Consider the following 69,731-nt stretch of genomic DNA (forward strand, 5'->3'; position numbering starts at 1 on the left):
TGATGTATGATAATTACTAACTTCCAAGTATTTGGAAAAGTGGAGAGAAACATTTACTACCTCCAAATTGTTTTCTCTTGTGCACTTAACAAAGTCCTAGACAATGAAGTTAAATACACACACACACACACACACACACACACAGAGACACACACAGAGACACACACAGACACACAGACACACACACATACATATACACACACATACACACATACACACATACAAACACACACACACACACACACACACGGCAGGCAAGCAGGCTGTTTTAACTAAAATGTGAAATGAACTGGGAAAAACAAAAAAAAGTAGTAATTAGTAATAATAATGAGTGCCAGGCAATGATGATGCAAACCTTTAACCCCAGCACCCCAGAGGCAGAGGCAGAGGCAGATGGATTTCCATGAGTTCAAGGCCAGCCTGGTCTACAGTGTGAGTTCCAGGACAACCAGAGCTACCCAAAGAACTCTGACTCAAAACAAACAAACAAACAAACAAACAAACAACCTCCCCTCCACCTATCCCCTCCACCCCAATCAATAACAAAGAGCTCTTCAAAGAAAAGTCTGTACCTGTGCACTAAACTAGGTGCTAAGACAATGAATTAGGAAATCTTTTTATCACAATCACAGGTAAATTCCAAAGTAACTCTGTCTTCTCTGACCTTGCTTCTCTCTCTCTCTGATTGTTTTAGTTTTCCGTGAGCAGCGATTTTCTTCTAACTCTCGTGCTAATTATACAAACCAGCTCTAAGCTTCCTTTCAGCCTTAAAGCCAAATATCTCAGTGCACCCCCAGTCTCCCACCCCCCCCCCGCACATGCCCCTGGGAGGTCCCTGCAGTTTAGGGGAATTCGGGTTAATGACAATCAAACTAAACCATGTCTGTGTCGCCTCTGTGGCCAACATTCCTGGGGATTTTCACTGACACCATCTTCAAGCATCTTGGGGAGTTTCCCTGACTGTCATTTGACTGATCCATCCTATTAAACACGGGCTCCAGTGTTCCTTTGCTTCTGTTTTTCTCACAAGAAACCCACTAAATATTTGAGGACGTTTCCTAGACCCATGCGTACTCTGCTTCTGGGTCATAAGTAATAATACATCGCTTTTGGGGGGAACACCTTTGAAAACCTGATTCCCATCATCTAGCGGGTCTGATAGATAAAAAGATATTCTAAACAGATACTTATCTCTCTCCATCTAATCATCAAACGGTTGCAAGGATGGACCCTAAGCGTACAGGAGTTTCCATAGAAATCTCATGCCTTGAGAGGGAAAGACTCCAGGCAGAACTGGAACTTGTCTCCCCGAAAGAGATTTCAGTCTGAGTAACTTGTCAAACAACCTTGTAGGATGAAACTAAAACCTCTTTTAATTCGATTGTTGTATGAATAGGCGGTCTGACCTGACTTGACACAAGTTGTGACCACCAGTAGTATGGGACAGGATTAGAAAACACCCACTTCAGGAGAGAGAGAGAGAGAGACAGAGACAGACAGTGAGACAGAGAGACAGAGACACACAGAGAGACAGAGACAGAGAGACAGAGACAGAGAGACAGAGAAACAGAGATTACCTTAAGTATATATGATAAACTTCACCTATGATCTTTTGTGTTACCAAGCCTTCCTTGTGTCTTAAGGAAATACAGTAAAGTTACTACTTTAAAAAAAACGTATTAGTTCTTTGTAAATTTCACATCATGCACCCCAATCCCACTCATCTCCCCATCCCTCCATATCCACTCTCCATCCTTGCAACCTCCCCACTAAAAGAAAACAAAGAACAAACCAAAACCTTTCACTGTGGGAGACGTGGTGTGCGTCCTACAGTACTCCCTTCTGCCCAAACAGCTCTTCTTGCAAATGTTCATTGCAGTGAGCCATTGGTCCAGTTCGAGGCCTCCGGCTTCTGCACCACGATCAATACTGCATCCTCACTGGACTCCTCTGGGATATCCAGTTGTTGCCCTGTGCCATGGGGATCCTGCAGCTTTGGTTTTGGAGGACCAGTCCCTTCATGTGCCCCAGCAGTTCACAGATGGGGGATGTCGGGGTCAACTCAAATCCCTGGGTCTGGTAGCCGAGTTGGTCAGCCTGACAGCTCTCCCATGCTCACCATGAGAGCCGTAAGGAGGGCAGCTCACCTGAGTGTCACAACCAGTGAGAGGTGGAGCCATCTCTGCACAGCCCTCAGACGTCAACATGGCCCCAGGCAACAGCCCAGACCGGAGCCGTCTGTATGGCCTGTGGTAATAACACGGCTGTAGACGTCACACAGACTGATGCATGGCTATGAATCCAGACACGGTCCCAGGTGGTATTACAGACTACTCATGCCAGGCTGTTCCTCACCACCCTCGAGTCTCCAGGTCCCGCTGTCTTCATTGTGCACACATCCTTCTGTTTCTCTTTCTCTTTCATCTCCACCACTCATTCACTCACTCAACTTAGTGGCACCCAGGACCTGGAAAAATGACATCTTTGGGAATGCTGAATGTTTCATAAGCCTTTAGTGTTATATGCATAGATTTTGATAAGATTTCATCTTATATAATATAAATATAGAGTCATAAAGTTCATATGATTCTTCAAAATATTCCTAATATAAGACTGTTGAATGTAGATCTTTTTATTCACGTTTCAACATACATAAATTAATACATATGTTTACTGAAGATGTCAATGCTCTTTCTTTTTTTTAGATTTATTTATTTATTCTATATGAGTACACTGTAGCTCTCTTCAGACACACCAGAAGAGGGCATCAGATCCCATTACAGATGGTTGTGAGCCACCATGTGTTTGCCGGGATTTGAACTCAGGACCTCTGGAAGAGCGGCCAGTGCTCTTAACCGTTGAGCCATCTCTCCAGCCTGTCAATGCTCTTTCTAGAAGAATTATGAATTGTGCTTATCCCTGTCTAGCTTCAAATGAATAAGACTTAAATTATGATATTTATTTATTAACTCATATGTGCAACTACCTCTATTCTAAATCTCTAATGCTAGTCTAGCTACTACCTCAACTTGCTGTTTGAAATTCTCTGGGCTATCTCTGCTCCAGCAGTCTGGCGTCCTGGGGAAGCATTTCACTCTGGCATGTGCCGCTGGTCCATCATGACTCCTGGAGACCTCCTCTTCTCTCTCCTTCCTCTCCTACATGCAACCGCATCTCAGTAACGAACACATAACTCAAACTCCACCTCTCTCCATTCCCCCCACTCATTGGCTGCCACTGGTTTTATTCAGCTAATTGTTCAAAATTGGAGAGCAATGTCACACAACAAAGACTGGTGTGCATAGGATCCTCCTGTCTTGGAGCAACCAGATCATGGGGTGCAGAATTTAACATTTGCACACAAGGGTTATAAAAAAATATGATCCTTGGTCAGGCATTGGTACCACACGCCTTTAACTGCAGCACTTGGGAGGGAGGCAGAGGCAAACAGATCGCTGTGAGTTCAAGACCAGCCTGGTCTACAAAGTGAGTTCCAGGTCCACTAAAGCTACAAAAAGAAACTGTCTCAAAAAACAAACGAACACATAAATATTTATGTATAGATTTGCTTTTATGTATACATACACCTATATGTATATATATATACGTATTTATTTAGATATCTGTTTGTATATATAAATACTTTTAATGCATATGTGTATGTATTATGAATGTATGCATTTACAATCCTAACAAAGTCTTGCTTTATTAAAATATGTCTTGGGCTGGAGAGATGGCTCAGTAGTTAAGGGGGCTGGCTGTTCTTCCAGAGGATCCTGGATTCAATTCCCAGGACTCACGTGCCAGCTCTTCCAGTTGCAGGGGATCTGACACCCTCAGACAGACAGACGTGCAGGCAAAACATCAATGCACATAAAGCAAAAACAAATCATTAAAATACACCTTATGCATGTTTACGTATATAAACGGTCTCCATGCGGCTGTGTGTTATTTTTACATACTGTATTTACTGCCAAGTTGGCTCATACGTAAGTGCTTGTGTAAACTGAAGCTGTCAGCTTGGCTCTGCTTCATTTTGGCTCACAGTGAAATTGAAATTTTAACAAATAAAGTAATAATAAAAGACAAAAATATATTAATATAATGTGACCACATAATTTTGTGTCAAAATCTCTCTCTCTCTCTCTCTCTCTCTCTCTCTCTCTCTCTCTCTGGTATATTTCTTTATTTTATGTATATGAGTACACCATATCTGTCTTCAGACACACCAGAAGAGGGCATCATATCCCACTACAGATGGTTGTGAGCCACCATGTGGTTGCTGGGATTTGAAATCAGGACCTCTGGAAGAGCAGTCAGTGCCCTTAACCACTGAACCATCTCTCTAGCCCAATCCTATGTATTTCTAAATTGTCATTTTGAAAACCTACTTTGAAGCTTACACAGATATCTTAGAGTTTACAGATCATCTTAATTTGTTACACTGTAATGATATATTGAAATATATCATTAAATAAATAAAATAATAATATACTGGGTGGTGATGGCACATGCCTTTAATCCAATCAATCAGGAGGCAGAAGCAGGCAGAGCTCCATGAGTTCAAGGCCAGCCTGGACAACAAAGCAAGTTCCAGGACAGCCAAGGCTTACAAAGAGAAACCTTGTCTCAATAAACCAAAATCATCATCATCATCATCATCATCACCACCATCATCACCACCATCACCATCATCGCTGCCAAACTTTGGATGCCCACAAACAAATAAAAAGTAAATGTTTTTTCTAAGCAAAGAGCCATTTCAAGGTACCTATTATGATAACTTAAATTTCTAACAAGTATTTAATTTAAATCTCATTAAGAAAACAAATTATTAATATACTTTACTGTGTTTAACTATTAGATATCAAAGATACATATATTTTTGTGGCTTAGATAGAGCCTTTGAGCTTTTATTTTTTACCTCATTAAAATTGTTTCCTAAATTTTGTATTGACAATGACAATGTTAAGATTAAAGTACGTAGTAAATGTTGTTAAAAATTCAGTGTAGCTTTCTACAACCCACGTTAGCTACATTAGAATGTATCCTACATTGGAGAAAGACAGACTGCTATTAACTGCTAGGACACCCTCCCTGCCTTGTTGCATCCTGGCTTTCTTGTTTATTTTTCGAGCCTTGCAGCTTTAAGTTGAGCTCCGCTGTTGAAAGACGCATAGACTGTTAAAAGAGAGAGTATTCCCCAAGGTCCTTAGGACGAGATCGACAGAGCTTATACTCCATTGCCTGTGAAGGCTTTGGAGTTTTCTTCATTCAGAATAGCTAGCAACAAAGCCAGCCCTCGTGTGATACATTTTCAGAGGTCTATGCTACACTGCAGCAAGTTCCCTGTGCATCCTTAAACAGAGTTCAGCTGGTGACCACCCTGTATGGCAGGGGCGGGTAGCTCAATGCAGTAATTAATTTTGGAGAGGAAGAAGCCTGATCCATTGCCATCTGTTTAACTCTCTGTAGCTTGGATTCTCTACACCTCTTCCTTTCCTGCTGGCTTCACCTTCAGCTATCTTGATCCCTTCTTAGCCAAATATCTTGGACTCCGTGATCACTGTTATAAAATCCTCTGTAAGACAGACTTGCTTCTTGCTATGTAACTGTTAACATTGACATTAGGTAACTTGCTATAGCACCATCTTCCTTAGCCCACTGACTCTGAGTGGGTTTTAGGTGGTGTCATAGTGCCTTTTGATTGATTTAAGTATTTAATTTTTATCTTCCTTGGATCCGTTTGGCCTAACAATTTGATCTTATTGTCTTGTGTAGAAGAAACTTAATAAAATGTCTGTCATGTGTACAAAAAATATGGTTATAACTAAGTTAAGATACTATAAAGATTATAATTTTTTGAGACATGGTTTCTCTGTGTAGCCCTGGCTGTCCTGGAACGCACTCTTGTAGACCAGGCTGACCTCAAACTCACAGAGATCCACCTGCCTCTGCCTCCCAAGTGCTGGGATTAAAGGGCTGCACTACCATTGCCTTTTGGTTATAATACTTTTTAAGTTTAATTCTATGCCCTGATATAAAATTAATGCTTACTTTTCTACAACTTTTTTTGTTGTTTGTTTGTTTTTTTAGAGACAGGGTTTCTCTGTGTAGTCCTAGCTATCTTAGAACTTACTCTGTAAACCAGCTGGCCTCAAACTCAGAAATCTGCCTGCCTCTGCCTCCCGAGTGCTGGAATTAAAGGTTTGCATCACTATCGTCCATCTTTCTACAGTATTTCCTTAAGTATTGATCTGCTCTTAGGGTCCTTTTACTAAAAAAACGTTTAAAGTCTATTATTAAATTTTTGTGGTTGTTTTGTTTTCCCATTGGACAAAGTATTTGCTTTTGGGATTGTCAGTCATTGCTTTAACCATTAAAATAAAATCTGTTTTAGTTAGTGATGCTGGTGTAAGGGTAGTTCTGCTACTAAGGTCCTGTTCCCCAATTGGTTCTTGATCCATTAGTAAAGAAGCTATGGGCCAATTGCTGGTTAGAAGGAATAGGTGGGATTTCTGGGTCCCTGGGAGGCAGGAGACAGATGTAGGAGAGAGAGGAAGAAAGAGTTCGCCATGCTTCAGAGAGAGAAGAAAAGCCAAGCAGCCATGTGAGAGCTCAGGTGAAGTGGCTACTTCTACAGGCAAACAGTTGGAGATGTTTGGCTGGGACTCCGTGTAACTGAGCAAAAGTTGAGGCCAAGTAGAGATGGGTAGAGCTAAGAGTATTGATAAGGGTGGGAGATGAGTAGTGCCCGGCAATTGTGTCTATAAGGCAAGTTGAAATTGAGCAATGTATGTGTCTGTGCTTTTCATCTGTAGACTCAAGAGAAGCTGGATGGGAGCTGATAGCCCTCCATTCCCGGAGCTTAGGTGGGATAGCAAAAGCTACGTGCAATAATATGCTTCCTTAAGACATCTTTTCTAAATTAAATTGTGGTTACAAAGTGTGTTTTATGGACAAATATTGACATCTGTTTATAAAGTTTTGTCTACCAGATAAACAAATAACACAGGATTATTGAACTATAAGTTCAAAATTAGTCACACCGTCTTCTTCGAAAGACAAAAACCAGATGATTTCACTAACAGAGAGACATCACATCAGAGACTTCATTCTGATTTAAAGATGAGGATCGTCTGTCTCCAGGTACTTCTAACTCACTCCTAGGAGATGCTGGACTTTCTTCCATCATCCGAGAGCATATTCATTCCGACTTGGAAAACGCTAGCTGATCGTCATCACCAGCGCCACCAACCATCGAGTTCCCCAAATAAACAAATGGGCCTCTCGCTGCTTATGCTTATTAAATGTTTTTGCGATTAGACTTTAAAAATTATTTACGATATCTGGCAGTCTACCTAATATATTTTTAAATGATTTTTTTCCCAAGAGAAGGTTTCTCCACATAGTGCTAGCTGTCCTGGAACTCCTGTGTAGACCAAGCTGGCTTTGAACTCACTGCCAGCCCCTGCCTCCTAAGTACTGAAGTTAAAGACATGAGCCACCACTGCTGGAGATAAAATATTAATCTTGGTTTTAAGAAGTTACAAATGAAAACATTATGTCCTTTCACTTGGTCATACCCTTTTGCTATAATGGTTTGCTTACTCTAAACCCCTACCTTATTCAAAATTAATATTTGAAATATTCAAGTTTTTCATTTTCTTTACAAATGTACACACATAAATATTCCTTACTTAGTATAACTTTGATCCCCCCCCCAATCTTGTCTTTAAATTAATTTTAACTCCTCCGTCTACTCGAGTTAGAGATTTGGGTTAATTCATTTTTTTTTAAGATTTATTTTATGTATGTGAGTACACTGTTGCTGTCTTCAGACACACCAGAAGAGGGCATCAGATCTCATTACAGTTGGTTGTGAGCCACCATGTGGTTGCTGTGATTTGAACTCAGGACCTCTGGAAGAGCAGTCAGTGCTTTTAACCGCTGAGCCATCTCTCCAACCCTTGGGTTAATTCTTATCCATAGTTTACAACGGACATCGATATCTAATAACAACAATGTCCATGATGACTTATACCTTAAGTATTTATGTTTCTTGATATAATTAGTTTCTAAAATATCCTATAGTACAATTATCAGGGAATTAAAAAAACTAATCAAGCAGCACCTGTATTTTAAGAGAGACAGTACTTAAGCAACTCCTTCAGAGGTTTCATTTCCAACTGTTTAAATATAAAATGGTCCATCGGAGGAACTATGTAGTTGATTTCATTAAAAATATGTAAATTATAGTTATTTTAGATGTGTTTCTTTCATCTGTAATCTTTATGCCATTAGGCCAAACTATATTCTTAATTTTTTAATTTTAGGTATAGCAATCTATAACACAAGTAAATGTTATGGCAGATACAGAGAATGTTTAAAAAAAGAAAGAAAAGAAAAGAAAAATCAGATCCAGTTGATGACGGCCAGTAGCTTTGCTGTGATCCAGGAGTTTCTTTCATAATGGTTTTGCCAGATATTCCTCTTTCCTGAAGAATGACGTCCTGTCCCTACCCAGCCTTGTGTACCTCAGACCCTAGGAATGGTCTTAAAGTGTTTAATAAATAGCATGTGGCCCCCATATGAAAGCAGATGATTGGCCAACAGTGGGAACCGTGAACAAAACTCCTGGAAATAGCTGTGTCTGTCTGTGAACACAGCTTCTTGAAATAAAACCATGTCTGCAGGGACTGATTGGCTGCAATTCCATTACTGTGGAGACACTATAATTTTGTTGGTTTAGAAGCTAATTACCTTATCTTGGGCTAGTCCTAGCCCTGTGGAACAGCATTTCTTGCCCTCCTCTGTGTTAGAACCAACACCTTATGACTCAATGGATAGACACTGTTTGGAATCTATTGACTTAGCAGATGACTAGAGTCCACCAATCCAAAAGCTAAGAATGCCATTAGGTGCATCTTGGGCCTGTTGGAAAGCTCCCCCATCTCTCTGTCCCCGTCTCCCTGTTGTCCAACTAATGTGATTTAAACTTGCCTTGATTTAAGACTTTCTTTGTTCTGTAAAACTATAAAACTTCATGAAACTGCTTTCAAATTGGAACATGGAATTTTAGGTAACCTACATCTGTGTTCCCAGGTCACAGTCACCCAGAATAAGCTTTCTCTTGTTCAAGGAGGAGGAGGAGGAAGAGGAGGAGGAGGAGGAGGAGGAGGAGGAGGAGGAGGAGGAGGAGGAGGAGGAGGAGAGGGGCAGGAGATGACCACGACAACATCGACAAGTGCTTGCTGTGCTTCCTTGCATGTAGTGGAATTCACATCTGGAGACCTAGAAACACCTGTAACGTCAGATCTAGAGTATCTGATGCTTTTTTCTGGTCTCCAAGGGTACCAGGCACACATACCCACAATGTAAATAAAGTACATCGTTAGAAATTTTTGCTTAAAAATATACTTTTAATCCTTTATTGTCTAAACTTTCATTACTTAATGTTCATAAATAGGAAAAATAGGTAGTCACCAAACACTGTTTTTAGGATGACTTTTAGAATTAGTTTGCAAGTCAAACATAAACACAGAAAGGAAAACCAGCCTTCTCATCTGCAGCTTTAATATTAGGATCTAATTTATTATTACTATCACTATTATTGTTGTTGTTCTTTAGTGTGTGTGTGTGTGTGTGTGTGTGTGTGTGTGTAGCACAGATGTGTGCATGTCATAGCATGTGTGTGGAGGTCAGACAACTTTCAGGATTTGGTTCTAGGACTTGGAGTCAGGTAATTAGGTTAATTTGGTGAACTTCTTCACACCCTGAGCCATCTTGCCAGCCTAGCATGAACTTTGTTTTTCACTGAGACAAGTTTTACTCTATAGTCCTGCCTGGCCTAGAGCTCACTATGTAGACCAGACTGGTCTCAGACTCATGGAGGTCTACCTGCCTCTGCCTCTCAAATGTTGAGATTAAAGGTATACACCACTACATCAGACTTTATTTATTTGTTAATTATGTTTTTTTACATTTTTTGTATGCATAGGGTCACACACGTGTTATGATATTGGTGTGAAGGTCAGAGAGGCCAGAAGACAACTAGCAGCCTTTCTCTCTCTCCCCCCCCCCCTCTCTTTCTCTCTCTCCCTCTCTCGGAATTAAACTCAAGTCATTAGGCTTGACAGCAAACACCTTTGCTAATGAGCTGTTTCACTGAGGCCTGGGAGCATTAATTTTTAAAAAAGCTTTTCTTACATTTTATTTATTTATTGTATGTGGTGTGCATGTGTGCATGTGTGCATGTGTGCATGTGTGCATGTGTGCCATAGCGTGTGTGATGAGGTCAGAGGAAAGCAGTGGCCTCTATTTCCTCCTTCCACCACGTGGGTCCTGGTGGTAGAATTGCCATCAGGCTTGGGGACAGGTACTTTTACCCACTGAAGCATCTCCAAGACTCAGAGGACGCCTTTTTTTTTTTTTAAATCAAGTGGATCTCTAAATATTCCTTGCTAGGCAAAAAAAAAAAGGGAGGGGGGCATTTTAAATGTTTTCTGTTGTTTGTGTTGCTTGTGTTGGGAGCACAGCAGGAAGGTCCTTTTACTCACAGATCTGCAGAGAAACCGGGAAGGTTAAGCACACAGGACTGTCTTTTCAATGGGAAAGATGAAAACCCCGTTCTTCCGTCCGCCAAAAGGGACATTTTAAGAACTCACAAAACTGATAGGTAGTGGTGCCCTCCTTTAATCCCAGCCCTTGGGAGGCAGAGGCAGGTGTATCATTCCAAGTTCAAGGCCAGCCTGGTCCACAGAGTGAGTTTTAGGACAGCCAGGGCTACACAGAGACACCCTGTCTTCAAAAACAAAAAATAAAAAACCTCACAAAATCAGTCCATCTCATGAGTTGTTTTCAGCTGTTCTATACGGTTGGCTCCCTGATTGTACTTTCTATTCTTATAGTTCTTGTTTTCTCTGGCCACTTTAGAAGGGAGGTGTGGTGGTTGGAATGAAAAGTGGTCCCATAGGTTCATAGGGAGTGGCATTGTTTGAAAGGACAGGTGGCCTTGTTGGAGTAGGTATGGCCTGACCGGAGGAAGTGTGTCACTGGGGTGGGCTTCAAGGTCTCAGAACCTCAAGTCAGGCCCAGCAGATCACTCTCTCATTCTGCCACCTGCCAATCCAGATACGGAACTCTCTCTCAGCTCCTTCTCTAGCATCACACCTCCCTGTGCTTCCCGCCATGACTAATGGACTAAATCTCAGAAACTGTAAGCCATCCCCAGTCAAATGTTCTCCTTTGTAAGAGTTGCCGTGATCACGATGCTTCTTCACAGCAACAGACCACTGATTAAGTCAGGAGGGAGACCACTGGGGATGCTGGAGCAACAGTTGACACTCAAGACCATCCAGTGGATAACGATGAGACCAGAAGTGAACCCTGGCTTGCCCTGAGAACTCTTCTTTCTCCTCGCTGTGCTGCCTCTGGTGAGTTATTTTGGGTCAAAGACAGTCTCCTGTTGACTCCTGGAAGAGTTGGGAAAGGGAAGCAGGCCTTCTTTGAGGTAGTGGTAAAAGTAAAAAAAAAAAAAAAAAAAAAAAAAAAAAAAAAAAAAAAAACACTCTAAGAAAATTAGAACTCAGCCTCGGATGGGGTCGCCATCCTCAATAGGGGCTTTTTCTCCTTGGCCAAACTGAAGTTGTTGTTTTAGAGATCTGTAAGCTTGAACTTTGTACCTAAGGATGACCTTAAACATTTGACCATCCTGCCTTGACCTCCTAAGTGTATGTGGATTTACATGGTCCTGGGAATGAAATTCACAGCCAGGCAAACGCTCTATCCACTGAGCTCTGCCCCAACCAAATTTGAGGTTTGTTGGGTGTGGCACAAACAGACAAAACCCACAACAGATTATTAAGCAATCAGTTCTTTCCATAAATCAGAATGTCTACCCAGAGCGTTCTCTCTCTCTCTCTCTCTCTCTCTCTCTCTCTCTCTCTCTCTGTGTGTGTGTGTGTGTGTGTGTGTCTGTCTGTCTGTCTGTCTGTCTGTGTGTATGTGTGTAAGTAAGTAAATTTATATTAATGAAAGTATGTGTAATGGCTATTCCTGGTTGTCAACTTGACTATATCTGGAATGGACTACAACCCAGAATTGGAAAGCTCACCTTTGATCCTGATCTTGAGTCTGGGAGATAAAAATTTCTGACCTGGATCTTGGCATGGAGATCTTGAGGCAAAGTGGCTATGAATCCCAGGAGCTTAAGGCAAGGAGATCTCTGAGTTCAAGGTCATCTGGGACAAAGCAAGTCCCAGATCCAGGCATGGTGGTACACACCTTTAATCTGGGCCACACCTTCTGCTGGAGACCTAAGTAAGGACTTTGGAAGAAGGAGGAAGCGTCTCTCTTTTTCACCTGCCTGCCTTGTGGGACTGAGCCACTGCTAGATCCTTGGACTTCCATTCATAGCTGCTGCTGATCATTGTTGGGGAGTTGGACCACAGACTGTAAGTCATCAACAAATTCCCTTACTATGTAGAGACTACCCATGAATTCTGTGACTCTAGAGAACCCTGACTAATACAGCAAGTGTCCAGTATTCAACCAACTACAGGTTCCTTAGGGTTCAGACTCTCATTGGAAATGCAAATGCCTTTTGACAGAAAAAAATCAACAGCATAATGTAATAGTTCTTGGAATTGACCACTTAGGTACTAGTGTTGGCTTTGGAGCAACAAACAGCTTGATGCAGCTTTAAATAATAAACAGCATAGAATAATAAAATAATAATTATATAATTATAAAAGTAATTATACATAATTATAAGTTAAATATAATATAAATATAATAATTAATATAAGAGCCTTATAATAAAGGACTGGTGAGTAAGCGCAACATGGCAGAGACTTTGTGGTGGTTTGAATAAGAATGGCCCCCATAGGGGTTGGGGATTTGGCTCAATGGTAGAGCACTTGCCTAGCAAGCACAAGGCCCTGGGTTCGGTCCCCAGCTCCGAAAAAAAAAAAAAAAAAAGAATGGCCCCCATAGGCTCATATACTTGCGTGTTTGGTTTCCAGTTGGTAGAATTGTTTGGGAAGGATTAGGGGGTGTGCCTTATTGGAAGAGATGTGTCACAGCCCTTGGCATTCCCAGTTACCCTCCCCCATCCTATACATGTGGATCACATGCAAGCTTTCAGCTACTGATCTAGTGCCATGCCTACCCGCTGCCATACACTCCCTTCACGACATGAACTTGAATGTTCTAGAACCTCTAGCCACCAGATTGACTATTTTCTTTTATAAGTTGCCTTGGTCATGGTGTTTTGTCACAGTGATAGACAAGTAACTGAGACAGACCTGGAGGTAGGCAATGGACATAGAAAAGTCCATCTCAGGGAACTAGAGGATCCCAGTGCTTGGGAGGTTAAAGCAGGAGGATTGCCGTAAGTTTGAGGGTACCCTAGGTTATACCAAGCAAATAGGGACACATAGTGACATCCTGTCCCAAACAAAACGACAGCGAATTAGCATCCTCAGTGGACTAAACATCTCCCAATTTTACCACGTACAGCTGGACACTCCTATAACAGCCCCAAGACTCTGTTAGAAGTAGAGGCAAGAGGGGTTGGGGATTTAGCTCAGTGGTAGAGCGCTTGCCTACCAAGCGCAAGGCCCTGTGTTCGGTCCCCAGCTCTGAAAAAAAAGAAAAAAAAAAAAAAAGAAGAAGAAGTAGAGGCAAGACCATGATTTAGAAACCATTTGGAGCTATGTATCCAGATACCAGACTGTGTCACAGAAAAGAAAGAAAAAGATAAAAAAAGGAACTAGAGTAAACTTGAACCTACCTTTTTGGCAATTTTGAAGACGGGGATGTGTTGGTTCTTGATGTTCTAGTCTCCAGATTACCTGCCCAAGAGAGTCATACTCTAGTTTGCAGTGAAGGCTCAAGGATGCTACCACCAGTGTTCTGATTTACCTGGCCTGGAACTATGTAGACCAGGCTGGCCTTGAACTCACAGAGATCTGCCTGCCTCTGCCTCCGTAGTCTGGAATGAAAGGTGTTTGTCCCCATGCCTAGCCACCTTTTCCACTTTAATATATGCTCCTTTAACAAAATTTATTCCTGGAACAGAAGAATCAGACTAGGAAAATAGATGACAAATCTGAAAAGCTTGTGACATAGTTTCTCTAAAAACTCTTTCACTATGATTAAAAGTGTTGATTGAGGGGAAATTACCACTTAAGGACATACTGTGCCATTTCTGGCATTTCTAAATGGTAATAGCTCCCTTAAATGGAACCTAACCAATTTCTCCACTTAATGGCAACAATTCGTGGATGCATGACCACTTTGGGCCACTCAGAATAAGTCTCGTTCCTCACAGCCAACCTTTAATATTTGAAGCGTTCTCATGACCCCTGACCTCCAATGTTGCCTTTTCTGGCAGTAAGACAGGGTTCTCTAGAGGAAGAGACTCGCAGAAGGAGTACACAGGAGGAGTCACGAAGCTGGCTTATAGGACATGCTCTTCCTAGTTCAGCAATGGCTGTCTCACACTGGAGAAGCAGGGAATCCCAGAGCTACTCAGTCACAGAGGCTTCAAGTCTCAGCTTTTCCCATCCGGCACTGAAGGCCCCAGGGATTCCTTTAGAGCCACTGGTCTTCAGTCTATGTTGGAAGCCTGAAGGAGATGGTTCTGATGTCACCAAAGGGACACCACAGCAACAGGATAGGATCACCCAGGAGTGAAAGCGAACATGCAAAACACAGTTTCCCTCTTCTGCATCCTTTTATCCGGGCTGGCACCATGAGGTGCCACCTACAGCTAGAGCAGTTCTCTCTGTTTAAATACTCAGATGAAGAACATCTCTGCCATGAGTGGCTTTAGTTGATCCCACATTGGTTCAAGGTGACAACAACGATGAACCATCACCATGACCTATAAAACAGCTCCTACTGTCTGACCCAGTAATTCCAGTTTGTCAAATACACCTGGTAGGAATAGCTCAAAGTAAAGAGTAAATTTATACAATTTGTGTTATACTTTCCTTTGGACAAACGAAAAACTTAAAATAATACAAATTCCCAAAAGCTAAAAATCAACTAAAGAGATGATGGGCACCCACTTGATGCTTCTACTGAAGTCAGCATCTTGTTTCCTTGGAGACAGGCTTTCCTATGTAGCACAGGTTAGCCTTAATCTGCCATGTAGCTGAGGCTGGCCTCAGAACTATGAGTTTTCTACCGCCTGAGCACTGGGATTATAGGTCTGTGCTATCACAGCTGAATTGAAAGTTACCCTACCCAGGTAGCCAACGGCCTGTGGAGCAACATGCCTAAGTTTTATTGCGACTACTGTGATACGTATCTTACCCACGATTCTGTCTGTGAGGAAGATGCACTGCAGGGTCGGAAACACAAAGAGAATGTGAAAGACTATTACCGGAAATGAATGGAGGAGCAGGCCCAAGGCTGCATTTCAACAGGAAAGATCCCTCCAGCTCCCTTCTCTGCTCCTCCGCCTGCAGGGGCTATGATCCCACCTCCCCCAAGTCTCCCGGGTCCTCCTCGGCCTGGCATGATGCCTGCACCCTACATGGGAGGCCCTCCCATGATGCCAAGGATGGGCCCTCCTCCTCCTAGGATGATGCCTGTGGGACCAGCTCCTGGGAGGAGACCACCTATGAGAGGCCACATGCCCTTGATGCCCGAGCCTCCAGTGAGGAGACCTCCTGCCCTCCCTGTGATGGTGCCCACACAGCCTGGCATGACCCCACCAGACAGATAAGAGCAGAAGCACTCTTTATCCTTTTGTATTTCTTGTTCCACCAGGAGATCTTGGTGCTGAGCCTGAGTGCTTTCTAGATGCTCGACAAAGAACTTCCCTTCCTAACAGAGAGAACTCTTCTGGAGGCAGAAGTGATACAACGAAAGTACGGTTTTCACTTACACTGTGAAATATGAAAATAAAATCATCAGCTCTTTTAGTCAAAAAAGAAAGTTACCCTAGTACATGGGAATATGTATGAGCAATTCTACACGAAGAAACAGTACATAGATAGGGCTGGAGACACAGCTCAGCATTGAAAGCACACTGACTGCCCTTCCAGAGGCCCTACATGGTGGCTCACAAACACGTACAGCTCCAGACCAACAGGATCGACCTTCTGAACTCCACAGGCACCAAGCATGGATGTGATTCACAGATTCACACACACGCGAGACACCCAAATACATAAAAATAAATTTAATAAATTTATATTTCTAAGCAGAGTACAGCTATATAAAAGGGTCCATGTGCTCATATATTAATCAAAGCCATAACTAGATCTGCAGTCTTTTCAGAATCCTCTCCTCAGTTGGGCAGTAGTGGCACATACCTTTAATCCCAGTACTCAGGAGGCAGAGGCAAGCAGATCTCTGAGATCAAGGCCAGCCTTTAAGCCATGCCTTCTCCAACCCTTATAAAACAATGACATCTGACTAGCAGATGTTCCCTTTTTGTTTTTTAATTCTGTCCTGTGTATCTTTTGTTTGCAAGTAACTTCAAGAAGACAAAACAGTGAAGGTCAAACTCAGGAAAGTGGGAAAGATCTGCAACAAACCCCAAGTCCTATTCCTAACCAGTTTCTACCTCTCCCATGTTCCCACCTCTATCCCTGTTCCGTGGGGGCCTTGTCTCCTTTCGGTCTGCACCTGTGTCTTTGAAGGGCCGATCAGACACTGGTTAGGAAGGATCAGTCAGAAATCGAATACAATTCCTAACGTTACAAAGTTTATTTTTATAACACATGTAAGGGGGCAGGTCTACAACAAGAGGCAGAGAATAAGTAGAAAAATAAATATATAAGGTTGGGGATTTAGCTCAATGGTAGAGCACTTGCCTAGCAAGTGCAAGGCCCTGGGTTCGGTCCCCAGCTCCGGAAAAAAAAAAAAGAAAGAAAAAATAAATATATAGATGGATAAGATATGAATAGTGTGAATAATAAAACAGTAGGAGACCACATCAGACTGCTACCAGGGAAGAGCTTTGAGACGGCAACACTTTAATACAGCACCAAAGAATGAGAGCCAACCACTAGACTTTTTGAAAACTAGAGTCCACACAAAAGGAAAGGGAGAGCAAGTCATGCTTAAAGACCTGGAAAGTGACTGTGGCTGGAGGGTCACTAGTGGCTGACCACCCTGGGGAGACAGGGAGTAGAGAAGAGGGTGGAGAGGTTGTAAACACGTTACCAACAACACTTGGAACCGTTGGAAGGGGTTGCCAAGATCGGACTTGGATTTTTACTTAGTCTCTATCAAACTGGGTATAAAATCCAGGGCTTTGTGCCTGCTAGGCAAGTGTTTTACCAAGTTACATTCTTACCATTCTTACCCTCCAGATTCATAGTAATTCTTTTCTTACTTTTATTTATTTACGTGTGTGTGTGTGTGTGTGTGTGTGTGTGTGTGTGTGTGTGTGTGCATGCATCATGGTGCACGTGTGGAAGTCAGGGGCTTGCAGAGGTTGGTTCACTCCTTCCACACTACGTGGGTCTCGGGGACAGAGTTCAGGTGGTCAGGAGGCAGTGAGCACCTTTACTGATTTAAGACTTCTCACTCAGAGTGCAGACTGACCTATCAGGTCAGAGTAGAGACATCAGGTCAGTAAAGAACGGATGTGCCTGGCATTAGTTGGTGGTATGCTTTGATGGCTCGTCAATCAGAAAAAAAGTCGTAATAGATTTATTTAGTGTGTGTGTGCGTGTGTGTGCGTGTGTGTGTGTGTGTGTGTGTGTGTGTGTGTGTGTGTGTGTGCGCGTGTGCACATGCACTCTCGCGCCCGCCATTCTGGGAACTGAATCCAGGCCTGAGTGCTCTTAACTCTTGAGCCATCTCTCCAGCCCCATGAGTTATAAACTTTTAAAGAAATGTTATCAGTCCGCCAAGAAGTGCTTGCTGACATGAGCTTGATATAACGATCTCCTGAGAGGCTCTGTCAGAGCCTTACCGATACAAATGCAGATGCTTGCAGCCAACCAAAGGACTGAACATGGAGAATCCAATGGAGGAATTAGGGGAAGGACTGAAGGAGCTGATGGTATTTGCAACCCTATAGGAAGAACAACACTATCAACCAACCAGAGCCTCCCCCACACCCACCCCAGAGCTCCCAGGGACTAAACCACCAACCAAAGAGTACACATGGAGGGACCCATGGCTCCAGCTGCATATGCAGCAGAGGATGGCCTTGTCAGGCATCAATGGGAGGGGAGGCCCTTGATCCTATGAAGGCTCGATGCCCCAGCTTAGGGGAATGCTAGGGCAGTAGGGCAGGTGAGGGAGCACCCTCATAGAAGCAGGGGGGAAAGGGAGATAGGTTAGGGGGATTGTGGAGGGGAAGCCAGGAAGGGGGATAACATTTGGAGTATAAATAAATAAAATGATGAATAAAAAATTTTAAAAAAGAAATGTTATCAATCAAATAAAAGTAAAAGTAATGGAAAATCACACCAAATGGAGCAGATATAATATTTATTTATTCTTATCCCAAAGCAACTTAAATTTGATACCTAGTTTCCTTGCAAGGCGCTGCTAGCAAGAACACATTCCTTCAGATCTGATCCTAAAATTCTCCCTTACGGTCCTTCAATTTCCTCTTGACTGGGGTACAGAACTGAAGCAGGACCCTTACCACAGCTTCTCTCCGGTGACTAGGGATTAGTGAGTAGCCTAAAGCACCAATCCTCTAGGGCGTGGCCGTTGTGCCGCAGCTCACCAACTAGACAATACACATCACACACACAGCCGTTTCCTCTGCCTTCCTTAGGATAACACTATGCGCAGTTTCTCCATTGCAACAATACAGAATATTTCTTAGGAGTTAATCTAACTATTCTTCTATACCAAATCTAGGTAGAAGTAGACTTTCTCTCTCCTTTGGCCCACACAGACACACTCATCACTCAGCACTGACTATTACAAAAGCAACGTTAATATATTGATGGGATCTCGAGGTGGTAGAAAAGGCGGTACCATAAAGTTCCTTTATGAACTTTGACAGCTAAGTACTGCAACTTACAACTTGGTTAGGAGTGAAGACCCTGGTGTCAGACAGCTGGGCACAAGCCCTGGCTTTCCCGTCCCCTGTACAGCGTATGGAAAGTTACATAATTTCAATAAGATGAAATTTCTTCTTCTACAAAATAAGTAGAAATTTGTTAGGCTCCAAAGAACTCGAAATACATAAACCACATTGAAGAGTATCTGTAATGCAGGAGAGGGACTGTTAGCCTGGTCATCTCTGTCTCTGACTTTAAGCTTATCCCTCCACATCACCTATCAAAAAGAGCACACACCCTCAGATTGCACTGTATGTACTCCAGTAGCTAAGGGATGCCTATGGAGAAAGGGCTATTTACCCCTTGTATTAACATGTCATGTACTGAAACTCCCAGAAAGAGGGGATAACTTGTATCCTGGAACCTAAACCCAAACTCCTTCACTCCACCAGTTCGAAACCTTTGAATGGACCTTTTTCCCAATGCCACATGTTTATATCCCACTGCCTAGCTGGGGGTAAACCTGGATTCTACCAAATGATTTGAGTATAAGGAATGTTAAGTTCCGATAGGAAAAGGTTCAATGGTTCCATACTGTGTGGGGAACTAGATTTGATGAGTAAGATTCATAGACCATCCTCCGAAAATCCTTCCCTAGAAGGCCTCTCCAGTACGACAGTATTTACGGGCAGACACCAGGGGTTAGTAAAATCTCATTGTCTTGACCTCTGGTCATTCATGGCAAGGAGACTGAAGAGTCTACCTTAACTGGAAGGTTGGGAACAGCTCCACCGCTCTAGCCGGTTGGTCACAGGGTTTCCCTGCTTGAGATTCTTTTTTGATCCTATGAACCAGACGGCTCTTCTCATTCCTAGGACCTAAGTTTCTCCCTTCTCCAGACCCACAGGAGAAAGGGCAGAATCCTAAGGTGAAGAGAGCTCATCCCCGAGGCCCTTCCCTCTCCTTCTGCTCCAAGCCTCATCGACTGTATCCACGTCTTCTAAATAAACTTTACCCTCTAACTGCAATTACACCTTCGCGACCTCCCTGGGAACTGGGTACCTTTCAGATCGCCTCCCAAATGTCCACCTTTTGGAACTGACTGTGACTCAGAGGTGGGCAGGTCAAACCCTCGCGGCGCTGAGGCTCCTCAAGCCCTTCTGAGAGACCCCACCCGGCCTTCATTTTCCGTGTAGAAGTGATATTCGCAGTTTGTAGGTGGGGCGAAAGGGTTGAGGCTAAAAAAAAATGTTTTTAAAGGAACCTAGCCCCTTTTGTCTGAAGTGTTAGATAATAGTCGCCACCAAGAGCCCTAGCATATGGGCCACTATCGCCCTGCAACAAGAAGGAAAGATCTGGCATCAGTACCAAGTGTGGGGTCCAATCCGGGAACTGCTGCCTCCCCTCCTCTAGCGGAAGAGCAACCGGGGTATAAGGTACAGAAAAAGGTAAAGGCAGCGTGGAGCAGCTCCGCAAACGTCCTCAGACCCAACAGACGGATCCCGATCCCCGGGCCCAGGCCTCTTAGCCATGACACATACCCCCTATGCCAAGCCTTTACTTTGTAATTCCCCCCTATCCCCCGCCCTCCCCAGGCTGCACACAGGAGCCCATTGTAGTCGCCTGGAGGTTTGAGACCCAAGGAGGTGGAAGGGGAAGAAGGGCGGGCAAACGCCCAAGCCTTGGGGGAATACCCTAATTTCCCCGGCCTTCAGCTCTTCCTAAAGGGAACCCAAGCCTGTGGGTAGATCTGGGCCCAGGACCTTGTCAAGCCGGGCCACACACCGGAGAAGTGTCATGGTCTCTAGAGATGGAGGAAGCCTTTTGGCCTCCGAGCAACCTGGGACCTAGGCAGGTCCCCTGCAGGGTCCCGAGCTGAGACTGAACTGATCCCGCAGAGCGAAGAAGACGCGGGAAACCCCGGGTGTCCTCGGCTGGGCGGTTCTCGGAGGGGGCGGGGCGGGCTGGCCGCAGACAGCTAGGGGAGCGGAGGCGAGGCTTGCGGCGGGGGACGGGGGGGTGTCTCGGCTGGGGTCCCGGGCTGGGCGGGGCGGTGCAGGCGGCCGTCTCGGCCCTCCCTGGCGGGGCCCCGCGGCCTGGGCTCCGGAGCGAGCTGGGAGAGCCGCGGTCGCAGCGCGAGCTGTCCTGCAGCTAGACCCGGCGAGACTGAGCGCCCGGAGGGAGGCGGTGGCTCACCCGCCCCGCCCGCCCAAGAGTGGGACACCTCCCGACGCCGAGCCATGGTGAGTCCCGCGAATCACCCCGGTGTCCCCTCGGCCTTCGCGCAGCCCGCTCCGGGCCCCCAGCCCCGTGCCTCCTGTGCCCGCCTAGAGCTGCTCGGCGCTTCGAAGACTCTCCACCCTCCCATCCCCCCTCTTCTTTTCTTCGATCTGCAGTCCTGCTGCCTGCCCAGTCCCTACCGTGACCCTTTCTTTCTTCTGTGCCACCTCCCCATCCTTCGATGGTCTTTGCACACATCCCATCCCCGGTCTTCTTGGTCCTGCTCAGTCTTCTTTTGCTGAGTTTTCTCTCCCCCTCCCTATCCCAGTTTTTTACTCCTGGAGACCCTCTGAGAGTTGGTCTGGCGGCAGACCTGGAAAGGGCACTGTCCTGGGTCATGAGAACTGACCTGCCTGGAACCACCATTTTCCATCCCTGTCCCCAAACCCGGTGAGATGGGCCCACCCATCCGGCCCTGAGGGACTAGCCACAGCTGTGGCTGGGCTAGGGCCAAAGGGCATGTCCAAAGGGAAATTCCCTCACAGAAAGGGGGCTGTTTGAGGGTGGGTAGGGGGTGTTCCGCTGTGCCAATGGGCGTGACGTTGCCAGAGCCAAAACCATAGTTTTTGGGACAAAGTTCCCCAAGGCAGCTGCAGGGAACTAAAGCCTGCCTCAGAGCACTACCGCTGCAGGGAGGGAGCTGGATGGAATCCTGTGCACGAAGTAGAGGCTCCGAGAGCAGCAACTCAGGGTACCAGAAGCCCGTGTCAACGCGAGTGAACATTCAGCCGGGAACTTTCCAGCCAGAAGTACGATGGAGTACTGCGGCGAGGGCGCCCACTGCCCAGGCGGTGCAGCTTATAATGCTCATTGCAGCGTGGAGGAGGGGGAGAGGCCCTGCCAGGGCAATGCCTACGGAGAGCCTGGGAAGCATCACCCTGCTCAGAGGGCTGGAAGCAAGACAGGAACTAGGCCAGTGAGCGCTGACTCAGTCTCACTCGCCTTTTGGTCCCAGCCGACCAGAGGCCTGGTGTCTTGGGCTCCTGCCCACCTCCGCCTGCTCCAGACCCCTCCTCCCCTCCTGCCGAGGCCGTTTCCTGTGGCTGGGACTCTTGTTCAGCCATGAGCTCACCGCCCCTAATGGGTTGCAGCTGCTTCGCTGCTCAAGCAGTAGCTCCCCAGATCCTAACTTCAGAGCTCGGGCCCACTCAACCTCACCCCTACCCTTCTTCCCACCCACGTACACAGTCCTGAGAACACTGAGGGTCTGTCTGCTCGCCCACACCTTGGAGCCAAGTCTGTGCGCTGATAAGACAGAATGCTGGTCTCTGGAGTGTCTGAATACCCTAATCTTCCCAAACAGCCTGGATTAAGCAACTCTGGCTGGAGAGATTTGAGAGTAAAATAAGTAATTTTTGTCTTGGGGTGAAAGCAGGACCGTCTACAATGGGTAGAGAACTAATAATAAATGCAAAGAGAGGTAGAGAGGTAAATACTACAGAGTACTTTCCTCATTTACTCAAGACTTCTGGTAAAAGGAACTAAAAAAAAAAGCCATCTTGAGACATATACGTACTTGCAAAGAAATAGACCCCAAGAGCTGTTATTTAGGAAGCGAGGTGAAGAAAGGTAGCCCGTGAATGATTCACTTAGGGAGGTGGTCAGAATGGGACGCGGCTTAGTCTTTCAGACAGCGGGTCCACCTTATCAGACAGAACCTTCTGGAACTAGAAAAAGAAACCAGCAGGAATACATAGCATCAGACCACATCCTCTCCTCTCCAAGAATTTTGGGTATGTCTTTATCTTCTTTCAAATGGCTCCGCCCAATCCATTGTAGCCAATCCCACAATCCCACAGGTTCTGGGAATGGAAGAAAGAGATTCTATAAAGACCCGAGATAGCCACAGTCTTCTTTCTTCCCACCCACCAGCCAACCACCTCTAGGATACTACCACCACAGTAGTCTGTGAGTGGGTATACCTTCACTTATAATAAAGGTATCTGGATGGTGAGCTCTGGGAGGATCTATTGGCAAGATGACTGTGTAGAAACCCCATACCCCACCCCATCTATCAGAATTCTTTTTTTTTTTTTTGAGCTGAGGACCGAACCCAGGGCCTTGCGCTTCCTAGGTAAGCGCTCTACCACTGAGCTAAATCCCCAGCCCCACAACCTGGAATTCTTAATCATCAGACAAGCCCAGCCTGTCTCTTTTCTCCTGGAGTCCAGTCACCTCAATTCACAACCCTGAACTGAGTCATTTATAATAAATTCTTCCTGGATCACTAAAGCCAAGGTCTCAAAGCTTAAACCTGCAGCCACAGTAAGCCCCTGTGTACTCACTGGCCAGGCCCCTCCTTCCTAGCCTTTGCCTCATTCAGCCAGCGTTTTGTGATTACTCACTGTGCACATACGATATGGGACAAAAGCTGTCTGCAGACCAGCTACCTCCCAAGGAGCCATGCTTAGAATGCCTAGGTGTCTATAACTTGGTATTGTCTCTACCAGGAGCCTGAACCAGTGGAGGACTGTGTGCAGAGCACGCTCGCTGCCTTGTACCCACCCTTTGAAGCCACAGCCCCAACCCTGTTGGGCCAGGTGTTCCAGGTGGTGGAGAGGACATATCAGGAGGATGCGCTGAGGTACACGCTGGACTTCCTGGTACCCGCTAAACACCTGCTTGCCAAGGTCCAGCAGGAAGCCTGTGTGAGTGGCTGTCCACCCTTTTCTGCCAGGCTAATTTCCTCCCAGTTAGAGACACAGTCTTTCCAATGCTGTTCTCCACAGGAGCCCTTAGTTCTCATTTGCTGACCTCCCGTGATTGTGACTACTCAAATACTAACAATATTCAGAGGCATTCATTTCCCTTTAATATTGCCCCTTAACACATATGCCCCCCCCCCAAGAGACCCTGACTTTTCCAGAACAAGTTTCAAATATTGTCTCCTCGCGGATATCTTAAAACACTGCCTCAGACTCAGACGCTGCGATTCAGAAAAGATTCTCCATTTCTACAGATAGAAAGACCAGCGTAACTGTCTTTGATTCCGCCAAGGCAGTGGCATAGATTGAGCAGATCTCTGTGATGACTGGGGTTCTTACCTTCCCACACAGACAAACTAGCTTTCTAGGAAAGCTTCTTCCACCAAAGCATCCGGGTCTTTCGTCTGGTCTTCCTTTCCTGTCCCCTGGGGGTTTTAACCCACCTGACAGAAGGCCAGTCCTTCCTACTGTGCGATTCTTCTCACAGCCCCCTCCTGCTGGTTTTCTTCAGCCTCTCATTTCTCTCTCCAGGCCCAGTATAGTGGATTCCTCTTCTTCCACGAGGGCTGGCCACTCTGCTTGCACGAGCAAGTGGTGGTGCAGCTAGCGGCCCTTCCCTGGCAGCTGCTGCGTCCCGGAGACTTCTACCTGCAGGTAGTGCCTTCTGCAGCCCAAGCACCCCGTCTGGCACTGAAATGTCTGGCGCCAGGAGGTGGGCGGGTACAGGAGCTCCCAGTGCCCAATGAAGCCTGTGCCTACCTATTCACACCCGAGTGGCTACAAGGCATTAACAAGGACCGGCCAACAGGGCGTCTCAGCACCTGCCTTCTGTCTGCACCCTCTGGAATTCAGCGGCTACCCTGGGCTGAGCTCGTCTGCCCAAGATTTGTGCACAAAGAGGGCCTCATGGTGGGACATCAGCCAAGCACATTGCCTCCAGAACTGCCCTCTGGACCTCCGGGGCTTCCTAGCTCTCCACTCCCTGAGGAGGTACTTGGTACCCGGAGTCCTGGGGATGGACACAATGCTCCTGCAGAAGGTCCAGAAGGTGAATACGTCGAGCTGTTGGAAGTGACGCTGCCTGTGAGGGGAAGCCCCATAGATGCTGAGGCCTCAGGCCTCTCCAGGACTCGCACAGTACCGGCTCGTAAGACCACTGGAGGGAAGGGTAGGCACCGGAGACACAGGGCATGGATGAATCAGAAAGGCCCGGGGTCTCGGGATCAGGATGGGACACGCCCACCTGGTGAGGGTAGTAGCACCGGAGCCTCTTCGGACTCCCCTTCAGGGGCTGAGGCAGACCCAGATGCAGCAGTCCTCGAGGCACCTGAGCCCCCGGCAGAGGCTTCAGGAGAAGCCTCTGAATCCTGCCTTCTGTCAGGGGAGGCTGTGGGAGGAGTGGGCCAGGGGACTGAAGGACCACCTGATACCCCTCGAAGAACCGGCAAAGGAAACAGAAGGAAGAAGCGAGCTGCGGGCAGAGGTGCTGTAAGTCGGGGAGGGGAGAGTACCCCACTCAGCCCCCGGGACAAAGAAGAGACTAGACAGCCGGAAGTCCTTAGTCTGCCCTCACCCAGTGAACAGGAACCTGTAGAATGCAGCCTGGTTAAGGAGAAAGAGGATTCTGGGAAGCCAGAGTCTGAATCAAAAGAGGAACTCAAGCCAGCAGATGAAAAAGAGCCTGCACCCCCAGAAGACTATGAGCCTCCAGAAGAGGGGAATAGAGAGAGTGAGAAAGAGGAGTTGCCCCCGGAGTGTACGGCAGGTGAGATCCAGGGGCAAGGACCAAGGGAGGGGACTGGAGTAGACTGGGAACAGAGCAGAGTAATCCTACATCTGTCTGCACAGGATCCACAGGTCCTGAATGGTTCCCATCTGAGCCTCCAACACAGCCCCTGGAGACTGTGCAGGACGTAAAAGAAGACAGCATCCCAGAAGAAACTCCCCCAGTTTCTGCTTCGGATGACCCACTTATAGTTTGGGACTTGATGTCATCTGGATTCTTCATTTTGACTGGTCAGTGAGCATCCGTGAATAGAAGGGGCTGGGCAGACGACTCAGTCGGCAAAGTGCCTGATTCGTAAGCTCCAGGACTGAGTTCAGATCCTTGGCGTCCACATAAGAATGGACCCAGTGGGGTTGGGGATTTAGCTCAGTGGTAGAGCGCTTGCCTAGCAAGCGCAAGGCCCTGGGTTCGGTCCCCAGCTCCGAAAAAAAGAAAGAAAGAAAAAAAAAAGAGTGGACCCAGTAACCCCAAAACTGGGAAAAAAGGGAAGGCTGAGACCGGTGGATGTCTTGTACTCATTGGCCAGCCAGTCTAGCTGAACCAGAGCTTCTCCAGATCCAGTGAGAAACTGTGTCTTTAAAAAAAATAAAAAGGTGGTAGCTGGGCAGTGGGGGTGGGGGTGGGGGATATGAACAACACCTTTAATACCAGCACTCAAGAAGTAGAGGCAGGCAGATCTCTGGGTTCGAGGCCAGCATAGTCTACAGAGTAAGTTCCAGGACAGCCAAAGCTACACAGAAAGATACTGTCTTGAAAAAAAACAAAAACAAAAAATGGGGGAGGGGTGATTGAGAAAGACATCTTACAATGACCTCTGGCCTCTACATGCGTGTATACATGTATACGCACAAACAAGGACATGTTAAACACACACACAGGGTAGGTGGGAAGGGGTTTTGGAAAAGTGAAGTGGACTTGGGAGGAAGGGAAAGGTGGAAGGGAGGGAAAGTGGTCAAAGATTGATCCCAGCCAGGACAGCCTGGCCACTTTCTGTCTTCAGGAGGGGTAGATCAGACTGGGAGAGCTCTGCTGAGGATTACGCCTCCACCTCCATGCCTTCCTGAGGAGCCCTCACCCTCCCAAGAGACACTGAGCACTGCTCTTCGCTATCTCCACTCACTGCTTAGGTAAGCATCACAGGCATGGGTACCCTGGGCATTCATGTGCAGAGTCAGGACAACCTGCTTCCCTTTGAAAGACCTTGGCCTGCTATTTCAACCCTCAGATTTTCAAGCCCTTGACCTTGGCCCTTCAAATCTGACTTTTAAGATATCTTTTATGACCTTTAAAGTCAACCCTGCTGATTCTCTATATCTATTTATCCAACAAACACTTTGTGTACACTGAGTACCTATTGACAAGTGCTATGGCCTTGAATCTATGCCATTATAGCACGTAGAGTTCTAGCCCCCTGACCCAATAGCCATGTCAGTGTAGGCTCTTGATTGTTAACTTGCCTATTGGGCGCGTGGCCCAGACATTGACTGTTTGCTCATTGCTTCCCAAATATGGTGTTACTAACTTCCAAAGCCTGTTAGTGCTAGCCAGAAGATCTGTATTTTTTTTAATATTTTTATTAGATATATTTCTTTACTTACATTTCAAATGTTATTCCCCTTCCCAGTTTCCTGTCCATAAGCCACCATCCCCTCCCCTCCCCCTTCCCCACACAGGTATTCTCCCATACACTCCCCTTACTGCCCCCCATATTCCCCGGCACTGGGGATCCAACCTTGGCAGGACCAAGAGCTTCCCCTTCCACTGGTGCCCCAACAAGACTATTCTCTGCTACATATGCAGTTGGAGCCCTGGGTCAGTCCATGTATAGTCTTTTGGTAGTGGTTTAGTCCCTGGAAGCTCTGGTTGGTTGGCATTGTTGTTTTTATGGGGTAGCAAGCTCCTTCAACTCTTTCAATCCTTCCTCTAATTCCCCCCAAGGGGGTCCTGTTCTCAGTTCAGTGGTTTGCTGCTAGCATTGACCTCTGTATTGGACATGCTCTGGATGTGTCTCTCAGGAGAGATCTATATCCAGTCCCTTTCAGCATGCATTTTTTAGCTTCATCAATCTTATCTAGTTTTTGTCTCTGTATATATATGAGCCACATGTGGGACAGGCTCTGAATGGCCATTCCTTGAGTCGCTGCTCTAAACTTTGCTTCCATATCCCCTCCTATGGATATTTTTTCCCCTTTTGAGGAGTGGGAGCATCCGCATTTAGTCATCCTTCTTCTTGAGTTTCCTGTGGTCTGTGGATTGCATCTTGGGTAATTCGAGCTTATCAATATCCACTTATCAATGAATACATACCAAGTGTGTTTTTCTGTGATTGGGTTATCTCACTCAGGATGATATTTTCTAATTCATTCTATTTGCCTATGAATTTCATGAAGTCATTGTTTTTGATAGCTGAGTAGTACTCCATTGTGTAGATGTACCACAGTTTTTTAATTCATTCCTCTGTTGAAGGGCATCTGGGTCCTTTCCAGCTTCTGGCTATTATAAATAAGGTTGCTATGAACATAGTGGAGCACGTGTCTTTGTTGTATGTTGGAGCATCTTTTGGGTATATGCCCAGGAGTGGTATAGCTGGGTCCTCAGGTAGTTCAATGTCCAATTTTCAGAGGAACCTCCAGACTGAGTTCCAAAGTGGTTGTACCAGCTTGTAATCCCACCAACAATGGAGGAGTGTTCCTCTTTCTCCACATCCTTGCCAGCATCTGCTGTCCCCTGAGTTTTTTATCTTAGCCATTCTCACTGGTGTGAGGTGAAGTCTCAGGGTTGTTTTGATTTGCATTTCCCTGATGACTAAGGATGTTGAACATTCCTTTAGGTGCTATTTGGCCATTTGATATTCCTCTGCTGAGAATGTTTTGTTTAGCTCTATACCCCAAGATCTGTATTCTTCTTTGGCTTCTCTTCGTTGTCTCATGCATGTGTGCACGTGTGTACGCGCGCGCGCGCGCACACACACACACACACACACACCTTTGGCTATCCTTGCCTCCACAGGCCTGATCTGCAATTATTGGGGCTGACCATCCTCCTTGACCTTCGCAAGGTGCCCCCACTGCCTCCAGCACTTCTTCCTGCCTTGAGTCAGCTTCAGGTAATCAACTACTTGAGTGAGTCTTGTCCCCTAGATTCTCACTTTTCCCCAGTGGCAGCCATTCCAGGTCATTCAACTGTCCAAGTGTAGGGATATTCTTCTTTGCCCTTAGGACTCAGGCGACCCTCCGTTCATTCAGAGACTGCTGATCCTCACTCATGAAGACCCTCCAGAAGAACTCTGTGGCTTTCAGGTAGGTTGTCTCCCACCTATTAGTGATGGAGAGGGGAGGGAAACCTTGCTGATCTCGCAGATTAGTCTGAATCACCCGTGCAGAAAACTCCTCTGTTTTCATGTCTGTAGGGAGCTGAGTTGCTGTCAGAGAAGGATCTGAAAAGAGTGGCCAAGCCAGAGGAGCTACAGTGGGACTTAGGAGGTCACAGGGACCTCTCCCCCAACCACTGGGCAGAGATACATCAGGTAAACTCTTTCAGCACCTAGGGTCCTGGGAGCTGGAAAGGACCCAGCTCAGGACTGTCTAGGAGAAGAGACAGACACTAACATAACCATGGGGCTGGGAAAGATGCAGTTCCATTTGGTTCAGAAAAGAGTTCTGACTCGTGAACTGGGAGCAAATGTTGGCCATTGGGAAGATGGAAAATAATTGTTAATTTTTTTATTTATTGCATATTAATGTTTTTCCTGAATGTATGTATGTACTTTGCACTTGTGTGTGTTGCCCTGGAAGTTAAAAGAAGAATCAGATCCCCTGGAATTACAGAAGGTCATAAGATATGGGCCTCTAGGGGGCTGGAGAGATGGCTCAGTGGTTAAGAGCACTGACTGCTCTTCCAGAGGTCCTGAGTTCAATTCCCAGCAACCACGTGGTGGCTCACAACCATCCATAATGAGATCTGATGCCCTCTTCTGGTGTGTCTGAAGACAGCGACAGTGTGCTTATATATAATAAATAAATAAATCTTAAAAAAAAAAGATATGGGCCTCTACAAGGGCAACAAGTGTTCCCCCCTGCTCCTCCTCCTCCTCCTCCTCCTCTCCCTCCTCCTCCTCCTCCTCCTTCAACAGAATTTCTCTGTGTAGACCTGGCTGCCTCCTAGAACTAGCTCTGTAGAGCAGGCTGGCCTCGAACTTATAAAGATCTACTTGCCTCTGCCTCCGAGCACTGAGATTAAAACCATGGGCTGGGGGGTTGGGGATTTAGCTCAGCGGTAGAGCGCTTGCCTAGCGAGCGCAAGGCCCTGGGTTCGGTCTCCAGCTCCAAAAAAAAAAAAAGAAAGAAAAGAAAAGAAAAGAAAAGAAAAACTATGGGCTGCCACCACACAGTTAGAACAAGGGCTCTTAATGCGTGAACCTTCTTTCCAGCTACCACCCAAATTTTTTAATTCTTTTTAATTTTTTTTTTTTTTTTGGTTCTTTTTTTTTTTTTTTTTTTTTTTTCGGAGCTGGGGACCGAACCCAGGGCCTTGCACTTCCTAGGTAAGTGCTCTACCACTGAGCTAAATCCCCAGCCCCTAATTCTTTTTAAATTTTTTTAAAGATTTATTTTATTTTTAAGCATGCACACGCGCGCGTGTGTGTGTGTGTGTGTGTGTGTCTATTTGAGTGAATGCCATGTGTGTGGGTGTCCTTGGAGGCCAGAGGCATTAGAGCCCGTGAATCTGGAGTTACAGGCAGTTGTCAGCTACTTGTGAGTGCTGGGAATCAAACTTGGGTCCTCATGTAGAGTAACACATGCTCATAACTACTGGGCCATCTCTCCAGCTCCCTAGCCCCCCCCCAAGTACATCAAATTCTTAACTTGACATTAAGTAATGTATGCTTGCTAGTGGGAGATACCAAGATATCATGAAACAAGTAGAAAGGTGTTCGCGATAGTTCCATGGGTTTCTAGAAAGTTCTGAGAGTTGAGAAGTTGGTTCCATGTGGCCTTGCAAGTCTCTTTACCTCACTTCTGGAGATGGTGCCCCTTTCTGTGCCTGCTCACTACACCAGTATCCACAGCATGCAGGATCTTTCACTGTCAAATGATATACCAATTGTGCATGGTCTCTAGGTGGCCTCTGTATTCACCTTCACGCTCCCATGATTCCAAATGTGAGTATTTCAGAATAGAAGGAGAATGAACACAAGAACAGATGGATACAAACAGGGTTTCTTAGCATGGATGTGTATCAGAGGAAAAGCAGAGGAAGGGGAGGCAGAAAGAGGTCTTCAGAGTGAAGACCAGAGGCAAGAGATGTGAGGGAAGCTCACACAGAGCTGTATTGCCTCAGCCGTGCTTGGTACCAGGCCAACATCATTTCCTTAAAATTAACAAAACCTACTCTTTGCTGTTGAGTAAAATGAGTTTTAGGGTTTATAAGTTTGCTCAATACTATATAACTTGAGAGCAAGAAAACCAGCAACTGACCCCAGCGTTATTTCCACACAAGTCTCCAGGATTCCCATCTCCATCCTGTGGCCAGCTTGCTTGCTTCCATTTTCTTGTTTGCTTGTTTGTTTGTTTGTTTGTTTGTTTGTTTTTCTTTTCTTTTTTTCGGAGCTGGGGACTGAACCCAGGGCCTTGCGCTTGCTAGGCAAGTGCTCTACCGCTGAGCTAAATCCCCAACCCCGTTTGTTTGTTTTTTTGGTTGGTTGGTTTTGAGACAGGGTCTCTCTTCATAGCCCTAGCCGTCGTGGACCTCACTTTGTAGACCGGACTAGCATCAAACTCATAGAGCTTCTGAGTGCTGGGATTAAAAGCCTGGGTCACACCAGAATATTTCTTACCCTGGACCCCATCCCTTAACTCTGTCTCTCCATGTGGGTTTCAGGAGGTGGCAAGGCTGTGCACCTTGTGCCAAGGTGTGCTGACCTCTGTTCGGCAGGCCATTGAGGAGCTCGAGGGAGCGGCAGAATCCAAAGAAGAGGTAAGGAGTGACGTGGAATAACGGGGGATGTAAAAGGGACTGGGGTGGGCATTCTCTGGTGGAACTCAAAAGGTTTCATTGTCCCCAGGAGTCGGTGGGAATGCCTGAGCCCCTGCAAAAGGTGCTGGCAGATCCTCGGCTGACGGCGCTACAGAGGAACGGAGGAGCCATCCTGATGCGCCTGCGCTCCACGCATAGCAGCAAGTGAGAGAGATGGGTGTGCAGAAGCAAGTGGGAGGGAGTCCGCAGAGAGCCGTGTTAAACCTTAAGTGACAGATAATCCTTACTCTAATTGAGCTGGACACGATACGGTGCCTTTACGCTCATAACCCCCACAACTTCCCCGTGTGCTAGTTATGATTAGAAATGAGGACGCGGAGGATGAAAGATGCTAAATATCTCAGCCAGGCTAATTCAGTAAGGGAGGTTACGGTACGAGTCTGATTCCCAGTGCCATGACACCTCTGATGTTTGCATCCCTGAGGGTACAAAGACGGAGCTGAAAGCCTGGCCAGGGCAGAGGCTCAATCACCTTGCTTTCCCCAGGCTAGAGGGCCCAGGCCCAGCTGTGCTATACCAGGAAGTAGATGAGGCCATTCACCAGCTCGTGCGTCTGTCCAACCTACGGGTGCAGCAGCAGGAACAACGCCAACGCCTACGCCAAGTCCAGGAGGTGAGGAGACCCCCATCACCCTGACACAGCCTGGGAGTCTAGCCTCTGCTTATGAGCATCCCTGTTCGTACTAAGCGTGGACCACGCACCCTTCCAGCTTCTGTCCTCCCGCTCCTAGAGTGAGAAGGGTCATCTCAAAGTCAGCGCTACAGGGGAGCCAGGGCTTTGCGTTCTGGAGAAGTTGCCTCTCAGCTTCTGCTGTTCTATCAGGGGTGGGGGGTGGGGCGTCTCTATTGAGTAGCCGTCTCCACCCGTTTAAAACCCTATTTTAAGAACAGAATTTTAGGGTTTAAAGTGCTTCGCTTTGAGATCTAGCTCTGCTAGGCCAGAGACGCTGCTGCTGAGTGACAGTTAAGTACAGCACACAGGTGGGCAGGATGAGAAGTGAATTCAGCACAGAGCTCAGAAGTGGCTGTTGCTGGCACCGGACTTTTGGAACGTTCTGAGACTTCTCATCTTCTAGCTGCTCCACCCCAGCTTCCAGACTTTCTTCAGAGGAAAGAATTAGCCAAACGTTTCAGAACAAGTCGGAGATTCCATCCAGTTGTACATAAGAAGGTGGAAGTGGATACCCACTCACACATACGCACCATCTCGTGGGCTGTCCTTCGGGCTTGGAGCCTAGGTCTCCTGCCCACTCCTCAGTCGGGCTCAGTGACTGTGGAATTCCTCTTGGTCCTGTTATCTGAGGAACTTTCGTCCTCCTGCCTTTCGTTCGTATCAGTTTTATCTGTCTCCTCATCCTGCCGCAAGCTCTGCTTCTTGTGGCGTTTTACCAGAGACGACATACCAGTTTCTCATTTAATCCTGAGGGAACGAACAGTTATCATCCGTTGTTATCAATCCCACAGCACCAGTGAGACCAAGAGGACCACACTCCTGTGCATCAGGGTGGTGTCGGCCGAGTGAGCCTTAGCCTGACCACCACACAGACTCCCCCCATCCTCACAGACTTCTTCTCTCTCTCAGGTGCTGCAGTGGCTGTCTGGCCCAGGGGAAGAGCAGCTGGCCAGCTTCACCATACCTGGGAACTCCCTGTCAGTCTTACAAGAGACAGAACTTCGATTCCGAGCGTTTAGCACTGAGGTGCAGGTAAGGACAGAGAGGAGATGGGAGTGGAGGTGTCACTGGGGGAAAAAAACTCAAGTGTGAACACAGCCTTTCTTCAGGAGCGCCTAGTCCAAGCCCGGGAAGCATTGGCTCTGGAGGAAGACATCACGTCCCAGAAAGTTCTAGATATCTTTGAACAACGGCTGGAGCAGGTGGAGAGTGGCCTCCATCGGGCCCTGAGGCTACAGCGTTTCTTCCAGCAGGTGGGTACAGAACATCCTTCTGAGCTGACTCTTCAGCTTGGAGTGGTTGGTCAGGCAGTTGTTAAGAGTGGTAACGTGGGGCTGGAGAGACGGCTCAGTGGTTAAGAGCACCCGCTGCTCTTCTAGAGGTCCTGAGTTCAAATCCCAGCAACCACATGGTGGCTCACAACCATCTATAATGGGATCTGGTGCCCTCTTCTGGGCTGCAGGCACACATGCAGGCAGAACACTGTATTCATAATAAATAAATCTTAAGAAGAGAGAGAGAGGGGTTGGGGATTTAGCTCAGTGGTAGAGCACTTGCCTAGCAAGCGCAAGGCCCTGGGTTCGGTCCCCAGCTCCGAAAAAAAAAGGGAAAAAAAAGAAGAGAGAGAGAAAGAGAAAGAAAGAGAGAAAGAAAGAAAGAAAGAAGAGTGGTACCTTGGAAGCCCATCTTCTCAGCTTGGACTTTTAGCATACCCAGGCTGAATGACCTTAACCCTGAGGAAGGTCCTCTGTAGGCATTTACACATGTGCTGTGAAAGTTAGATAAAGCCCTACTTGCAACAGCTTACTACAAACCTGACTCCATGCTGTATATATGTGCCCATGCCATCTCCAAATAGCATGCGTATACTGGGATGCTGGGGCAGGGGAAGAGCGGGAAGGTGTTGCTCCTGGGAAGCCATTGGGAATGGAATATGTGTTTGGACGTGGCGTGTGTCCTCACCTTTTTTCTCTACCTCCGACTCGTTTGGTTTTTGTAGGCACACGAATGGGTAGATGAAGGCTGTGCTCGGCTGGCAGGAGCTGGGCCTGGCCGTGAAGCTGTACTGGCAGCCCTAGCCCTGCGAAGGGCCCCAGAGCCCAGTGCAGGCACCTTCCAAGAGATGCGAGCCCTGGCCCTAGACTTGGGTAGCCCCGCAGCCCTTCGAGAGTGGGGCCGATGTCGGGCACGCTGCCAAGAGCTGGAAAGGAGGATTCAGCAGCAGCTGGGAGAGGAAGCCAGTCCTAGAAGCCACCGACGACGTCGGGCAGACAGTGCCAGCAGCGCAGGGGCCCAGCACGGAGCCCATAGCCCTTCGCCCAGCCTCAGTTCCCTCCTGCTTCCCAGCAGCCCTGGGCCACGGGCAGCCCCATCACATTGCTCTCTGACCCCATGTGGAGAGGACTATGAGGAAGAAGGCCTTGAGTTAGCTCCAGAAGCAGATGGAAGACCCCCAAGGGCTGTGCTGATCCGAGGACTGGAGGTCACCAGTACTGAAGTGGTAGATAGGACATGTTCACCCCGCGAACACGTGCTATTGGGCCGGGCTGGAGGGCCAGATGGACCCTGGGGAATAGGTACCCCTCGAATGGAACGGAAACGAAGCATCAGGTGAGAGTTCAGACCAATTGTTTCGAACAGGCAGGCGGAAAGGACATTACACTATTGGGGGTAGTGATTCCTTCCCATGCCAGTGACACCTCTGCTACTCTGGCTGTACCCACAGTGCCCAGCAGCGTCTAGTGTCTGAACTGATTGACTGTGAACAGGAATATATAACCACCCTGAATGAGCCAGTGCCACCGCCTGGGCCTGAGCTAACTCCTGGGCTTCGCTGCACCTGGGCTGCAGCCCTGAGTGTCCGAGAGAGGCTTCGCAGCTTCCACGGGACCCACTTTCTACAAGAGCTTCAGGGCTGCACCGCCCACCCTCTGCGCATTGGGGCCTGCTTCCTCCGCCATGTGAGCAATGCGCCACTTCCGGTGTTCTGCCCTAGCCACCATCCCGCCACTGCTGCTGCCCGCTACCCTCTCCCACTTGAGAAGTCCCGAGGGCCCCGTACCTTACCTTGGCCCTTGTGTTACTTGTCCTCAAGTGTTGTGTGGACTTCACTGTCTCTTCAAAGGACCATTCTAGTCCTTGGCAGGCAGAGTGCCTTCTGCTTCTCCCTCCTTGGTTAGTGGGGATGGGAGAAGACATTTAGATCCCTCGCCAGCCAGCGACACTCACTATCTCTTCCTTGCTGGCACAGGGGGACCAGTTCAACCTCTATGCACAGTTCGTGAAGCACAGGCATAAACTGGAGAGTGGTCTGACTGCGCTCACCCCCTCGGTCAAGGTAAACTTTCCTTCAACTCTTAGAAAAGTGGGTCGACAGGATGGCTTAGTAGGTAAGGACACTTGCCACCAAGACCAATAATTGAGTTCCAGAAGCAACGCGCTAAAATGCAAGCACTGACTCCTGATGGTTAGTTGTCCTCTGACTGACTGCAAGTATGTTTATGTCGGCACACGCCTGCGTGCACGCGCACGCGCACACACACACACACCCACACACACACACACACACACAAATATAAGTAGAATGAGAAAATGTTTTTAGGAGAAAGGACCAGGAAGACCTAAGAAATCACCTCACCTTGAACTCTCAGGGAAAACATTCTTCCGTGGATGAACTCAGGAACATTCTCCAGGAATCTCCGGTAACCTCCTAGATCGCTGTCTGGGAATCAAGAGGGTCTCCTAGCATTGCACTGAGACACAGAAGAGGCCGGGCTCTTATCCAGAACCCCCACTGGAAGGAATCTGGGCGAAACTCTTGATTCCTTGGGCCTCTTTTTTGTTTGTTTTGTTGTTGGGTTTTCGTTTGTTTGCTTGCTTGCTCACTCGTTTTAAGATTTATTTATTTTTATTTTATGTGTGTAACTATTCGCCTGCAGGTATGTATGTGTTTTATGACTGTGCTTAGTGCACAAGGAGGCCAGAAGAGAACACAGATCACCTGAAACGGGAGTCCCAGATAGTCGTGAGCCACTGTGTGGGTGCTGGGAACTGAACCGGGTCCTCTGCAAGAGCTGTAAGTGCTCTTAACCGCAGAGCCATCCCTCCAGCCCCTTGGCTTCTCTGTTTCTGCATGTGATAAGCAAGGGCAGTATGCACCATGTCCAACCGAGAGCAAAAGGACCGAAGGGTTTCATATGAAAAGATGTGAAAAGGGCTGTAAAAGCCAGAGGGCTTACATTGCTATGACCTGGGATCTCCTCCAGCACAGGAGAGCTGCAAGTCACAGGTAGGGAAGTCACAGGTGGGGAAGTCACAGGTGGGGAAGTCACAGGTGGGGAAGTCACAGGACAACTCACAGGAGTTGGTTCTCTTTCCACCACCTGGGTCCCAGGGATGGAACTTGATTCCCAAGCTTGGTGGCAAGTTCCTTTCTTTTCTTTTTTTTTTTTTTAAGATTTTTTTATTTATTATATATGAGTACACTGTAGCTGTCTTCAGACACACCAGAAGAGGGCATCAGATCTCATTACAGATGGTTGTGAGCCACCATGTGGTTGCGGGGATTTGAACTCAGGACCTCTGGAAGAGCAGCCAGTGCTCTTAACCTCTGAGCCATCTCTCCAGCCCGGCAAGTTCCTTTAGGTTCTGGGCTGTCTCTCTTACCTCTACTTTTTTCTTTCTCTTAGAAAAAAAGAAACGGAAAAGGAAAAAACTTTTTTTTACACTTTTATTATTGGAACATGTGTGTACACATGTGCACACACACATATACAGATGTACACACACACACACACACACACACACACACACATGCACGCACTGTGGTGTCCATGTAGAGATGTAGAGGTCAGAGGACAACCTGCATGCGTCAGTTCTTTCTGAAGTGTGGATCCTGAGAATGAAACTCAGGTTGTCAGGCTGACTAAGAAGCCCCGTTACCCACTGAGTCTTGCAGGCCCCTTTCTTTACCTTTAAGAGTATTTGGTCCGGGCTCAGTGGTAGAGCACTTGCCTAGCAAGCTCAAGGCCCTGGGTTCGGTCCTCAGCTCCGGGAAAAAAAAAAAAAAAGATGCCTTTGGCTGGGGATTTAGCTCAGTGGTAGAGTGCTTGCCTAGGAAGCGCAAGGCCCTGGGTTCGGTCCCCAGCTCCGAAAAAAAGAACCAAAAAAAAAAAAAAAAAAAGAGTATTTGGTCCTCTGTTTCCCAAAGCCTGTACCCAGCCTCTCACACTCTTATCCTCGGACTTTGGCTCCTACCAGCCCCAACCCTTCTTCTCATCCCCTGCTCTGGTCCTACCCTAGGGTTCTATGGAGGGCAGCCCTTGCTTGCCCCGGGCCCTGCAGCAGCCTCTGGAACAGCTAGCTCGGTACGCACAGCTCCTGGAGGAGCTCCTGAGGGAAGCTGGGCCTGAGCTAAGCTCCGAACGCCAGGCCCTCAGGGCTGCTGTACAGCTGCTCCAGGAACAAGAGGCCCGAGGCAGAGATCTGCTCGCTGTGGAAGCTGTGCGAGGCTGTGAGGTAAGGTCCTGGGCTCCACCTCTGCTTGCTCACACTGTGTGGCACTACAGCCCTAGAAAGTGTGGGCTGGTGGCCACAGAACCAGAGCCGAAGTCAGTGGCCCTAGGCTCTGACTAGCCCTTTGTTGCCTTGTCTATAAATAAGAAGTTCAGTCCAACATCCTCTGCTCTTCTATCTGCACAGCGCTCTTCTGTCCCATCCCTAATCCTTCTCATTCCCTGTCTGCTCTACCTCTCTGGCCTACCGTAGTTTCCTCGACCTAATCTCTTTCCCATACTGATTCCAGATCCAGAACTCCCTCTAGATCAGCAGTTCTCAACCTGTGGGTCTCTACCCTTTGGAGGATCCAAAGACCCTTAGGGGTTGCCTAAGACCATCAGAAGACACGGACATTTACACTATGATGTATATAACTGTAGCAAAAATTACAGTTAGGAAGTAACAACAAAAATCGTTTTATCGGGGTTGGGGATTTAGCTCAGTGGTAAAGCGCTTGCCTAGCAAGCGCAAGGCCCTGGGTTCGGTCCCCAGCTCCGGAAAAAAATCGTTTTATCGTTTGTGGGTGGGGAGGCACCACAACACGAGGAACTGTATCAAAGGGTTGAAGCGTTAGAAGGTTGAGAACCGCCGCTCTAGGTGGACCCACCCATGCTCTTTGCTGGTTCTCCTTCTGCATCTCCGGTGTGCACGGACTTCCCCATGGCAGGCTGGGCACCGACTCTGCAGTGCAATTTTTTACCTTTGTAAGAAAGTCTGTGCCACTAGACTTGTGTGCAGGAGAGACGGTGGATAGGGTATGGAAGCCCTTGCTGACTTCCTGACCATGCCAGCAGACAGTCCGTTAGGCCCCTTCCCTCTAAATCCTTTACATACCATAACATCACAAGAAGGCCCCCTAGACTGACCATTCCTTCTCTCTCTCCAGATAGATCTGAGAGAACAGGGACAGCTCCTGCATCGGGACCCTTTCACTGTCATCTGTGGCCGGAAAAAGTGCCTACGCCATGTCTTTCTCTTCGAGGACCTGCTCTTATTCAGCAAGTCGAAGGGTTCTGAAGGAGGATCCGAGACCTTTGTTTACAAGCAGGCTTTCAAGGTATGCCGCACGGAGTGGGTCCTTGAGAACTCAGAATGCTCTGTAACTTCAACCTCAGACCAGGTTCAGAATCTTCATCACCTAAAATAGGTTTTGGCCTCCAGTCATCACCTTCGGGGTGCTAGGAGGTAAAAGAGACCCCCGTCGTTCATGAACCCCTTTGGGTCTTTATATAATTCCTACAGAAGACTAAGGAGGCTTTTTTTTTCTTTTTTTTCGGAGCTGGGGACCGAACCCAGAGCCTTGCGCTTCCTAGGCAAGCGCTCTACCACTGAGCTAAATCCCCAACCCCTAAGGAGGCTTTTTAAAGGTTTATTTGTTTATTATGTATGAGTACACTGTAGCTGTCTTCAGACACTCCAGAAGAGGGCATCAGATCTCATTACAGATGGTTGTGAGCAACCATGTGGTTGCTGGGATTTGAACTCAGGACCTCTGGAAGAGTAGTCAGTGCTCTTAACCGCTGAGCCATCTCTCCAGCCCCCCTAAGGGGGCATTTTTAAATAGGATGGAAAAACACCTTCCTGTTAAGAACACACATCTGGGGGCTGGGGATTTAGCTCAGTGGTAGAGCGCTTACCTAGGAAGCGCAAGGCCCTGGGTTCGGTCCCCAGCTCCGAAAAAAAGAACCAAAAAAAAAAAAAAAAAAAAAAGAACACACATCTGCCAGGGTGGGTGGCAGTGTGCTCTTTAATCCCAGCATTTGGGAGGCGAATCTCTGAGCCTGAGACCAGCCTGGTCTGTAGAGTGAGTTCCAGGACACCCAGGGCTACACAGGGGAACCTTGTCTAGGGGAAAAAAAAAAAGAGAGTATACACATGTCTTTTGAGTTGGTTCCTGGAGTATGAGGAAATAGGCACACACACACACACACACACACACACACACACACACACACACCCTGGTGGAATAGCGTAGTCATGCTAATATTACTACACTCTGGAGAATGTCGCTTCCTGTCTGAGTGAGCCTCAGTTTCCCCGCTGTACATTTAGGCCTGTTAAGCAGCGTTGCCTGCCTGGTATCTGACAAACGTTGAGCAAATGTTTACCGAACATCAACCAAGCTAAACATAGCACTTGCCAGTGTGGTGCCACCCAGTGAGAGACGCCTCCGTCCTCATAACCCAGTCTCTTCTGCCCTTCCTCAGACCGCTGACATGGGGCTGACAGAAAACATCGGGGACAGCGGACTCTGTTTCGAACTGTGGTTTCGGCGACGGCGTGCACGAGAAGCATACACTTTGCAGGCCACTTCGCCAGAGACTAAACTCAAGTGGACAAGTTCTATTGCCCAGCTTCTGTGGAGACAGGCAGCCCACAACAAGGGTAACGGGCAGGCCATAGGGATGTTCTGCTTGGAATCAGAGTTACAGGAGAAGGTTTTCTGGAGAGCTTGGAGATGGCTTGGGAAATCATATAGGAGATAGAAAAGATTTCTTAAGTTTCAGCCAGGCAGTGGTGGCCCACACCTTTAATCCCAACACTTGGGAGGCAGAAGCAGGTGGACCTCTGAGGTCAGTGCCAGCCTGGTCTACAGAATGAGTTCCAGGACAGCCTGGGCTACACAGAGAAAATCTGTCTTTAAAAACCAAAGAGAGAGGGTGCAGACTCAAAGCCTGGTTGAAAAGATATTGCTAAGACAAAAGAGAAAGCTAGAAACTTCCAAGGAACAAAAGAGGTGCAGAACTCCTCGGTGGACTGGGGTCTAAGAACTGCTGTCCCTTGCTTACTGTGTGACCTGGGCTAATTATCTTTTCTTTATTGTAGGTTAGTACTGGGTTTCAATTTGTGTGTGTGTGTGTGTGTGTGTTGATTCTCTGAATCATTCTATTCATCTGAAAACTGCATAGTATTTCCATCAGCTTAAAGTGATGAGGAGGACGGAGTAGGTTGACATGCATGGAAGCACTTTACAAACCACACAGATGTGCAAAACAAACAAACAAACAAACAAACAAAAAAACCCCACAACTCTTGTTCTTAATATCCATGCTAAAGGCAAGCTGAGTGTTACCTGTAAAGTCAGGGGCCAGGAAGAGGGCTCACTGGGTAAAAGTACTTGTCATGCAAGTGTGTGTGGGGACCTGTGTTCAAATCCCCAGGGCCCACATAAAAGTCAGCAGCACTGCAGATGTAGTAACAGGAACTTCGTGATCTCATCACTCCTACAGAGATGGGAGGCTAAGACAGGAATTTCCTCCAGAAGCGAGTCCTCTAACCACACACACACACACACACACACACACACACACACACACGTGTGCATACACACAGAGGGACACACGCACATGCACGCACGCACAAAATCAGGTGGTGAGGAAGCCAAATGGGCAGCATGAAATATACAGAAGAGAACAGATGACTAAAAGAAGTAAGAAGTAAGTAAGTAAGAAGGGGCTGGGGATTTAGCTCAGTGGTAGAGCACTTACCTAGGAAGCGCAAGGCCCTGGGTTCGGTCCCCAGCTCCAAAAAAAAAAAAAAGTAAGTGAAAGGTTACTTACTATCCCAGTCCATGCCTTGACAGTCAAAAGAAAGAAGAGAGGTGTGAGAGTTGAGAAAGAGACCAGAGAGTGAACAGGGTTGTGCGGACACCGAGGCAGGAGGGCCAAGAGAAAGTAACAAAGAGGGTCTCTGTTCCCTAGAGCTCCGAGTGCAGCAGATGGTTTCCATGGGCATTGGGAATAAACCTTTCCTGGACATTAAAGCCCTTGGGGAACGGACACTGAGTGCCCTGCTCACTGGAAGAGGTGAGGTCCAGAGTGCTGGGGGGGGGGGGGGGATGTTCCGAGAGTCAGATCTAGATACAAAATCAATGGGGTGCCAAGTGGGCATCTCTTCCCAAAATGTGGGACTCCCTGGGAAGCCCTCTGTGAGCTGTTCCACGGAGCCAGGAGGACTTTTCCACACCAGCACCCCACCACCCCAACTCCCCACTCTCTGCAGCCGCCCGAACCCGGGCCTCCGTAGCCGTGTCATCCTTTGAGCATGCTGGCCCGTCCCTTCCCGGCCTCTCACCGGGAGCCTGCTCCCTGCCTGCCCGCGTCGAGGAGGAGGCCTGGGATCTGGACGTCAAGCAGATTTCCCTGGGTGAGGCACCTCTCAAGGGGTGGCCCCCGACCGCTGGGTCATGGTGTTCAGGCTGCCTATTGCTGAGCAATTCCTTTTTCTAGCCAAGTAGCCCGGTTGCCATGACAACTACATACAGCTTCCCCATTGCTAAACGAGCCTTCCATCTGGTTGCTAGGGAGATGCTTACAGCAGGCTTTTGCTAAGAAGCACTTCTGTACTTTTCTCTCTAGCTCTCCTTGAGTTTCTATGGAAACTGCCTCAGCTTCCTGTTGTACCCTCCTGGTTCACCACGGCAATTCTTAGTTTCCTGTCGCTTCTTCCCTGGTTGCTCTAATGATGCTGCTGACAATTTCCTGCCTCTTGGTAGGGGGGTTCTCTTGCAACTGGGTTGCTATGGTGACTCACAGCTTCCTGTTGCTATGGAGCTTTTTCTTCCTCGCCAGAGGAGCTTGGTTAAGGTAATATGGAAGGGTTTCATACCTATTCTCACCCTAGCTTCCCCTCCAGCCTCAGAAACACTTGACTCTTCTGGAGATGTGTCCCCAGGACCAAGAAACAGTCCCAGCCTGCAGTCCCCCAACCCTGGGAGCAGTACTCCTGCTCTGAGCAGTGGCGGGATCTTAGGGCTATCCAGGCAGGTGAGTCCCTGCAGTAAGACTGGGAGCAGGTGGTCTCTGTCTCGATGGGCTTTTCTAACCATTTGACAAATTGGGGAGTAGAGGAAGCAAATATTAAACTCTCAGCGGATGCTCAGATTGGATTTGCTATCCAGTCTGCCTTTCTCCTCTCCTCTAGGCCTGGCTGAGAGGCATCAAGGTCAGAGGTCAAAAAAGAATCTTGAGGAGCAGGGAGAGACACTCTCAATAGAGACCATATCTAAACACTGCAATTTCTGTGTCCTCAGAGTCATTCCCGAGCCCTGAGTGACCCCACCACGCCTCTGTGAACTAGGTGAGTCAACACCCCATTTTTCCCACATTCCTTATTCTAAGGACCTTCCTTCCTGACCTCGGGTGCTTGGAAGTCAGCTTCTTGCCTCTCCCAACCCATCTACCCTCTTCTCTCCTGGCTTCCAGAGAAGATCCAGCTTTGCAGCCCCTTCTCAGCACATTCTTGGCTGGGATGCCACTGGGACAAAATGGAGGACCTAAGCTCACAGGTTCCCTCCCTCTGTTTCCTGGACAGAGAGGAGGGCGGGGACCAGAGCTTCCCCTGCCACCACTGTCTAGCTCTCCCCTGCTTGGTGCCTTTTGCTGCAGGAACCAGAGTGACCCTGTTTGCTTGCCTTTATGCACTGGGGACAGGGAAATGTCCCTCTTGCTATGCAACTGCACACCCCTGGGACACTGCTCTGATGACAACCCACTATTCTTCCCAGAAGACTCATCTCGGCCAGGCTGAATGGAATTCCATTCTGGGGTATCACGGGAAATGAAGTGTTCTAAGCCACTGAAGGAGATGGGGTGGGCATTGCAGACTTTATATGTAATTACTGTTATTATACTATTTACATTAAATGTATTTACTCTCACTTTGACTCCCAGGAGCCAGCGCAGGCCTCTGGATTAAGGTGTTTGAACTGACTTCAGTACTTCTCTATAACCACTAAGTAGGATTCAGAAGATAAAACCAAGGCCAGAAAGTAGCTGTCCCTCCCCTTGCTGGCCCAACACTGACAGTCTGTGAGTGTGGGAGAATGCCTCCCCCTCACAGGCTCTAGGAAGCTCAACGAACTCTGAAGTTCCTCCTCCATTTTGCACCCACTCCTTGAGGCTGAGACGGTCAGATGGGCCCAGCACAGTGCAGTAGTTATCTAGTGATGTCCGCAGGCCGCAGTGCAAGAGAACCCAAGGCTATTTATTACCAATGCTAATTCTTGGGGCCACATCCAGGGTCACTGAATCCGAAGTCTGGGCGGAAAGCAAAGCTTTGCATCTGTATCAAACTCATTGCCCAGGAACAGTGAAACACAGGCAGACACGCAGACACGCAGGGCCTTGTGCCTCAAGACACCTGTTTATTGGGGACATGACTCTTCAACAGGGGTGACAGGAATCGTACCAAAAATAGCAACGTCTACAGGGCCCCTGACAGGGCTAGAAGGGTACAGTGCCCCCCACCCCCACCCCTTATACAAAAATAAACTCTCATGCCTATGGACCAGCAGAAACTGGCAGAGTGGCTCCTTAACAGCAGCACATCCTCTACCAGCCCTAGGACCCCGTTCTTTGACCCTCACCTCTGCCACGTCTAAGGCACTGTGACTCCTCTGGGCTGGGTGGGTATTGCTTGCCCACTCTCCTTCACCCACTGCCCACTTTACCTCTTGGTCCACCTTGGGCTGGGATACGGGTCCCACACTGCTCCCTGCTGGCTGCTCTACCCAACTACCTCTAGCACTCCCCGCTCCCGCGGGGTAAGCTTACTACACTAATCACTCCTAAGAGGGCTCCCTACCGTTCTTGACCCCCAAGACCTGCCTCTCCGGATCTAGACAGCCCTGGGCTGCCCTCCTCTTCTAGTGGAGGACTGGGAGGGGTCTCCCCTGACGGTGCCCGGACATAGGGTGGAGATGTGTCAGCACGGGGCTGCCGGCGGCCCCGTGCACGACGGCTGTGGTGTACTTGCAGATGCAAGGCCATGAGCTCAGGAGCTCCAGTGGCAAAGGGGCAGAAGAGGCAGCGGTGAAGGGCACCCCCTGACCCGGCCTCACCTCCCGGGCCTGCCCGTAGGGACAGGTCCAGGGGTTCGGCCTCACCACCTCGCCCGTTGCGCAGGGTCCTCCCAGGGCTGGCAGGCTTCCTGCGGGACCCTGGTCCGGTGCTGCTCGAAGTAGGCCGGGTACTTGCAGTGCCCTCTACCCAGGTAGCAGAGGCCTGAGTGGGCTTGGCTCCTGACTGCGGCTGCAGTGAGCCCCGCTGGGAAGGTGGCGGGGGCTCTGGGGGAGGCCCAGGACCCGCACTGCTCCTCTGCTCACGGTGGTGACGCTGAAGGTGATACTTGAGCGAGCCCGACTGGGTACCTGCATAGTCGCAGTGTGGACACTTGTAGGGACGCTCTCCTGTGAAGAGTGGGTTAGAGTAGGTCATGGGGTCACTGTCACTCGCACACCTACACTGGTATTTTGCTCAATTTACAAACTTCATCCCAAGGACCAGGAGTAAATGCTGACTCCCCACGAGGTGATTTAGATGATCTTTCCAACCTGAAAGGGGGCCAGCATGGCCTCCAGCCTTCTGGTTGCTCTTACCTCTCTTCCCCCTAGACCCTCCCCTATGCAGAATGCCTGGCCTCACCTGTGTGCACGCGAAGATGCACTTTGAGGTGATGCGCCGAGCGGAAAGATTTCCCACAGAAGGGGCAGTCCTTGCCAGTGGCCCCACGGCCCGCTTCAGATCGTGTCCCTCCAACCAGCAGCCCGTTTTCTTCTGCAACACGATAAAAGGAAGTTATAGGGTCTCCCTGCCTTGTCCCGGCCATTATACCCACCATCCTTTGGGCCCAAGAGGAAGGAGGTTTGGGGAAACAGATCTGTTAAAGAGATAATACCCTTAGGAAACCACAAAGTTTCCAGTAGGAGAAAGAGAGGTGCGGGGTCGGGGATGGAGGATAGAAGCTCAGGAGAAATCGAAGCAGGTCTTCTGAAAAGGAGTGTTGGACAAAGTTTCAAGAATCAAATGCCACCGATCCCCAGAGAAAATAGTGTGTACATACCTTGGGTGGCCGTAGATCTTGCCTGGGCCCCCACAGCAGGTGCAGACTGTCCTGACCCCTCACCCGGGTTGGGATGTAGGGAAGTCAGAGAGCCCAGTGACCTGCCTCGGGCCCAGCTCTCCTCTTCCGCTTCCACCACTTCTTCTTCCTCCTCTGGTTCCTCTGTACGGTGTCGCCGGGCCCGGTTGGGCAGAGCTGAAGGCAGTGGGCGGAATCCTCCATAGCTTCGGCCACCTCCAGGGTCAGCACCCTCACCATTGGGTCGTACTTCCCCAGCTCGTACACTCAGGTAGCCTAAGAGGCTCGGGGGCTCTCGGCGCTCAGCCGGAGTGGGTGCTGGGGCCAGGAGGAGCGCAGGACCCAGTGGCTCATAAGCCAGAAGGCTCAGGTCAGGAGGCTGAGGGGCCCTGGCAGGCGCAGAGCCGGGGCCTGGAGCACGCAAAGGACCCAGCTTGCTGGTGTGCACCTTCATGTGGTTCTTAAGGAACCAGGGCTCCTTGAAGCAGCGACCACATACGGGGCACGCATGATCAAAGGAGGCCTTGTGCTTGCGCATGTGACCCTTGAGAAACCAGGACTGTGTAAAGCTCTGGCCACACACCTGGCAACGGAACTCAGGTGGCGCGGGGGGCTCCTCCGGAGGCGCAGGAGTTGGGGCAGGGTTTGCCTCACGTTCAGGCTCTGGCCTAGGTTCAGGCTCAGGCTCAGGCTCAAGGGCAGATCTGGGTTCTTGCTGGGGTGGAGGCTGGGGTTCAGGTGTAGCAGTAGCCGCCAGGGGGCGCTCGGAAGCCCCGTGGGCCGTCAGACTGTGGTGCAGCAACTCCTCCTCCTGGCTGGAGCCAAAACTGCACAAGCTGCACTTCCAGGGCCTGTGCAGGATATGCAGGTGGCGTTCCCGCTCCGCCGAGGTGCGAAACTTGCCTTTGCAGAAAGGACAACGGAAGGCAGATGAGGAAGGAACCTGAGGGCGCGCCAGGCCCTCTGCGGCAGGGCTGGACTGCATGCCCCCTGAGCTTCTGGCTCTCCCGAGTCGGGCTTCACGAAGCAGGGCGCGTTCCTCCAACTCCAGCAACAGCCGTGCAGCAGGACTGCGTGGACGCTCCGGCTGGTGCGTTCGGAGATGAGAGCGTAGCAGGGCCCGCTGAGCTGCGCGGTGGCCGCAATGTGGGCACTGGAAGGCTTGGGCGCCCGGATGGGCTCTCAGGTGCAATGCCAGGATAGAATTGAATCGGAAGCGCTTTCCGCACACAGGACAGGGGAAGCGCCGTTCGCCTGCACGAGTCTCAGACCAGCCCACTGCTCCCATCCCAGGAGAGCCGGGTCCTGGGGTCCCGCTGACACCTGGTCCGTTGGAGTAGCGCTGAAGATCCAGCTCGCCGTCGAAGGCTGGTGGGGAAGGCTCTAGGTGGCCGACCAGGATGCGGGGACGTGAGCCCTGTGGGGAAAGAGGCACGTAGAGGACAGGGTGGAAAGGGTGGAAAGGACCGACTTGTAGAAAACGCAAAGGCATCAAGGGCACGAAGAACAGAAGAGTGTGTATGTAAGTTAGGAGGTTGAGGCCGGACCTAGGTACACTGGTGCCTCTCACCTCCAGAAACTGTGGGATGAGTGGAAGTTAGACACTGGGGCCAAATTAATAATAATAACGTGTGTTACAATAATAGGAAGTTTAAAAAAAATAGGAGGCAGGAGAGGGTGTACCGTTGGAGGTACTTTGCAGGTCAAGGAAGAACTTCACTCACCTCCATGGACCCCCTTCACATTCTTTGGTTCTGAGGATTGGAAGGAGGAGGAAGAAAAGCTGCTAATGAAGGCAACAGGTGCGGAGGTGCTAAAACAAGACAGAGTGATTGGAGGAACGATGAGCCCTGGCTTTCAGCAGTAAAGTCACCCCACTTAGCAGCCTGTATTCTTGAAGCCCATCCCTGCTTTCTACTGTGATCCTGAGGTATCACATGCTTCCTACTTGCTATATCAAAACTTGCATCCCTTGATCTGCCAACTTGTATGATGAATCCAGACTTCCTCCCCCAAATGATGTTTTCAACACCTAGTCCAGAACCACCATCACTACAAACACACACACACACACACACACACACACACACGCACACGCACACGCACACACACACACACACACACACAATGTGGGAGGGCATCATAGTATACCCCTCTTCCACTCGCGTTGGGCTGTGCCCCTGGATAAACAAATGTGGAGAGCTAGCCATACTCCTGTTATCCAAACGGTACTAGCTCCTCTCAGACCCAGGGCCAGCCAGCCAGAATCCCTCCAGGTTCCTCCTCCTCGCTTCTGCCGGCACCCAGTCTTCTGGTCTTTCCTCCTCCCCCTCCCCCTTCCTGGATTCCTGATCCATTCATTTCCATTCATTACAGAGACTCATTCATGCATGGGAGAGAAACACCTCCCAGCAGCAGAGTCTGGAGACAGAGGGGGAGGGGCATGAAGGGAGAGCCAGCTACAGAGGGAATGAAGAGTTGGGGGAGGCCTGGAAGTTAAGGAGCACTACCGGCCTAGGGAAGGGGTTAAAAACTGCAAATCCCATTTAGGTTTCACCCCGTTTCAAACCTTGGAGCCTGTGGTTTGACGGGGCATCTCAGCCCCTTTGTCCAGAGCTGTTCCGAAGCTGGCTTTCCTCCTCTCTGCAGGGGAGAGGCTTCCTCACACAAGAGGAGGATTACACTGGCTCTGAGCTCAAGAGGCTGGAGTGAGGGATGGGGGGCGGGGCCTTGCCATCTGCACAGATAGGGGATCCACACAAGCTCTGAGCAGGAAGGGGTTAAAATTCTCCATCTAAAATTCCCTGTCCCCGACCAGCGCTGCACAGGGCTGAGAAGAAGAGAGTTGAGGAAGAGGATGGTAATGGAGGTTTTCCCGCTGTTTAACTGCTGGCAAGGTCATGGAATTCAGGCTTCAGTGGATGGATGACCAGAAGTCATCCTATCTACCTTCCTTCTTCCATATTGAACTGTATCTTGTTCAGGCTAGATGAACTTGGGCCTAGCTTCTTTTTTTTAAACCTCAGACATAATACTCGATAAAGAACTTCCTTACAATGAGATTTATGAAACTGAAATGGGTTACTAAGAAAAACAAAGAGGACTCAAGCTTTACTTTACTTACAAATTTTTAACTGAAGAGAACTGGGCCAGGAGTTAGCCCTGCTTATCAGCAAAGAAAAGACTGGGGATCCAAAGCTTCTTTAATTTTCAATATTTAGTGGATGTAGCAAGACTTTATGCAGGGGTAAACAAACACCTGTCACATGCAGAATCAGACTTTTAAGTATAAATTAGCAAGATGTCCTGTTCAAACATCAGTAGAAAACCACTGCCACATAATGTGTGTGTTTTTATGGGTCCAAACTCAGGCACCCTTTCCTAGCTTGCGGGTCTTCCAAGTAAGACTGTTACTGGGCCCAACAGCCTGGGCAGGCTCACTGACAACTGCATAAAGGTGAGTTCGAATAGAAGAACTAAGGAGTGCTGGGATTGCAAGCCTAGGCCTTCAGTAATCCGTCTGTGAAATGAGTTATACTGAATTTACACTTACAGTTTCTGCCAACATGAAAGTTGTGTGCTTTTAAGTCACGGGTCTCTTCTGGCCCCCAAGATGCTAAAACAAATGGCCATTCCTTCAGTACCATGGAGAGTGCAGTGGGCTACTAGAGATGGCCCTCTGGCTACCTTAGTACCACAGATAGAGCTAGGAAGTGCTAGAGAGGCCACGTAGGCCATTTTAGCACCAAAGAGGACAGAAATTAGTGGATTACACTGTGTGTGTGTGTGTGTGTGTGTGTGTGTGTGTGTGTGTGTGTGTGTGTGTATTCATTCATATATATATATATATATATATATATATATATATATATATGAATGAAACCATGTCAGGAGGAGTGGAGGGATATCCACCAGAGGAATTATTGTGGCCTTTTATTGAAAATAGAAAATGCACACACCTAGAAAAAATTTAATTAGCTATACAGAATGTCATAACAGTTACAGTTTGTACATCCTGGAATGGGTTACTGAGGCATCGTATTTGAGTCCATCACATTCTGTTGCTTTCCTGGGGATTCCCGGAACATCCTGGTGTACAGCCAATCTGGTATATTCAGAGGAAGCAGATGGCTGGGAGGGGTGTGTGTGTGAATACTGCATGGTCATAGCTGACTAACCTATGGGCACATATTCTGATTCTGAGAAGATTCTAGGGCCTCTAAAACTGCCTGTACACTAAGCAAAGCATGTCATAGGAGAATGGCCTAATATCTGAGGCAAAGAGAGGAGAAAAAGGCCAGGCTTCCTCACCCAAACAAGAACCCCCACACTTCTGCATGTAGCAGTTTCCAGGACGGAAAGCACAGACACAGAAGAAGGCACAAATTGAAGACGAATTTCTCCTCAGGGGAAATTCCCCAGAAGGTGGCCTAAAATCAGTAAAATCCACCGAGACCTCTTAGGCCCAGTCAAGATGGCTTCCGTCATCCCTACATCAAACCAGGTCTCAGGCACCAGAGCTCATAAATCGTTCTGAATAAGAGAAAGTACCGACAGAGATGGAGTCTGTGACCTGGTTTGGAACCTAAGTCAGACATGTATTGTCTGTGGACGCTCCTCACATTTTTCTATACTCAAGGCTTAAACACCGCCCCGGAGCCTTGGCCAGAAAGTGGCACTGACCTACTTTCCACACGCAGTGGGAATCAGGGGTTATCTTGTTCCTGTTTGTATTTTGCAGGGATACAGGACCAGCGTTACAAATTAGAAATATTTCCAAAGCAACAGGCCAATTACTTTTGCATACTAGGAATGCCGTTGCAGAAGTGTGGACCACCAAATATTACCAAGGATGAATGAACGGATGGTGAAAAGACTCACAGAAGAATTCACTAAATAAAGGACCAAGAACACTGCCCCTCCCCACCCCAAATCTTGTGATTTTTTTTTTAAGGTCAAGTATTCAGTAGCAAAAGATCAGGGTCTCTGGGGCCTAGCAGTAATTAGGCCTCTGTCTCTGGTCATCCCCAACACATGATTTTCCCCCCCTCTCCTTGGCAATCTCCCCTCTCCTAAATCAGCTAAGAAATATGAACCACAGCGCTAGATGAAAGTAAATGGAAATTAGACAGTCCAGAGTCAAGACCCCCTGGAGAACACATATATGAGAACAACTCACTTGTAAGGTCTCTCTATGCCTCTCTGAACCTCGCCGTTCTGAGAGCTGTTTCAGATCCACACTACACTGAACCTGGACACCTTTAGAATGAGTTCTTGGGAAAGGACTGGGGGGTGGAGGTGGGGGCCCAACATGAAATTTCAGTCATCATTGGCCCCCAAATAACTGAAGAGGTGAGAGGGAGGGACGACCACGCGTGCGCGCGCGCGCGCACACACACACACACACACACACACACACACACACACACACACACACACACACTCTTATCCTAGACCCATGTTCTAGCATGTCCTAACTTGACCCCATTCTGAAAGTTCTGAGGAGCCTGCGATTGGGGGGTAAAGAGGACTAGAGCTGGCCCTAAAAAAAAAGTCAGTGTTAGTGCCTGCATGAGCCTCAGTTCTCAGGCTGGGAGGTGGGTGGGAGACCTTCTGGGAAAACACCCCTCTTAAAAACCGGTAGGCAAGCAGAGCAGGCCCTGTGATCTCACACGAGGGACTCCACCAGCACACCTCACACTCAACCCGTGGAAAATAATCCAGGAGGATAATGGGGGCAGGGTTGGGAGATAGGGAGGCCAGAGCTCAGCTACCCCGGGCCAGGAGAACAAAAGCAGAGTTACAGCCGCCTCCGCGGCTGCCGCGGGCCGAGCTCTTTGTGACACTTTGTTTGGGACACAGAGAGAAGCACCCCCATCCTCTCCCCTCCCCCCCTGCCCTGCCTGGTCCCCGAGAGTTAGCTCCTTCCCCCAACCCCACCCCGCTGCACCTGGGCTGGGGGCGCACCTCCACTGTGTTCTCAGCTTTCCCACCGCGCACCCCCAGGCCCCCTGCACCCCAGGCCGCGGCGCCCGGCCTCACGGCCCCTACAAAGCCGCGCGCCCCCGCCCCGCGCCGCGGCCCTCCCCTCCGTGCGGGGTTCCCGGCTCCCCCACCTGGCCCCCTCCCCCGAACCCCCCCAACTCTCACGCCCGCCCCGCCGCCCCCACCCCGCCCCCCGAAGCGGCGGGCGAAGTTTGCCGGGGCCGCGCGGCGCCCCTCCCCCGCCCCCGCCCCCTGCACCTGCTCCGCGCGCGCCCCCTCCGGGAGGGGCGGGGAGGGCGGCGGCGGGGGGGCGCGGGGGGAGCGGCTACTCACGAGCCCCGGCGGGCGGCGGCGCGGGCGGCGGCGGCGGCGGGCCGGCGGCGCGGGCGTCAGCGTTACGTGGGGCCGGGGGAGATGCGCCGGGCCCCGGCCCCCCCGCCCCCGGCCCGGCCCCCGCCCCTCCCCGGCCCTCCGCCCCCGGCCCGGCCCGCATTGTGTGCGGCGGGAGGCGGCCCGGCCATTAGCATGCGGGGGGCGGCGCGGCGGGCAACGCGCTCGGGCTCCGGGGCCGGGGGACCCCCGGAGCGGCAAGAGGTGGCCGCCAGGGGGTGCGGGCCTTGGGGGGCCGGGGGCGTCGCGCGAGGAGGAGGGGGCGGGGGTGGGGCGCGCAGACCGTTCCTCGAGGGGACTGGAGGAGATTGTGAAAGGTCATCTTGTCCTTCCCCCAGCCTCCAAGCAGGCTGCCCCTCCCACCCTAGACCCGGACATACCAGGGAAGGAGTTGGCTCTGCCGCTGCTTCTGCCCCAACATGCACAGGCTCGGGAAGTTCTTCCTGGGGTTTTATCTCAAAGCCTCTCCCTTACAATTTGTCTCTCTTTTGGGAGAGGAGGAGGGGCGATTATAGAGATAGTTAATGTCTGCCGTACAAGAAACATTATTAAAGTTACTCTTCCGCCTTTGCCGTTCTTGATAAACACTTCTTGCTCCTGCTTCACGAATTCTTATTTTCCGTTCTTTAAGATACTTTAATGGCTCTTCAATGCAACAATATTTACTGAGTGCTTACCAAGCACCCGGCGCTGTGCTCAACACTGGGGGTATGCAGAGAGGAGGGGGATCTGTTACTTTCTCTCGACACGATTATAGCCCAAACAGTAGTTGCACACTCCTAAGTGGCATACTCAGATTTAGTCAATATTTACCCGATGATTGTTCACGTATTTAGCAGCATGAGATCTTTCCAGTAATCCTCTAATATAAGCTCCATTTACAGAAAAAGGAGGATCAACGTCTCTCCTTCCACTGACCTGCAAATTCAGGGGTCCTCATCACAAGGCCTATATCTCAACCTTGCCATTAAAATAAAGTCAACTCTCGTGGTGATTGAGAGGAAGCAGGCACAAACAATTTGTCTGGTTCCCTTTAAACTTCGATTCCCGGTGCCCAGGAAATCAGCATGGATACAGTGCTCCAGTGATGTTGGCTCAGCAGTGAGTAGGGCAGAAGTGGCTCATGAGGAAAGCTTCTCTCTTCCTCCTGCGCCTCAACTCCCAAGGATCTTCTGGCTCCGTTTCTTTTATTTACGGTGGTTATAAATAATAATGGCCACCTCTTTATGTGGTGTGTACTGGGCTAAGCTAATTCGTTGGGTTCTCCCTTCATGCTCAAGGCAACCCTTGAAATCGGTATTGTTAATTTCCCTTTACAGATAAGGAAACAGATTAAGTAACTGACTGGGGTCAGCCAGATAGATCAGGGACGCGGGCACAGGTAGTATCATCTCGAGACCTCAGGCCCTTTCTTATATTTGCTCTGTAAAGTACACATTCAGGCCAGCTGGCTCTTTCTTAAATGTGGAAATAAATGTTCTCACCTTCACTTCTGAGTAAGCCCTGTGGTAATATGGGGCAGCACATCTGTATGACCTCAGCACCTTACTCACCCTGGAGTCAACCTCCCTTCCGGGGCATACATATTGTTGTTAGTTCTGTTTATCAGGGAATGAAATGGAGTTCAATTAGGTAAAATAATGTAGCCAGGGTCATAGATCTGAAAAGGTGACAGAACCAAGATTCTAGACCAGGCTTATGGGGACCTTTTTTATCTCAAAAATATTGTTGGTATAGTATCCTTTTAACACTAGCACCTAGGTATTGGTCTTCACTGGGTCAGAAACAATCCCCAGTATACAAGACCTTCCTTCCATGTAATCAGCTAGTCAAAGTCCAGTTCGGGGGGTGGGAGGGGAATCCTTCAAGAAAGAAAAGCCTGGTGATTTAGCTCAGTGGTGGGTGCTTGCCTAGCATTCACAGAGCCCTGGGATGGATCCCTAGGGTCACCCTTAGAAAAAGAGGTGAGGGGAAGAAACTGCCCAGAAAAGCCAGGGGAGGGGGGATGAAAACTGGCCTGGGAGCAGGGTTCCCAGTGGAGCAATCCAGACAGCAACACAGAATCTCACTAGGACAGAGTGAGTAATTTGAGGAGGAAGCCAAAGAACAAAGACTGAATGGAAAGAAGGGGAGATAGAGGTCTAGGATGATTTTGTCCATATCGATGAAGTAAGAGAACCCTGATGAAGGGTAGAATAGGGTAATAGAAAGTGGAAATACTGAGGCAAGCTGAGTGGCCAGTGGAGTGAGCCGAGGCTCATGTCTACGTAAAGCAACTCCCTGGATCTTTAGGCCCTCATGGTGACCTTTGCCCCACCACACCTCAGCTCTCTGACAGAGTATGCCAGGAAAGGACTGTCTGCTCTGAGCTACCGGCCCCCTAAGGAATACTGTGAGCCCGCTGAGTTCCAACCCATTGCAGCGACCGCTTCAGAGTAGGTAGGTGTAAGGTTTCTGTGCCTCAACCCTGAATTAGGAGTGGGCAGAGGGGTCAATGAAAGAGATGTTGTGTGTCTCCCTTTCCTGAAAAGTCCCACAATGAGCTTTTCCAATCCAGGAAATACCTGTTACAGCCAAGTGAGCGATGGATCAAAATGTTGATCAGCCAAGGCAGGAGGAGCCCAGCCTTCGCCTGGAAAAACTACAACACTGGGCAAAACGCAGGCACAGTGGACATCTACTGGTGCTGGCGGTGAGGCCGGGTTGCCCCACTTCAAGTTTTAGCTGACTGGACACAGTTCAACTCCACCCATGTTCAGTGAGCACATACCATGTACCAGAAACTGTGATGGGGATTGGGGGGAGGCCAGGAGAAATGTACAAATTAACAAAGCAAACCCCTTCATTTCCAAGTAGCCTGCCTCTTTACCTTTGGGGAAAACATGAAGGTAAGTGAACTATAAAAATGAGACAGAAAGGGGTTGGGGATTTAGCTCAGTGGTAGAGCGCTTGTCTAGCGAGCGCAAGGCCCTGGGTTCGGTCCCCAGCCCCGGAAAAAAAGAAAAAAAAAAATGAGACAGAAAGAAAAAAAAAAGCGGCATCTAGTTTTTGAATTTCACTTTTTAAACTGCCCCAGCATGGGTACTTTCCTCTACCGTGCATTTATCCCCATTAATGATATCTAAATGATGAAAGTCTCCGATAGTCCCCTCTAATTGCCCTGCTCTGGCCTCCAGGTGAGCCAACTATGGCTGGCAATAGCTGTGGTCCCCTTTACTCTCTCGGTTTCCTGCTTGAACTCTGCCTGTCACCTGGCCACAGTGCTGCCACTTTGGCCTGGAGCCTCGGTAAGACCCACCATAAGGGAGGGTGAAAGGAAGGGCCTGGGGACCCCTCTCTAACAAAACTAGGGTTCAGCAAGTCCTCCTAACCATTTAGGGTCTCCTCACTGGCATCGTTACCCTTGAATTTCGAAGAGCACCTTGCATCTGGAAGGTGAGAGACTATAATTCAGGCCTGTCCTCCCATTCTCCCAAACACACACATACACACACACTCATGCCCCTCAATCCCAAAAGTGATTTTACCTCTCAGCTGTCTGTCCCTGACTGAAGCAAGAAAGTGAGAATGTTAGAAAGCTTATGAACCTGCTTGAAGGTAGGAAAAGAGGAGCAGAAATCTGTTAGTTGTTTGTTCATTTTGTGTGTGCATGGTGCTGGGGACTGAACCCAGAAACACATGCACAATAGGCAAACACTAGCCCTGGGCTAAAGCTTCAGCCCCCACCCCCATAAGTTACTCAGGATGGTCTTGAACATATCCTATAGCCCAATCAGGCCTTGAACTTTTGATCCTCTGGCCTGGGCCTCCCAAGTGTCAGGGACTACAGGTCTACATGAGTCCTGTGTCTGAGTTCTGTTTTCAGCTAGGGTGTAGGTGGAGTTTGAGTTTGCAATGGGTCTCCCAAGCCGGTCAGGGCTGAGCTGGCTCACTGGTAGGTGCGGGCCATGATGATATCCAACACCTTGAACCTGATCTTGGGCTTCATTGCGGTGGTGATGGAGGTGATCAAGACAGCCTTGGGGACTGCCTCTGCTGACTCCTCCCAGGTACAGGTAAATGAAGGAGAAAGGGCAGAAGAAAATAGGGGCTGAACCCAGAAAAGCATCCTCACCCTGCTACCTGCAGTCGACAGGGTTGCTGGTGCTAGAGCTCAGCGCCGAGGCCTTCACCCTAGGGGGAGTGCTGTTCTCAACATACGCTCTATTCTTGCTGAGCCAGAGGAAGCCTGGATCCTTCAAGAAGTCAAGGCTGCAGTACCAGGAGCTACAGGAGGTAGGGGTGCAGGGAGAAAAGCATGAAGCGGCTAGCTTCCAGCTAACTTTTCATCCCGCTGCCCTAGTCTGTGCATTTACGGGCCAAGAGTGGAGCAGTAAGGAAATGAAGGGTTGAAACTGATTGGCTTTCTGGCGTTGGACGTTAGTTCCCTAATGAGGTTTGTGAAGGAATTGGGTATTTAATGACTGGAGCTACATCGTGCATAAACATTAGGAAGCTGCCATAATGTATCATTGCAAAGACTGGAAAAACTGGAAGGGACTTGCTTCTACCCGGGGTTTCTCCTTTGCTGACCCTAAAATTTGCTCACATCTGTTTTCAGGGTCTCTCTGAGGTGGAGGAGGTTTCTGGTTTGGAGAATGATCCCGTGGTGGCTAGCACAGGAAATAGAACGGAGGAGTGAGTGGGAAAGACAGGTGCCACTGTCCTCCTACGCCAAGGGGAGTATCTCCAGGCACTTCTGCATCGTGCACCTCTCTTGGACTATAACTGGACTCCCCCAAGATGTGCATGAAGCCCAAAGGAGTGTTCTCAGTTTCCCCTCAAACCAGGCCCATTTCTCTTCTCTTCTCCATTAGAGGAAGATAATCTCTGGACTAGAGACCTCCCTCACCTCACTCCTTGTCAAGCAGCTTCTTTCCTTGCATTCTTCGCCTTCTTCCTCCCTGCCTCTCCATCCAGCTTCACGTCTGCCTCATCTCACTGTTCACCTTTCACAATCCCATCCACTCCAAGCCCGGCTGCTGCACCAGCCAACCCAGAATCCGCGTCGGTTGTGCTCCAGGTCTCCCTTGGATCCGGGTCCTGCCTAATTTACCAGACTACAAATCCCAGGATGCCCCGCTACCCCGTGACCTACTGCAAAATAAAGAGCCTTCCCTCGGCGGTGGGGGCGCTGTGCATCTGCTGAGTGACGCCAGGCGCTGGGAGCAGGGCCTAGCCGAGTTTCCCCGGACGCGACCACTGGCCCCGCGTGCGGGGAGGCACGGAGAGGGCGGTCGCGCACAGAGGCGCCGCCACCGCGGCCAGGCCACCGCCACCGGCTGCGGGTCTCTAGCCCTCTTGCCTGCAGCTTCGGGTACTGGCAAAGGCTGGGGGTCGGCGCCTGGCCAAGCCGCGCTTCCCCAGGTGCTGCCGCCGCGCCCCTCGCGCGAGTGCCCAGGTTCAGAGTCCTGAGACTTGGAGCGCGCGCGAGAAGGGGGTTGGAGATGATGAGTCAGAGGCGCCGGCCCTCCTCGCCCCCTCCCCCCTGGGCCGGGCGCTGGAGAGGACAGGCTGGCTGGGCAGGCGGGGGTACCGACCTAAGACTTTCCCGCCTCTAGTGAGCACGCTGGTGGACCCAGCCCGCGTGGCCGCCACCCTTCCCAAGGCGGGAGCAGGACTGCGCAGGCTCAGCCTTTCGGCCGCCCTCGGCGGGCCTTTGATCCCTGCAGCGGTAATGGTCGCTGAAGCTCTTTTTGTACTGTGCCCACACCACTTATGACCTCTGCAAGTGTACAAAGATGATAGACTCCGGTGGTTTGGGGGAAAAGCCCAGGAAAACGGTGGATCCCAATAGCACCAGGGGGCAGCTTAGTGGCTGCTGAAAAGTAGAGATTGACTAGGCCTAAGAGAACTCACCCCAAATTCACATAGTGCCCGGGATGGGTGTTCGCCTCACATCATTTTTGTTCCCACTTGAGAAGGCTTCTTTTCCCTAGAGAATGCTGCTTCTCCGGGCTCAGGCAAGCCCAGGTACCAGTGAAGCTAGAGCGCAGCCTGGCTGGCTTGCCTTGACATTGCAGTGGCGCCAGCTGCAGATCCTTTCTGTTTGTGACACCTTGGGAGTGGTAATAGTCGCCCTATGACAAAGTTACGTGTGAGTATTAGTGGGTGGAGACAGTTCTGGGATCAGGCTCTGGAATGGAGAGAACGCAATCTGGGCCTCCTCCATTTCTTCTCTCCCCCAATCAAACTGCACGAATAGTGAAGGGCTCATGTGTGAAGGGCTCTGAGAAGAGAATATTTTTCTTCAAAGTCAGGACCTAGTGGCCAAAGAAACTATAGGGGGAAACCAGCAATTAGCTGTCTTCCAGCTTTTACCGCTGTAATCAGAAACCTGGATATTGCATTCTGCATCTTAAGAGAAACGCAACGACCGTATAAATGAGTCTCTTAACAATGCTGAACACTCAGGGCCAAAACCTCTGGTTTTATTTCTCATTACTTTGTGTCCAGAATAACCAGCAAGGGGCTTTGTTCGTTGTAAATAAGATCCCCAAGATGCTGAGGTTCGATTTTTTTTTCTTTCTTTGTTTTCTAAAAGACGGGACCTTACAATGTACCTTTGCCTGCCTGGAACTCGCCATGTTGGTCAGGCCCATGATCCATGTGTTTGTGAGTGAGTACTGGAGTTAAAGGCATGTGACACCCACCGTGCTTGACCAAGCCTTACCTTGTGTCACCATGAAGTTTGCCTCCCGCGCAACATCGTGAACTAAGCATGAAGAATTGTTATAAATTCTGCGGTGCACTTCCCCAAATGGATACATGTTAACTTCCGTCACAAATCAGTGGTTAAATTAAGTCATAACAAGCCGCACTTAGTTTCATGGGAAAGATAATATGGGGGCAGGGGAGATGGGGGGAAGCAGCAATGGTTTAAGGGAAAGGTTAGGAATTTGTGGTGAATCTTGAATTGCTCCGTAGTTGGAATTCGTCTATTCGCGAACATCACCCATTTCTACTTGTTTAGTTAGTGAACTTCCCTGTGAAATTCTTAATGGGAGAAAAACCACACCCAGTGTCAGGAAACCTAGATTCTGGTTCTGTTGCTTGAGCACATAAACTTTGAACTACACTTGCTTCACATAGCCATTAAACCCGATTTCTCCTGATTTCCTTACTGAACCGTAAGGCTAAAATAGAGACACGAAAAAGTACTCTTAAAATTATGAGGCGCTTGAGAGGTTGAAAATAAATTGTCTAAGAAGGCAGATAATGGTGTAAGTGAGTGAAGTAAGTCTGCTAAGTGGTAACAGGACTGCTGGGAACTCAGCAATACACACTGGGGTAAATGGGTGTCTGTCCTCAATTCCACCAACCACTGCCAAGGTAGTGCCATGGTTTCCGTCTTTGAATAGAAGTCAGAAATTTAGAACACTCTGATTTTAAAAGTATCAATAATGAATTTTGTTTTAATTCAAGGGTCAGATTCAGCCAATAGTTTGGTAGACTGAAGTGTCAGATTCTGCATTATGCAAATATATGCCAAAACTTTGGGTTGAATCCCAGCTCTTGGGAGGCAGAGGCAGGAGGATTACTAGGAGTTCAAGGCCAGCCTGGTCTACAGAGCTAGTTCTAGGACTGGGGCTACACAGGAAAACTCTGTTTTGAAAACCAAAAATCAGGGGCTGGAGAGATGGCTCAGTGGTAAGAGCACTGACTGCTCTTCCAAAGGTTGTGAGTTCAACTCCCAGCAACCACATGATGGCTCACAGCCATCTGTAATGGGATCTGATGCCCTCTTCTGGTGTGTCTGAAGACAGCTATAGTGTACTCATATGCATAAAATAAATAAATCTTAAAAAAAGAAAAGAAAACAAAAAAGCAACTAGAAGGGTTTTGGGTATAGAGTATGGTCTATGTAGTTCTTGTGAAAAGAAATGTGTTGGAGGGACTAAACATGAAGTTACCCCTCTAGACACTGCTTTCCAGGAAAGGGTCATTTTGCCTGCTAGGGATATTTTGCAATACCGGAAGAGAGTTTTGATGATCAGCGGTAGTGGTGTTGGTAAGGGAATGTGGAAAGGCAGGTGCATTAGCATTAAATCAGGAAATTGCTATGAGAGCTCCTCCTCTGGCCATTACCTTTTGCCTGCTACAAGCCAAAACTGAGTCTTACCTGTTTCTCATGACTACCCTCTCTACACTGACTGGCCAGAGTCCTTGGCCGCTCTAGAATTCTGCATTGCTACCATGCTTCTAGTGACCACTCCATCTGACCCATTCTGCACCAATCTGGCAGCCTCTATGGAGGTCACCCATTTTATTTCAATTAGACCTTAACAAAAAGAGATTGTGACAAGGCTCCTGCTGACGTCAGTTTTTAAAGGTCACGACCCCCTCTATTCTCTTGGAAAAGACAGTTCACGTTGGGTGGCTTCCTATGCAGCTTAAGCCTGTGAGAGTTGGGGCGGGGAAAACCCATTCGTGTGAATTTTAATCTCGTTTCTTTGAAATTCAGTCATTTATTCTGACTTTGAATACAACTGACAATATTTCCCAAGTGAATTCTCTTCCGTTTCTCGACCTGCTTTTTTGGCTCCGGGTTTAAGTCTCAGGCTGAGTCCTCTGCTGCCACCTTGTGGCCTCTTGTTGCCCCGGTTGAGGTATCACAAAAGTCTTCTAGAAATGGCACTAGAGACTGGCTTTGGTTAGAGCAAAGAATCTACCGCTCCACTTTGTGAAGCCCCGCCCCCCACCGAATGCGTCACTGGGCATCCGGGAAACCTGGCCTTGATAGAGGGCGGTACAGGAGGCACTAGACCCCATTGGGCCTCTCCAGTCTGTTATACACTCCTGGCTAGGAGCCATCAGATCAGTAAACCCGTGTACCCAGCAGCAACGGGAGATGGACCTGCCTGTTTGGCCTAATTAATTCGCCTAGAACTAGGATTCTCCTCTTAGTGAGAAATCATCCGTGTGGTGTCTGGTGTCATTTTCTTGTCTAGGCTTGCTTATTGTTGCTCTATATCGTGACCTCTATCTGGACTGCCCCAACTACTGCAGATTCCACATCCAGTTGATGTGCCGAGCGATATGGCAGTGGTGTGGTCCATAGTGCCAGTTAATACAAAGGAGTCTGCAAACTAGTGATTAAGGTCTATCACCAGAGGACTGGGGGGATTGCTCTAAGCTGGACTGCAGGACGATTGTGCAGTGACTTGGTTTCTGAAGACGGGAAAGCATTTTCAGTTGGTGCTTATATAATGATATTCATATTATATCTGTATTTAAAAAAAATTGTCACTGGCTCAAAACTCAATCTGAAGACCAGGCTGTCCTCAAATTCACAGTGATCATCCCATCTCTGTCTCCTGAGTGCCAGAATTATAGGTGTGCCCCGTCACATGTACTTAGTAATTTTTTTCAAGATGTTTTCCCACTATAGTATTACTGGATGACCTGGAACTCTGTATATAGACCAAGCTAGCCTCAAACTCACAGAAATCCGCCTGTCCGTTCTGCAAGAGCTGCAAGTGCTCTTAACCTCTAACCCGCTCTCCAGTCCCTTGTAATATATACATATACATATATACATACATATATACATTGATACGTGTAAATTATGTATTTTTACATTTTTAAATTTATTTATTTTATATGTATGACTGTTTTGCCTATGTGTATGTATGTGGACCATGCCTGTGCCTGGCGCCTGAGGTCAGAAGAGTCCTTCAGATCCCTTGGAACTGGAATTATGGATGTTTGTGAGTGACTTTGTGGATGATCGTGGGAACAGAACTGAATCCGGCTCCTCTGAGGGAGCATCGAGTTCTCTTAGCTGCTGAGTCATCTCTCCAGTTTGATATGTTTTAGTTGATACACCCATACTCTCTAATCTGAATGAATGACCCCGGGCAAGATTATAATGTAAGATGGCTGGGATTCCAAAAACAGTTTCTCATGGATTAGGGTTTCATTGCTGTGAAGAGACAGCATGACCAAGGCAGTCCTTATAAAAGAAAACATGTAATTGGGGCTGGCTTATGGACGTGGAGGTTTGATCCACTATTATCATGGTGGGAAGCATGACGTTATCCAGGCAAACATGGTATTGGAAAAGGAGCTGAGAGTTCTACGCCTTGATTTTTATTCACACTGGGTGTAGCTTGAGCATTTAAGACTTCAAAGCCCGCCTCCACAGGGGCAAACGTCCTCTAACAAGGCTATACCTCCTCCAATAAGGTAGTACCTCCTAATAGTGCCACATCCTATGGCTAAGCCTTCAAACACATGAATCTATGGGCGCCATACCTATCCAAACCACCACACTCATTCTGACATTATTGGTATTTGGATCATGTGGGGTTTTGTTGTAGAAGACTGCTCCGTCCTGCCCTTCATTCCTGACCTCTAGTTGACCTCCCCACTACTATGACAACCAAAAAATGTTTTCCAAACTTTGCTGGTTAGCCCCCAAAAGAGCAAAATCACTCCACCCTGCCTGGAAATGCAATGCCCTAGAAGGATAGAAGGAAGATGTCAACATTCTCAAGATCCTTGTATTTGAGAGACAAACAGAAGATCCAAGACAACAAAGGCTCATCCAGATGTCTGCACTTCTCTCCCTTGTGTTGCTGCTGTCCCTCCTTCATCTCTTTCAAGGTTTTTTTTTTTCTTTTCTTTTTTTTTTTTGGAGCTGGGGACCGAACCCAGGGCCTCGAGCTTCCTAGGCAAGCGCTCTACCACTGAGCTAAATCCCCAACCCCAAAGTTTTTTTTTAAAGTAAAGCATTCTTTTTTTTTTAAAGATTTATTAATTTATTTTATTTATATGAGTACACTGTATCTACCCTCAGACACACCAGAAGAGGGCTTCAAATCCCATTACAGATGATTGTGGGCCATCATGGAGTTGCTGGGAATTGAACTCAGGACCTCTGGAAGAGCAGTCAGTGCTCTTAGTCACTGAGCCATCTCTCCAGCCCTCAAGGTTTTTTTTATTTAAAATTTTTATTTGTTTTTGTGTATACGTTTTGTATACCTGCTTGAAAGTACACCCCATGACTGAAATGCACATAGAGAGCAGAAAAGGGAATCTGGTGCCCTAAAACCAGAGTTGTAGACAGTAAAGAGCTGTCAGTTGGGTAATGGAAATTGAACGTGGGTCCTCTAGAAGAGCAGCCAGTGCTCTTAAGCACTGTCCAGCTCTCTGGTTCCTGCCTGCCCCCCTTTAAGCCTTTAAGATTATATATATATATATATATATATATATATATATATATTCCATCCTCTTATAGGTGCTAATAATCAAACCCAGCTCCTTTGCAAGAGCAGCAAGTGCTCTTAACTGCTGAGCCAGTCCCTCCTCCTGAGTTTTTTTTTTGCAACTTAGTTACCCAGCTCAGTGTTACACACTGTGCCTTCATGTACAATAGCCAAGCACAAGCACATTTTGTAGCATTTTCCTCTTGTGGAAGCTGTGCTTTTCTCTCCCGCAGCATTAAAATTCTAGACCAGTTTCTATGCTTTCACGTCACCAAAATAAGTGTGGCCATGCTTAAAAGCCCTTTAGTCCTCCCTCTCATCCAAAAAGTCAAGTTCAACCCTTTTAAAATGGGGCACCGCCTTTTGTGATCTGGCTCCCCCCTAACTTCGTCTCTTCGTCGTCTCTTGTGTCCCTTTACCTGCATGTCACAATCTGGTGACTTGAAGAAGGTAGCATTAATGTAGAACCTTAAATCAAAAAAAAAAAAAAATCGGTGCTAGAGAGGTAGCTCAGTGGATAAGAGCATGAATTTCTCTCACAGAGGACCCCTGCTCAGCTCCCAGCACCCACACAGTAACTCACTGGTACTGCGTTAATCTCTAGCTTCTAGCTCCAGGGGATCTAGCAATCTCTTGTGGTTTCTGTAGGCTCCTGCCCTCACTCATGGGCAGACAAACACACAAACGGACTCATAAAAATAAAATTAAAATGTTAAAAAAATATCTCTCACACACACACACACACACACACACACACACACACACACACACACACACCAAATACCCCTACCTCATCCTCCCCTCCTGAACAGCCCAGCGATGATGCTGACAACAGAAATGACTTAGCCACAGTCTGAGGTAGGGTCAGGACCATTTGTTGCTTATGTTACTGAGATGTTAAAACAAATTACTGGTGGGAAGTCAAATCATGTCAAAATAGCTGACTCAAACATTCTCACTTTGCATATATGTTTACTTTCAAGCCTTACTCAAGCTGTTGTATCCAGTCCTAGCCAGTTAGCAGTTGCTGTTTTCTATCCTTCAAGGTTCCATCTGTTCAGCCCTCATCCTCTTGGGGAAGCTCCCTTGGCCTCTTGTACCACCATGATCGTGTTATTCAAGTCTCCTTGGTGTTCCATATACAGTCCTAAACCAGCATTTTATGAAAATTCCCCATTATGTACTGACAGAAACAAAGGACTGTTTGCTTGTTTTGAGATAGGAGCTTTGTGTATGGCTCAAGCTGGCTCGACGGTGCCAACTTTACCTTTTACTTATTTTTAATTTAGTTCTGGTTTTATGGGAGACAGGGTTTCTCTGCATAGCATTGGCTGTCCTGGAACCCTCTCTGCAGACCAGGCTAGACCACCTGCTTCTGCCTCCCAAGGGCTGGGATTAAAAGCATGTGCACACCAACCTTTAAGAGTTCAGGGCTGGAGAGATGGCTCAGTGGTTAAGAGCGCCCGACTTCTCTTCCAGAGGTCCTGAGTTCAATTCCCAGCAACCACATGGTGGCTCACATTTATCAGTAATGAGATCTGATGCCCTCTTCTGGTGTGTCTGAAGACAGCTACAGTGTACTTATATATAATAAATGAATAAATCTTAAAAAAAAAAAAAGAGTTCAAGGCCAGAGAGATGGAGAGATGGTTCAGCGACTGAGAAGGCTTGATACCCTTCCAGAGGACCTCAGTTTGATTCCCAGCACCCACGTGGCAGTACTGTACTAAAGGTGTGTGCTATCATGCCTGGCTTACCTATTACTTCTGATTTTTATTAGTTCTTTGAGAGTTTCGCACATGGTTTGATGACATTCATCCCCCATCCCCCAATCCACCCACTTCAATATCCACCTACGTTTGTATCCTTTTTCTTCCTTTACCCATCAAGACCAATTTGTGCGAGCCAATTGCTTGTGTGGTCTTTTACTGGGCGGTGATCAACTTATCAGAGGCTATATGCTTAGTGAGAACTATCTCTCCCCCTCCCAGAAGTTAGTAACTGCCAATAGCCTCCTGGCTAGGGTGGTACGTGTGCCCGACCACCTCTCTTCATGCTCAGACTTTAGTTGGGCTTGCACAGGCTTCGTTCATACTGTCGAAACCACCGTGTGTTTGTGTGTACAGCTGCCCTGCTGGATTGAGAACATAATGTCTCCCTGTGGTCATATACCAGCTCTGGCTCTTAACACACTTTCTGCCCTCTCTTCTGCAAGGATCCCTGCACCTTGGGAGGAGGGAGAGAGGTATGCATGTTCCATTTAGAGCTGAGGATTCTGCGATCTCTCAGTTCTGCGCCTTCGTCACTGGGTATCTCTGTGTTGGTCATTGTATACTGCAATTCGAAGCTTTTCAGGTGAGAGCTGCATCCGTTTGTAGGAACAATGATAAGTCATTAGGAGCCAATTAAATACATTGTCCATTTAGCACTGGAATAAGAGTAGGTTCTCCCCTAAGGCCTGTGACCTGCCTAGCCATGGGTTCTTGGCCCTTATAGTGGTGCCACGCATGGGTTTCATCTGATGGAATAGGCTTTAAATCTGATCCGAAAGTGGATGGTTACTCTCCTGATGTTCACGCTGCTATGACATCGGTGAGCATGTTTTGCTAGGCCAGCCATTATTGTCTAGGGTTCACGTCTGGGTATGACTGAGGATTACTTTCCTCCTCCAGGAGGTGATAGCATCTTCTGGCACTGTGAAAGCTAAGCCGTAGCCATGAAACTTCAAGGTCAGGGGCTGGAGAGATGGCCCAGTGGTTAAAAGCACTGACTGCTTGCTCTTCCAGAGGTCCTGAGTTCAATTCCCAGCACCCACATGATGTCTCACAACCATCTGCAGTGGGATCTGATGCCCTCTTCTGGTGTGTCTGAAGACAGTGTACTCATATACAATAAACAAATAAATATGTTTAAAAAAATTGAAGGTCATACCAGCTTGATTTCTCTGCCAGGACTCCAGTCTGTGGTGTTGTCAGCAGTAGGGCCTTACTGTCACACACTGGAGGATAACCAAGAGAGTGCTGTGTGTGTGTGTGTGTGTGTGTGTGTGTGTGTGTGTGTGTGTGTGTGTGAAGTATGATGTGTACATGTGTGTGCCTGCTGTCCAAAGAGGCCAGAAGAGGGTATGGGATTCCCTGGAACAAGCTATAAAGAGTAACAGAGGCCCTCCACATGGGTGCTTACCCACGGAGCTCTCTGCGGCCATATCCTTCCTCTCTTTGCTTCTGCCACGTGGGGACACAGTGTTCGTCCTCTCTGGAAGACAACACCAAAAAGATGTTATTTTGGAAGCAGAGTGCAAGCCCACACCAGACACCCAGCCTGCCAGCTACTTGATCTTGGATCCTCCAGCTTCCAGAACAATGAGAAGTAAATCCCTGTTATATAAATTACTCAGCACTAGGCATTTTATCATAGTAAAACAAACTCAGACAGAACCGTGTTAGACATATACCTCAGATGGGCAGGCATAGTGGTAAACTCCTTTAATACCAGACGGGAGAAGGAGGCAGTAGACCTCTGTGAGTTTGAGGCCAGGCTGGTCTACATACAGTGAGTTCCAGGGCAACCAGCAAGGAATAAAGAGACTCTGTCTTACAACACAAAACAAATAAAAATTCTTGTGTAAAATCCTATTATCAAGAATATGCCTGGGGCTAGAGAGATGGCTCGTGGTTAAGAGCACTGACTATGCTTCCCGAGGTCCTGAGTTCAAATCCCAGCAACCACAGTGGTTCACAACCATCTGTAATGAGATCTAATGCCCTCTTCTGGTGTGTCTGAACACAGCTACAGTGTACTCATATATAATAAATTAATTAATTAATTAATTAATTAATAAAAAAAAGAATATACCTGGGGCTGGAGAGATGGCTCAGTGGTTAAGAGCACTGGCCACTCTTCCAGAGGTTCTAAGTTTAATTCCCAGCAACCACATGGTGGCTCTCATCTGTAATGAGATCTGACACCCACTTCTGGTATGTCTTGAAACAACAGAATACTTACATAAAACAAATCTTTAAAAAAAAAAAAAAAAAGAATATGCCTAAACATTGGTAATAGTGACACCACTAGAGAAAAATATTCAAGCAGCAGCTGGTTGCATCAGGACAGAAAAGCTTCACTAGAATGGATGGATGTTACCAGCTCTCAGTTGCCCTAACAGCTGCTTCCAGGTTCAACCTGTTCTCAACAGTTAGTTGGAAAACAATTGAATCAAACAAAGCAAGCCAGCAACAGTGTCTTAGAAAGTAAGTCAGGGCAGGAACTCAAGGCAGGAACCTGGAGGCAGGGACTGAAGCTGAGGCTATGGAGGAGTGCTGCTCCCTGGCTTGCTCCCCATGGCTTCCTCAGCCTGCTTTCTTAGGTAACTCAGGACTACCTTTCGAGGGGTAGCACCGCCCACAGTGAGCTGGACCCTTCCACACAACCATTCTTCAAGACAATGCCTCCAGTTTTGCCTACGGACTGATCTTATTCAGGCATTTTTCTCAACTGAGGTTTCCACTCAAATGACTCTAGCTTGCATCAAGTTCACCAAAATCAAACAAAAATCTATCTATATGATATAGGTATATGTCATATCTACAGAGCAAGTTCCAGAATAGCCAGGCTATTATATAGTATATGTATATATATATGTATATGTATATGTGTGTGTGTGTGTGTGTGTGTGTGTGTGTGTATGTGTATGAGAGAGAGAGAGGAGAGGGGAGGGGGAGGGAAAGGGAAGGAGGGAGGGAGAGGGAGAGGGAGAGGGAGAGAGAGAGAGATCTGTGAGTTTAAGACCAGTCTGGTCTATGTAGCAAGTTCTAGGCCAGACAAAGCAGACAAAGTTACAAAGTGAGACCCTGTTTCAAAAACTGAAAGAACAAAAAGAAAGAAGAAAACGACCAGAATCCAACAGGGAGCTCTGATACATTTAATGGAACTCTTTCCTACTAGTTAATGATAGGTTCATTTTTAAAAGTAATGAGTCATGTGGGAATAGCCAGTGGCACTCTCACAAATCCTGCACTAGCAAGTTCTAGATGTTTAAATGAAATATCAAACTCACAAGATATGGGGTTGGGGATTTAGCTCAGTGGTAGAGCACTTGCCTAGCAAGTGCAAGGCCCTGGGTTCGGTCCCCAGCTCCGAAAAAAAAAAAAAAAAGAGAAAAGAAAAAAAAAACCCACAAGATATAAGAGGCGTTGATAAAATATGTAATCTGGGAGTGGATGAGGGCTTTCTAAGGTTAGTGGTGGTGGTGAACACGGGAGACTCCACACTTAAATCTTCATGCTGGCACAGGCTGTATGTAATCCAGGCTCAGGGGAAGCTGATGTAAAAAGCCCTTAACTTCATGACCAGCCTGGCCAACATACTGAGTCCATGTCTCAAAATAAACAAGCAAATAAATAGTCATTTGATTCCCCACACCAAAAGAATTAAAGTTCACAAAGGTGACGTGCAAATAAAAAATTCAGTAAGGCCAAGGGGTGGTGACACACACCTGTAACCCTGGCACTTGGGAGGCAGAGGCAGGAGGATCAACATGTGTTGAAGGCCAGCCTAGTCAACACAGTTTCCAGGTTAGCCAAGGCTACATTCTGAGACATTCTTTAAAAGAGATAGCAACAACACAAACAACAGACCTACCCCCCCCGCCCCCCCCGCCCCCCCCCACTCCAGTGATTATGTAAGGCGGGATGACAAAGGCTAGCATACAGCAAGGAGATAGCTAATCTTCTATTGATAAGAGTGGGAACAATGGGTACAGCAGCTGGGGCTGGAGAGGTGGCTCTGGGATTACCTGTTCTACAGACAGCCTGGATCTACTTCCGGGCACCCACGTGGTGGGTGGCTCACAACCTTTCCTAGCTGCAGTTCTAGGGAATCCAGTGATCTCTTCAGGTCTCTGCAGGCACCGGGCACTCACATGGTGCACATAGAGGTAGGCAAAACACTCCTCTACATACAATACATTTTAAAAAGCTTAAAAGAGGGGCTGGAGAGACGGCTCTTCCAGAGGTCCTGAGTTCAATTCCCAGCATTGGTGACTCACAACCATCTGTAATGGGATCTGATGCCCTCTTCTGGTGTGTCTGAAGATGGTGACGGTGTACTTATAAATAAAAAAGTATTTTTTTATTTATTTATTATATATAAGTACACTGTAGCTGTCTTCAGACACACCAGAAGAGGGCATCGGATCTCTTTACAGATGGTTGTGAG

The 69,731-nt window shown here is 48.3% G+C and overlaps 3 protein-coding genes and 1 pseudogene across 26 annotated transcripts; 3 read left to right on the forward strand and 1 right to left on the reverse strand.

Moving 5' to 3' along the window:
• Positions 1-15,283: 15,283 nt before the first annotated feature.
• On the forward strand, positions 15,284-15,739 carry Snrpc-ps7 (small nuclear ribonucleoprotein polypeptide C, pseudogene 7; annotated as a pseudogene).
• A 5,237-nt stretch (positions 15,740-20,976) lies between these two features.
• Positions 20,977-44,834, forward strand: Arhgef40 (Rho guanine nucleotide exchange factor 40). 15 transcript variants are annotated; one of them, XR_010057837.1, is made up of 25 exons: positions 20,982-21,238; positions 21,544-21,665; positions 23,726-23,923; positions 24,512-25,745; positions 25,829-25,996; positions 26,767-26,893; positions 28,776-28,872; positions 28,985-29,065; positions 29,176-29,292; positions 31,647-31,742; positions 31,831-31,946; positions 32,289-32,415; positions 33,385-33,507; positions 33,585-33,728; positions 34,475-35,085; positions 35,201-35,435; positions 35,726-35,812; positions 37,777-37,992; positions 38,918-39,088; positions 40,239-40,416; positions 41,733-41,837; positions 42,034-42,177; positions 42,655-42,797; positions 42,955-43,110; positions 43,236-43,690. XR_010057837.1 is itself a non-coding variant. In XM_039093478.2 (24 exons), the coding sequence occupies exons 1-23, from the start codon at positions 21,236-21,238 to the stop codon at positions 43,103-43,105; spliced, it is 4,563 nt and encodes a 1,520-aa protein (XP_038949406.1). In that variant the 5' UTR covers positions 20,979-21,235; the 3' UTR covers positions 43,106-43,110; positions 43,704-44,329. The 15 variants fall into 15 exon arrangements, 9 of the variants coding, with proteins under 9 accessions (XP_038949408.1, XP_038949406.1, XP_063130472.1 ...); XR_010057838.1 differs by having other exon boundaries at positions 23,726-23,859; XR_010057835.1 differs by lacking the exon at positions 21,544-21,665 and having other exon boundaries at positions 20,978-21,238.
• On the reverse strand, positions 44,157-58,377 carry Zfp219 (zinc finger protein 219). 10 transcript variants are annotated; one of them, XM_063274223.1, is made up of 6 exons: positions 57,158-57,719; positions 52,647-52,751; positions 47,616-47,704; positions 45,874-47,308; positions 45,456-45,587; positions 44,157-45,220 (listed from the first exon to the last, which is right to left on the reverse strand). In XM_063274223.1, exons 3-6 carry the CDS (start codon positions 47,619-47,621, stop codon positions 44,613-44,615), a joined length of 2,181 nt encoding a protein of 726 aa, XP_063130293.1. In that variant the 5' UTR covers positions 47,622-47,704; positions 52,647-52,751; positions 57,158-57,719; the 3' UTR covers positions 44,157-44,612. The 10 variants fall into 10 exon arrangements, with proteins under 10 accessions (XP_063130293.1, XP_063130294.1, XP_006251942.1 ...); XM_063274224.1 differs by lacking the exon at positions 52,647-52,751 and adding an exon at positions 56,381-56,532 and having other exon boundaries at positions 57,158-57,296; XM_006251880.5 differs by lacking the exons at positions 52,647-52,751; positions 57,158-57,719 and adding an exon at positions 58,165-58,377.
• Tmem253 (transmembrane protein 253) lies at positions 54,851-57,429 on the forward strand. Its single transcript, XM_006251919.5, has 6 exons — positions 54,851-54,958; positions 55,443-55,553; positions 55,645-55,701; positions 56,205-56,315; positions 56,395-56,541; positions 56,867-57,429. Exons 1-6 carry the CDS (start codon positions 54,851-54,853, stop codon positions 56,945-56,947), a joined length of 615 nt encoding a protein of 204 aa, XP_006251981.1. The 3' UTR covers positions 56,948-57,429.
• Positions 58,378-69,731: the final 11,354 nt, after the last annotated feature.

The sequence above is a fragment of the Rattus norvegicus genome, chromosome 15, assembly GCF_036323735.1.
Source record: "Rattus norvegicus strain BN/NHsdMcwi chromosome 15, GRCr8, whole genome shotgun sequence".
NCBI lineage: Eukaryota > Metazoa > Chordata > Mammalia > Rodentia > Muridae > Rattus > Rattus norvegicus.

Coding starts and splice junctions, on each gene's coding strand:
- Zfp219 (XM_006251880.5), bottom strand. Junction 45,588..45,873: donor AAGATCTACGGCCACCCAAG/GTATGTACACAC, acceptor ATCGTGTTGCAG/AAGAAAACGGGCTGCTGGTT. Junction 45,221..45,455: donor GCATCTTCGCGTGCACACAG/GTGAGGCCAGGC, acceptor CACTCTTCACAG/GAGAGCGTCCCTACAAGTGT.
- Tmem253 (XM_006251919.5), top strand. CDS start 54,851: ATGGATCAAAATGTTGATCAGCCAAGGCAGGAGGAGCCCAGCCTTCGC. Junction 56,316..56,394: donor CCTCTGCTGACTCCTCCCAG/GTACAGGTAAAT, acceptor TGCTACCTGCAG/TCGACAGGGTTGCTGGTGCT. Junction 56,542..56,866: donor AGTACCAGGAGCTACAGGAG/GTAGGGGTGCAG, acceptor ATCTGTTTTCAG/GGTCTCTCTGAGGTGGAGGA.
- Arhgef40 (XM_039093478.2), top strand. Junction 33,729..34,474: donor TACAGCGTTTCTTCCAGCAG/GTGGGTACAGAA, acceptor TGGTTTTTGTAG/GCACACGAATGGGTAGATGA. Junction 35,086..35,200: donor GAACGGAAACGAAGCATCAG/GTGAGAGTTCAG, acceptor CTGTACCCACAG/TGCCCAGCAGCGTCTAGTGT.